This window comes from Alosa pseudoharengus, unplaced genomic scaffold (assembly GCF_046254945.1).
Source record: "Alosa pseudoharengus isolate Yale_2024_CS ecotype anadromous, Long Island Sound unplaced genomic scaffold, YU_APseudo_1.1 YU_APseudo_1.1_scf_20, whole genome shotgun sequence".
Classification (NCBI taxonomy): Eukaryota; Metazoa; Chordata; class Actinopteri; order Clupeiformes; family Clupeidae; genus Alosa; species Alosa pseudoharengus.
Window position 1 is genome coordinate 9,831,078 of NW_027468664.1, and position 72,089 is coordinate 9,903,166.

A 72,089-nucleotide genomic window follows, 5' to 3' on the forward strand; every position below is an offset into this window, starting at 1 on the left:
TACAACACCATCAATGAATAATTTGCCTAGATGATAAAACTCTCATGCTTAATGTTTGTGGTGTCATATTGCAGTATAAACAGCGCTTGTTTATGAAACAAAACCTTAAGGTGGATGTACATTTTTTAAATTAATTTACATTAGTGCATCTTTCATGTGACTTGCATGGTGAAACTCAGCTTACTCATGACAGCATTGTGTTTTTATCACGTTAACTTGATTGTATCCAGTTTCACTGTACAACCCAGGTTAGTCAAACATTTGGTAAAGCTGACGTCATAGGATCAGTGAAGCGGAATGATGATCTGCATTTGAAAGTCAACATCAGGCTTGGAGTTTCCAGCTGATTCTGCCCTAAACTGAATTCAAACACATCTCTTCTCTGGAATGATTAATGTTATAACAAGGTTATACATTTGGTGTCCATAGTTGTGGGAGATGGGTGATGTGTTTCATCATGTTTACATTTCAGGACACCTCTGTCTGACAAACTCTATGAAAGGGACCTGGAAGCAGCTCTCACACTTTCAATGCTTCAGACCACTGAAACGAGAGCAGTGGAGGGACTCGGTCAGCAAGGTTGGGATCTAAGTTGTAGTTATTTTGTGTATTCTCTCTCTTGCTCTCTCTCTCTGTGTGTGTTATGTGTCTATGTATACCGATTTCCCCATTGTGTGTGTATATTTTGTTCACAGTTGATGAGAACCAAGCCCAACACTCAGCACCACCATTGTCCAACTGCAGTGTGGATAGCAATAACCATGGTAACGAGAGAGAAAACAATCTTGCACTTGTTTGTGCATAGAGGCAGTGTTTGCATGAACTATGTAGTGCTTGTTGTCCTACACAGTTCATAAGATAAAAGTGATTTCTGTTACCTTTATTCATATCCCCAAGGGCTAAATGATATCACAAATGAACAGTTATCCCCTAAATCATCCAAACGAAGGAAGGCTGCTTCCTTGGCACAGTCCTCCCTGAAGGAAGATAAAGATAGTGCTGCAGATGAGGACTACCTCCCACAAAACACACCTGGTAGCAGTGACTGTTCTTTCCCCTCTGAATATGATTAAAAAATGAGACTACCTATATTCTTTCAGTCACTTTTGTGATTTGCTTTATTTATTTTATTCAGACTCAGAGAGTGAATCAGATTTCAGTGAGGAGAACGAGAGTGAAGATGAGGAATTTACCATCAAGAAAGGGCCGAAAAAGAGTAAACAGAGCAAGGGCAACAAGAAAACACCCCCTCCAAAGAAGGAAAAGCAGACCCCTAAGGCTATCAAATCTAAAACACCAGCCACAATGACAGGTAAAGCTCAAAGGTGGAACAGATACAAGAAATACTGTACAAGATACATATTACAAAGTTTCCCTTTTAACCTAAAGTGTTAATTCATTCCCATCAAAGCAACTCCCTCCAGCAACAGAGGTCTGACAAGCCCCACCATCAGTCTAAGTCCAGTTACAACCAACACTGCACCCGCCCTGAAGAAAACCCCCGCTACTCCCCCCATGTCAAGCCCTGTACTCTCCACAAGTCCAGCTGGAGGTAGAATTCCCAAGTGGAATCCTCCAGGTAAAACTAGAGGGAAATCATTAAATGATTGGCCTTAGATACTTGTTATTGCATGAGTTGAAATGCCTCCCAGTTTAGGCAGGTGTTTCAGCATTTGAAAGATGTGATTTAATTTGTTTACTTGTATTTGTGCCTACAGGTCAGATTGGAAGAAGTCCTAGTACTTCTCAAGGCGCTGCAGTAAAGTCTCCCGGTCAGGGCCTACGTTTAGGACTCTCCCGTATGGCCAGGGTGAAACCCCTTCATCCAAATGCTGCGGCTCACTGATGGCTGGCATCCAGTCTTCTGATATTTCAAACACAGCCTACAGAACTTTATGCCCCCATAAGTAAACCATCATCTGGATTAATCTCTAATAGCCACACAATTGAACGCAGTAATAACAAAGGTTTTGAAACATAGCGGCTCCCTCTGCTGGATTCCTAAAGAATTTCCAGGCGTCTATATGTCAAACTTTGTACAGTATGTGTTGTCGGTTCATTTAATACCATTTATTTTAAAAGCATGTTGAATTTAATATGTTTCTAATGTAATGTCAGTGTTTTTTTTTTTTTTTTTTTTTGTCTAGCGACTTGTACATTTGGATGGAATGGAACATTAAAAATTAACGTCAAAAACTCTAATAAGTCTGCAATCTTGTTTCATGAACATGAAGGTCACGGTTCCCAGGCGTGTGAAGCATTGTTCGATGTTCGAAATTGTGTTGCTTGTCATTTAGAATGATACCGATAATGACGACTTGGAATTCTAACTCAACTGCTTTAGAACGCTAGACTCCAGAGCTCTGCCCAAAGGTCCCGTCTGACGTTGGATTGTCAATTGCTTTATGACGTCACGCTCGGTTCATTATGACATTGGAGGCATATCAAATGTAATCTATAGCCTTTCAGAGATTGCTTCATTGTAGCTTTGTCGCTTTCATGAGCAAGAGTACTCTCATATGCCAAATAAGACTTCTCTTCTAAGGCAAACATGAGTTCCGGGAATCTCGGGGAACGACCCCCAGATAGGTGAGGAGGTTATAATTTAACCTAGTATGAATATTTGTGGTATGACGTTAATATTAAACTCGTTGAGAATTAAGTTCTAGGTGGATGTCCGTGAAACAGGTCCACGTTCAAATACATTGAAGTATATAAGCCCAATGACGTGAATGAATTAGCCTAAATAGTTCATGGTATGGCCATAACCTGGCTGAAATGACGGTCGCCCAAGAAATTAACATTTGTTTCATTTCAGACGTAAAACTGCGAGAAAGCCGAAAGACCGAGACGCCCTGCCAGTTCTGAGCAAGGTAGGCCTATGTGAATAAAAGCACACTTAGTTAAATGGTTGAAATAGGAATGGACTTTCCTGACCAACAATTTGGCGAAATGTAGGCTAATCTAGACTGCTGCACATATTGTCAGTGATTTGTATGTAACTATGAAATAGAATATGAATATGTATGTAACTATGAAATAGAATATGAATATTTTATATGGCTGGGCTAAAAAAAGAACCTATCAATAGGCAATAAGGAAAAACTATGATTATAGCTTATATAGTGAACAATATTATTCTAAAGGGGAACACAGGCTGTGGCTTGGGCCTTCCTGGCCAAACTGCCCTGGGGAACCTCATTTAGGCCCACATTGTATCCCTAGTGTTAACTGAGCTGAAGAACTATTTGGTGACTGGGCCAGACTACCCCACCTATAATAATAATGATAATAATAATATTAAAAATAATACCCACTTCTGTGAACTTTGCATCCCATAGAACATTGCAGGCTTTCAGCAATGCAATGGCGCATCATCTTCACAGTAATCTTGCCCACCAGAGCCGAATATCTTATTTCTTTCTGTTCTTGGATGCTACACCACTTTCTTTAAAACACTTCAGCTCCAAGTACACACTTAAGAACCCATTTCAGCTTTGCCAAACAGAAGCCCTTGCTCACACATGCGCCAGGTTGTCAGTCGTCACCATGGAGTGCCCTGGGAGGCTGCATAACCTCTCTCTGCTTACTTGGCTGACATGGAGCCAGACCGGGCTGTCACTCCACCCGGCCCATGGACAAAGGCCAGCGAGTGGATAGCCTAGCTCCACGAGGTGGCCGCTGACAGAGCCGTCAGACAATGCAGACTGGTCACTTACATCGTGTTTGGGCCAGAAGTCGCTTGTTAAGCCAAAATGCTGTACATGGTGTTGGACAGCTTGCAGGACATTTGCTTGTTCGATGAGTGGGCTGGGGTTCGACTGGCCTGTTGGGGTGACATGGGAGACACCTGCTGTGCTTGTGGGACTAAAAGATCTTCTTTCTGATCCATTACGTCTGCATGTCTCACCTAAGGGCCAATATCATAGGATCTTACCTATTTCTAATATCTGGCAGCTGTGCTCAAAAGACACTGAGCGTCTGTCTTTCACCTGGCCATCCTCCAGTTTATCACCACCAGTGTAATATTCCCAACTGTACATTATAAGAAAAGTTGAACAGTGCACAAAGAGACTTAGCATTTGCATTTAGTAGTTTATTCGGCTTAAAGGCTATGATATGGTCCCGCGTCTGCGTCCCGCGCACGCAGCACTGGTGAGAAAGCAGATGAGATGAGATGAGAAAGCATGAGGTTAAATCATGTGTGTCATGATTGTAAAAAACATGGCTATCTGTATATCTTTGCCAAGTGCAGATCAGTACAGAAGGCATCAAAACATTGTTGGGGAGGATTATGCTTTCCCCCCCAATTCTTTTGGAGGGTTATATTATTGCTGGCAAAGGGAGGGTCAAGTATTATATGACTAAAGATACTAAAGGTCCTCTGGAAAGCCCTTAAATAAAAAACGACCAAGTCAAGTCAAGTCAATTTTATTTCTATAGCACATTTAAAAACAGTTGAGTTGAACCAAAGTGCTTACAAACAAACATAAAACAATGACAATGGTACAACAACAATAATAATATAACATGGGGGGGGGAATAAATAAATAATTAAAATAATAAACAAGTTAGTCAAAAATAAAATAAAGAATAAAGAGTGTGTGTGTGTGGGGGGGGGGGGGGATATTAAGGTAGATTAAAAGCTTAGGAGAAAATGAAAGTCTCTAAGTTAGACTTAAAGCAGTCAATGGTTGGAGAGGACTTAAGTAGACTATTCCAGAGTTGGGGGGCAACAACAGAGAAGGCTCTATCACCCTTGGTTTTAAGGCGTGTTTTGGGGATACAGAGAAGATTCTGAGATGAAGACCTAAGTGATCTTGGAGCGCTGTACGGAATTAGTAGGTCACCTATGTAACTAGGTGCCAAACCACTGAGGGCTTTGGAGACAGGGGCGTAGATTTGCGTGGGGACCCGAAGGACGTGTCCACACCAATGTCAAATTACGACTGAAATGTCCCCACCAATATTCAGGTTAAAATGGGGGAAAAAGCGCTTTCATGCGCTACACAAAGAGTTAAATAATTTCTCACTTCAGTGCTGCGGATCATCTCGTACAGATCTTGTAATGTGCAGTAGCCAATAAAGGTAAATCGCGCTGATTTGAAGCTACCTATAATAACTACCAGTCAGCTGCAATCTCCTGCGCAGCATGGCGCAGCGCTTCAGCTTCACTTCACTACAAGGAATATGAAGTGCGTCCAAATTCACCCATTCGTCTCTGTTGAACTCCTCGAGAAGTAGGTTACTCATCACAAATGTGTCACATGAAAGAGCCTTTTCTCAGCTTTTAAACGGTGCTGGCTAGCCACTATTTGCTGTGATACACAGTTCGCGAGAAAAATAACTTCAAGAGATTCAATAATTATTCTCTGCGCCCATCTCCACATCCATTTGTCTCGGTGGAATATCATAGGCCTACACACTCTTCACGCAACACATGACAAACCATATATCAGAATAAACAGCAGACCTTACCGAACACAGAGGTGTAATGCATTCCCGTATAGTTAGCTGTTCCAGAGTAATCCGGTTTTAAAATAAATTGTATCAAAATTCAACATTGTCTTTAGGCTTTAAGCATTTCTTAAAACTGAGCTGTGCTTACATCGCCTAGATATCTGTAAATGTTAGAATCAGAGAATATATAGGCAGCTCACGGTTAAGAGTTTGTCAATGTAGCCTTAATGATTTCTTTTCACAAAATGCTAAGCATGCATGTATTTAAGATTCTTAAAACTGAGCTGTGCTTAAATGGGTCAATGTATGATTTCATAACAGACCAAATAGAAAACTAGATGTACCGCAGAGCGGTACAAAATATGACCGCCGCCCAGTCCAGCACATTTTTTCCCTTTTACTGTACTGTCCCATTACTGTATATGATTCTAACTGTCTCACTAAATTGCATTATCCACACTCAATTCTCACTGATATCTGCTAGACAACAAGTACCAAAACATGATTAGTTCATAGATTTCACATGTAAAATTCATTTTATACAAACCCACCTCCATCTTGCCTGTTCATAATTCTGAGAAATTCTTGATTGTTTGTGTTATGTTTATGTTATGTGTGTGGGTGTGTGTGAGTGTGTGTGTGTGTGTGCGTGCGTGCTTGTGTGTGTGCCTGCGTATGTGCCTGTGCATGGGTACATATGTCTACTGTGTGAGTATGTGTCATACGTATGATTACTGTGAATGTATGTGTGTGTGTGTGTATCTGTTTATGCACATGTGTGTACATGAAATGGGTTAACATGACCCCTGGAGGCAAACACACAGAACAAACTGGTCATCCTAGTCCCTACAGTTCTCAAGATATTCACAGAGAACTGTGTCTGCCCTACCCTCCTTTCGGGGGTCCAGTCCAGCGGGGGGGCTACATATCAAAATGAAAAATGATGGTTCCATGCTATCCATGTGGGGTTACATGCCCACCAAGTTTCGTGTACCCCGGTCTTTCAGTGTCCCGGGAATCCTTGTTGGTGTACGGTCACTAAATGTACACATAAATTATTTTATTGTAAGGCCCCCCATGAACGAAAGTTCACAAAACTTGGCATAAAATCATTTTATATATCTATAGTGGCTGGTGAAAGAGTTGAGTGCCTTTTTTTTTGGGGGGGGGGGGGGGGGGGGCGGTTAGTGTCCCCACCAGCTCAGACCAAACCTACGCCCTTGTTTGGAGACAAAAAGTAAAAAAATTTAAATTAACTCTATGCTCCACAGGTAACCAGTGCAGCTTAGCCAACATAGGAGTTATATGCTCATGTTTCTTAAAGCCACTTAATAATCTAGCTGCTGCATTTTGAACTAGCTGAAGTCTGTTGAGAGTGGAGTGGGTCAGGCCTGCATATAATGAATTACAATAATCTAGTCTAGATGTTATGAAAGTGTGGTGAGAAATTACAAATAACGTGGAAGCAAAACTGAACTGAGATGTGTTAAGAAAGGGAAACATTCCCAGGTTTATTACAAGTCAGCTCGGAGGAGAAACATGAAACAAGTTGCCTCAAATCACCTCCCGATTGTCGTTTCTCAGAGCCTTATATTCTGTTAGCAGGGTCTTTGTCTAGTCCAGTAGAAAAGGTCAGACACGCCCCGGACATATGTGTGCTTAATTGGCGCCGACCACCTATGGTGGAGTCTGGCATAAGACAAAAGCTGGGTCGTTGTACATGACAAAAGACTTGATTTGCAAATGGTCGAGGCGTGTCTTGACCAGGTACAGCAGTTAATGCAAATATGAGGGAGACAACTTCATCAGCCTAAGATTACATTTGTATACAGTATGTTCTTACAAATAATTTTTACTACAAAAGCATGTATAAGAGTTTCAAGATCGGAGGACAGAAAGGGCTTCGGTTTTGCAATGGTTCTTAACTGGAGAAGCTGCCTTTGACCACACTATTTACTTGCTTATTAAAATTTAAAGAGGAGAATAAAACCCCGAAATTCTTGACTTCACTGTGGCAGTTTGCAGAGAGAGGTCCTAGTGCATTTTTCAAGATAGAAACATCACTTGGAGGGCCAAAAATAATTATATCAGTTTTACTTTCGTTCAGTTGAAGAACATTTCTTGCCATCCAGCGTTTGACATCACTGAGACAGTTAAAAATATTCTCCAATGAACAAATGCCATCAGTGTTAACAGGCAGGTAAAACTGAGTGTCATCTGCATAGCAGTGATACTGGATATTATACTTATTAAAAATTGAGCCAAGGAGTAGCATATAAAGAGAGAATAAAAGAGGGCCCAAAATGGAACCCTGAGGAACACCACACTTTATAGGGGCAGAGGAAGAGGAGAAATTGCCTAAACTAACTGAAAATGATCTACTGTATCACTAAGATAAGAAGAGAACCATTGCAAAACAGTGCAATGTGACCAGTCCCTTATTGGCCAGGGTTGAATATTTAGAGGTGAGGACAGTGCTGAAAGTCTGTGTTTTAGGAAAGTGATGATGTGAAAAAAAATTTTTTACAGCCGGATGAGTGCCCCCCGGGTCCCAAACCCCACGCTGGAACTTCAGGGACTGCCTTGCATGTAATATCTGGGGAAGGGCTTCGATCAAGCAAACCCCAGAAATCTGGTATACGCATGGTATCTGGTAGACCCTACCAGCAGGTAAGACCTTTCTCATTCCATCCTCACAGAGTATCCCCTGGAATGCACTCTCCTAGTGTGTGCAGTTGGGGGATGGGCGACCCCTCACAGAGTAGGAATTTACCTGAGAACTGGTGTCTCTGCCCATGACCCAACTAAACCCACCCCTTACCACCTCACACACACACACACACATAACGGCACCTGTCAGTGCTGTACCTCTATGCCTTTGTCCCTGTCCCTTTCTTATTCCAGGTAACCCTACCTGCCTCTCAGGAGGTCTAGTTAGTGCCTGTGGCACACCTGGGCGCAAGTCAGCTGGATAAGCAGACTAGATGCTTTAAACCCCCCTTTGTCTTGCCACTCTATTCCCCTCGCCTGTACACCACAGGAGCGTTTACATACTGCAGGAAAGTTGTCACCCATTCACATTTCATCTGTATCTCTGTCTCTTCCCCTCAGCACCATCTTGGCACATTTCCTCATCTGGAGAATAAGCCAGTGTGTCGTAACCCCCTGAAGACCAGCAGCCATAAGGACATTCTGCCTCGTATTGCTCCTGTTATCCACAATACTCCTCCTGTGATCCCGCCACCCAGCGCTGTAAGCATGTCAGGGTAGATACATGTGGAAAACTGTCAGGGTTTTCACTAGGACTGTCCATTACTTAAGTGTTTTTATTATAGACAGACAGGTAAGCCCAAGTGGAACTGTGTTTGACTGAATCTGAATCTGCCATTACACAGGACGATAGGCCTTGGACTTCGAAATTCAGGTCCAAAGTGGAGAATCTGCCAGAATGCGTCAACAGCAGGACAAGTGCAGGACACTACAATGGAGCAAAGTCACTGCCCCTAACACCAAGAGGTACAGAGAAATTCAAGTGTAATGTGTGATAAAAGACAGCGGATATCTCTGTGATGACTGAGTCTCTCTGACGACTGATGATTTATTTGTTAAATGTTTTTTCACAGAGGCACTGAAAATATTCAGGGATAAGCTGTCAGAGTTTGAGCAGAAGGAGATCATCAACTTTCCGGATATCTACTACCTTGGTCTCGATGCCCAGAAGATCGAAGCAATTAAAGGGGCTCCCCAAAACAATGGCTTCGATGATGAGAATGGCGTGTACATCAAGGTATCCTGTCCTTAGAACTGTGCAGATGTCATAGGCATCATTGTATCATTCCTTATGAGGTGTACACGTATTCGGTTGCCCGACCTCATGGGCCTAACAGCTTTTTCCTCAAAAAACGTTTACTAGCGCAGCCAGCCGGTTTTTACTTGTAAACCTTATCACCATCACCTCAGTTTAGTGAGGGTTAAACAAAATCGGTTAACTTTAACAGACTAATTGCTGTAGCTGTGCAGCCAGATGATATAATCAAGGGTGCCGTCCAGGTCCACGAAAAATAGGATTTTATTAGGTTGAGTCAACAAGTGAGTAGTAGGATGACAATTTTCTTAAAGGCTACTCTGATAGTGGAAAAAATAGTTTATTTTACTGTCTATAGAGAAAAACGAGCGGCTCTGAAAGCCGTTGGACCCGGAAAGAGAATTATCAGCCTATTATTGCATCATAACCGAATACTTAGGTGTGCACTGTCATGAAATATTGTTTTTCTTTATGGATATTCAAGGTTTTGCATGACCACCTTCAATACCGCTATGAAGTTCTGGAGGTAATTGGAAAGGGATCATTTGGTCAAGTCCTGAAATGTATGGATCATAAGACCAAAGAACTGGTTGCTGTTAAGATTCTTCGCAACAAAAGAAGGTAAAAAGACTCCATGAATGTATATACTTTCTATAGTTCAATACATATTTCTATTATGTTATTAATTCATGTGCTTTGGGCACAGATTCAAGCAACAAGGCCTGGTGGAGCTCAAGATCTTGGATCGGTTGCGGAAGAAAGATCGGAACAACCACTTCAATGTCATCCACATGAAGGAGTGCTTTATGTTCCGTGACCACCTATGCATCACTTTTGAGCTCCAGGGGTAAGGCTAGTGGACGAAATGAATCTAAGAAAACTTCTCATTAGTTCACCACATGTGAGAAAGATGGTGACCGAAGATGATTAAGCCTCCAGAATAAGGTCAAAATAATCAACGGCAAAATGTATTCAAGAATTGGCTCTTGATTGCTGTAATGCAATGTGACATTTAAAAAAAAAAAAATCACTTAGCTTTAGTGGTCTAGAGGAAAACCAAAATACATTGGCTAAATGGATATTGCTGATGTGTTATTGTTGTTTTATTGGAGCACTTAGCACATGCAATGTGACTATATACTGTACATCTAAAGAGTCACTACTTTTTTTCATGATTTCAGGGATAACCTCTATGAGACTATAAAGAAGAACCGCTACAAGGGCTTCAGCCAAGCCACAGTGCGTCGCTTCACTCACTCCATCCTTAAGTGCCTGCAGATGCTTCATCATGAGAAGATAATCCACTGTGACCTAAAGCCGGTATGCTATCATTGCTCCCCATCCATCTGCTTGAAAAGAAAATGTTTGCATGATGCAGAATGTCCTGCCATTACTGTTCATGATCTCAATGCTGAATTGATGGGTGTTTGTTGCAGGAGAACATCGTTGTCACCCAGAACGGCTCGCAGAACATCAAAGTGATCGATTTTGGATCTAGTTGCTTCGATCATGAGAGAGGTGTGTGAGGCACAGCCCTTCCCTGTTCGTCCTCTTCATCATCCCCACAGTCTAGTCTTCCTCTCATCTCACCACTTACCTCTGGGCCTTCTTGTCCGCAGTGTACTCTTACATCCAGAGCCGCTTCTACCGCTCCCCTGAGATCATCCTGGGCTGCAGCTATGGCATAGAGATTGATATGTGGAGCCTTGGCTGCATCATTGCGGAGCTGTACACCGGCGTGCCACTCTTTCCTGGAGAGAATGAGAAGGACCAGATTGCCCTCATCATGGAGGTACTGTCTAACAGCAATTGTTCCGTGTATCTAACACAGGTTCTCTATTTTGTAAATGAGTGCTGCAGTTGCATGTCATGATCTTTGAAGTGTGTTTGTGCCTCAGGTGCTGGGAGTGCCTCCGGAGGAGATGCTTCAGGCTGCGCCTAGGACGAAAAAGTTTTTTGGTGAGTTCCTGATATCAGGTGCAGTTATTTTACAGGACCTGAGGAGAAGATGGCCCCATGATAGTTTGTCCCCATGTAAACTATGAGCCTTTTCTCCCCCAGAGCCTAATGGCAAACCAAGGCCCTACACCAATACCAAGGGCAAGACCAGAAAAACTGGCTCCAAAGATCTGGTCAGCATTCTGAAGACCTCTGATCCACTCTTTCTGGACTTTATCAGGGGCTGCCTTGCGTATGTATCAGTGCAGCACAAAACATAGAATCCAAAATGAGACATGGTAAACATAGGGCAACACAGGGCAGACATAGGGTAGACTGAGGGATATGGTGGCATTTGTAATTGTTTCTACTTATGCTCACATATGGATTCTTTGACACTTCACTACCTTATGCAGCTGGGACCCAACTAAGCGCATGACTCCAGATGAGGCTCTTCAGCATGATTGGTTTACGGAGGCCCAAAACAGATGCCACACAAGGATCCGTACCTCTAGGAAGACAGTTGAGGTCAACACCCTTCCCCAGTCCCCCAAGCAGGCGCCCGAGAAATCCATCCCTCTGGTGGTCGAGAAGTCCATCAAGCAGGTGGCCGAGAGGTCAATCATGCTGGTGGCTGATAAGTCTCACCGTCTCTACTCTGCTAGGTCCTACAAGCAGGGCCAAGCAGGAAAGACCGATAGGCAGAGCCCTGGGAGAGACAAGCTGGCTTCTCTGGACCACCAATCTGTACCAGGTGCGATGGCCTGGAAATATGCAGCGGAGGGAGCAATCAAGGTCCCCAGCAGTGGTGGCAGCAGGTGCAAGGTGGCCAAACCAAAGTCAGCCCATATTATCATACCCTCCCCCATGGATGCCACAACCCTTACTTCAGACCTGGATCTTAACCAAGTCTGGCCCCGCCTCAACTGAGAGGCAACCACTAGGGCTGTTTTTTGAGGGTGGTAAGGTGGTATTGATTTGCTCATCCTTCTCGTGTGTATCCTTACATTCTTGACGCTAAGGGCCACCCAAACTTCAGGAATATTTGGACACACAGGAGGTATTGACAACTTAACAGATAAGTTACCCCTTGCCCTCAAACTGAAGCCCTTCATTAGGCCTACTGGCTACAGGGTCAAGGATGATGCTTGATTTGTGTGTGTGTGTGTGTGTGGTCAGGAAATGACAGTGCTATCACACAGCTGAGGTTGAGTAACCTCCTGGCTCCCAAATTAAAAGTGCTTACCTTTAAACTTTAAAGACCAAAAACATCATGTCAGTTGGTAACCTGGTGGACCATGCTGAATGACAACTTTGCAATGGTTTGTAGGAAATTAATTGGATATACACTTTGGATATTAGGCCACCCGTTTCTAAATTTCATACCATGCTCCTAATGTTGCACTTTAGTAGACTACTCATTGTATTCGACATCTTTAAGATATTTCAAATATATTAATGCAAGTCTATTGGTGCAATATGATTAATATGATTGGTGCAATATACTTGGGTCCCACCTAAGATGAAATATTGAGTGCAGGCACACCTTTGTAAAGTATTTCAGCCTGCGTATATTACCCACAGCCTGAATTAAATCACTGAGCTGTGTTTCTAACCTCTAAATTTGCATGAATGTACTTGTCCATCTGTTTTTAACACCCAAGGGAGCAGATCTTAACCCTTAACTTTCTCACTGTAATTCTGTCATCTGTTGCAATTTTGCAATGATTCTTAGGAAATTAATTGGATAAATAATTTAACCAAACCTTCCTACCATACACCTAAAGCAGAATTATAACATTGAGTGTGGATCACTTAGAGGGATCTACGCACCTTTGTAAAATAATTAAGTCTTCCTTTATCACCCATTCTCTGAATTGACCACTGAACCACTGAGTGCGGATCATTGTTTTTGACGTACGCACCTTTGGTTTATATTATCAAAAATAGCATAGAATAATAGTTAATCGACCTCTAAAACTGAGCTTTGCATGGATATATTTGAACATCTATTATTTAAACATGGGAGTAGATCTTATCCCTCATATTCTCACAGTAATTCTCTACTAAAAATGCAAAGAGTACTGCCTAAAATTCCAGATAGATCATGATTTGCTTTGAAGTGTGAGGGCTCCATCTAGTGACTAGTAGAAATGCTCCTGACCTGAGTGATGTGACGTGTTATGATGTTATAAACAAGCAGCATCATTGACCTTAAGCTTTTACCAAACCATCATTATAGACACAATTGACCCCCCCTCCACTCCTAAATAAAAAAAAATAGACAAAATTTGACCCTCCACAGCATTAGCATCCCCAAATCAAACTTTGGCTCATCCTCGCTTCTGCCACATACTGTATTGTACTTACCCAAACTGCCATCACATTGGGACTTTGCCTACAGCACTGCAGATAATGACACCTAGACTGCGCCTGTTGGGCCCCTCTGCGCTTGACCATCATGACAGACTCAATGGGACCTGCCCATCAGTCCCCCACAATACCCCCATCTCTCCCCATGGCACCAGCCATATAATTCACTTAAAATAACAGTTCCCCATAGCCACCCATATCCCATTCTTCCCTAATAAATGACGAGCATGCAGTTGGTGGCCATGTGTTTTTCTTTTAGGTGACTTTGATCACCTCCTTCCTTCTGGTTTGATTTCCCCCCCTATAAAACAATTGTTAAATCGGATATCGTTATTAGCAATGCCTGTACATATTGTGTGTCATACATATGTAATTATATTGTGTGTAAACATTTATTGATACGGTATAATGCTCATCAATGTTAATTGATTGAATTCATTGATTGTGTCTAAATGGGTTTTTAAGCCATTTCCTTTTTCCACCCTTTTGTAAGAGGAAGTTATAGTTGGAAAACGGGTTGTAAAATCAGCCTTAAATGTGAGTATAAATAGTGCCTTGGAGAAAGCGTTAGGAAGCACTTTAGATTCCTGATCAACTAGACACATTGCCACTGCAGGAACTTAGCAGGTGGCATGAACATTTACAGGGACGAACAGTCCCCCAGCCAGACCTTTCAGCCTTTCTGTTTCCATGGCTGTGCAGGGACTGTGAACTTAAATGACATGACCTAATCTTTTACTCTCAACCCATTCTGGGCACAATAAAAAATAATGATGCATTTCTCCAGTGTTGGAAACAACATTAAGTCATTAAACTGGATAATGTTAGAATTACCTCAAGGTCATGTTGACAGTTAAATTTTGCTCACTTGAATGGCTTCATGGCACCTACAATTACTTGACACAGGAATATACTAGCACACTGTTATTAAAACCAATTTGAGCTGATGCTTTGCCTGTGTCCATTCAGCTGAGTTTTACCTCAACAAGCTATCTGTAAGCTGTAAAGTATTTTGCTTTATTTTAGAGATGTCCGATAATATCGGCCCACCGATATTATCGGCCCGATATTAGCATAAAAATGTAATATCTGTTAATATCGTTATCGGATTTTTTTTGCCTTAAAACCGATGACAGAATGGTACAGTTAGCCGTTCCAGACTAATCCCGTTTTGAATTTGCAGTAAATTTCAACATACATGGATGTCTCCAAATTTGGGATTTAAGTTTTACACTGTGTTTAAATTGTTCCACGTTATTTCATAACGGGCCAAATACAAAACAAATATTACAAATGTCGCCTAGATATCGGTAAATCAGAGGACAGCTGACTGTAAGAGTTTGTGAAAGTAGCCTTAATGATCACAAAATGCTAAGCATGCATCTAGGCTATTTGAGTTTCTTAAAGCTGAGCTGTGCTTAAATTGTTCAATACATGATTTCATAACAGGCCAAATATAAAATAAATGTTAAATATAGCCTAGATATCTGAAAATATTAGATGATCAGATGATTTACAGTTATACGTAATATGTCATGTTTTATGTTTTTGTATGTGATGCAGGTCTACTGCAGTGAATTCAACATTGATCATTTTTATAGCCTACTACTGTATAGTTAACTTTGGCCTTGGTGCCCTGACATGTGGCCTTTGTGCCCCCCACCAAATATGCCCAACTGAAGGCCAAGTGGCCTTGCCCCTAAAATGGTGAAATTCCAAGCCTGATTGAGGGTACGGCCCGTTATGTACTTCACCTCAAGCCTGAAGTATTTTTTGTAGCTCAAACAAATGTTTTCAAAATTGTGCAGTATAGTTGCTTGCCACATTGTAATTGACTCATATTTGTGCATTCATTCAATTAAGGTGATTGAGTTTTAGTTAAAGAAACAGTTCATGAAGCATCCTACAAATGCAGGCTCATTTAACACAGAAAAATGGTAGCCTGTCATACACTATGCCTGTAGTTGGCTTTACATTCTGCTATGTTGCACATAGTTGTTCAGGTACAATGTTTTATCATTTGTGAAGAAGTCAAATTTGCCCTATTTGTTGTGGGCATTGTCAAGATTATCTCAGGGAGAGTGTAATCCAAACTGTTGTTTGAGACAATTAAAAAATAAAAAATAAACATGGCACTTTTCCCCTAAATTAAGTTGAAGTATTTTTCTTATTTTGCACAGACAATGTTAACATTTGGAAAGCCTTGTTGCATTCAAGAATGCATCCAGTGGGGCATCACAATAACATTAAGCATGTTGTGTTAATTCCACAACAGGAGATATGTGATGTTACCTAAATTAGTTTTGAGGAAAAATAACCCACATATCGACATCGGTATCGGCTGATATCGGAATCGAAATTTGAGAGTTGGACAATATCGGCATATCGGATATCGGCAAAAAAGCCAATATCGGACATCCCTACTTTATTTACCACATCACCTCTGGTAAATCTTATTGTCTTCCACCACACAAGGCCACCTTTAAATGAGCCATAAGTTCTTTCAATGGAAAAGTGCCTTGTTTAACCTGTGCAGAAAACAGAAAACATAGACCTTTTTGAAACAGGAAGCAATGCTGCCAAATGCGGATTAAAAAAAAAAGATTAATTATTACTTCCTGATAACTCGGGTAACAGCACAGGTGCTGTTTTATGAATGTGGAAATTGAATGTGATTATTTGAATGTATATCTGGAGTTGATGGAAATCTTACTTCTATGTTCTACTTGAGTATGTTCCGTAATGGCAGATAAATGGTTGCTGGTTATTTTGTGTTTTGTGTCCATTTTATGTTTACATGTTTTTTTTATGAATAGAAAGCACTTTATGCCTGTCTCTAAAAAAAGGCCTTTTTTTAGGGTTTCTGACTGACTGTGAATGATTTTTACAAAAATCTTCTTAGATGACCACATATCTGAATGTAATTTTTAGGAAACATTATGAGTCAGATGTTAATGTTGACACAGTTAATCTGTTGTCACCATTATGATATTCAACTGGTATACTACAACAGATGTCATACATGTGTTATTTACCTTTAAATTAGAGGTGTGAATGAAGCACTTTGTGATATAACAAGTTGTACTGTATTTAACTGTAAGGAAATCAGTGTCTGGACACATGTATGTTTTTTTCTCTCTCTACTGCTTAAAGGCGCTCTAAGCAATGATGGGTAATGTGACTTCTGTTGACATTCAAACAAAACAGAAAGCTAGCTCGCTACTTCCTCCCCCTCATCTCGCATCTCGTCTGATTTGCTGGAACAGTTTGTTATGTTTTTTATGGGCAAGGTTTGCTCAAGTTGTTTGTGGCTGTTTTTGGAGCCTGGGTTGTCCACAGAGATCACGTTTTTTTATTGTGTATTCAGAACAGAGGCAGCTATAGCAGATGGTGAGGTGATGTTTGCCGTAAGTCACAAAAAATGTTTTAGCCTAAAAAACGTATGACATCGCTTAGAGCACCTTTAATATGAACATGTTTTTTTTTATATAAATACCAGTTTATAAACGTCCTCCATAGTGGCCTCATTTTACAGTTTTTCTCAGTTGGTTACACACTATTACCAGGCTTATGAGCTAACATTTCGAAACCAACAGTTTTCTCATTCAGAAAGCACTGCCATTCAATATCATTAACTCAAGACCCACAACTCAAACCCAATTAGTACTCAATTCTCCAACTGCAAACACAACAGTCAAAAATGGTTCACATACCAATCATAATCTCTAGGTTTAGATTAAAGGATCAAGAGTCAGTTCACTTCTGAAGATGTTTGGGACCTCCAAAAATCTTTCTTCATCAAAAGTTTTTTTTCACTGTTACATACTGGTAAAGTCATGACATTATTTTACTGTTTACCTTTCTTTAGTATCAGTTGCATATTTCACAGTACATTTAAATAATACTATAGTACTTTTCCACAGAATTTCAGTTAAGATAATTTTACTCCAGTAGGAAGTAAAGAATTATGAAATTTGAATATACATGTTGTATACATCAATGTGTTTTGAGGGCTTTTTGTGTTATGTCTGAAGACAAAGTGTATTTTCAGCAAGATTGCTTGGAGAGCTTGGTTTTGACCTGTTTTAAAGGTTGAGTGCGATGTTATGGATTTATATTAAGAGCTTTGGGAGATGGAGCATATATCAAGGAAATTTGAAATACCTCATCAACGCCTATTTGAAAAACCACAAATTATGCAATAGCGAGCCAGGATCAGAATACGAACCAACACCTTAGGTGTAGCTTCACCTAAGAAGTAGCAGAGCAACAGGATTCTGCATCCTTTTTTTTTATTATTTTATTATTTACTGTGTATGGGTTTGTGTTTGTGTGTGTGCGTTTCAGGAATGTCCCCACATATTCAGATGATGGTAAAAAGGAGAATCATAAATTATCAAACAAGTGCTCTCTTTGAGCAAGCACTTTCACAGACGTCAAGTCAACTGTCAGACTCGGTAGAAGACTTATTTGATCACTTTAATGCAAAAATGGCAAACATTATGGATGACATTGCTCCAAGTTAAGGACAAACAAAGCACCGTAGAGGCAAAATCCAACGGTTAAACTCTTAAACTCCTTCAGATCCATGAAATCCATAAAGAGATGCTCCGTATATAACTCTGAAATATACAAAGCAAGACAGTCTTTCTTTTCAAACATCATCAGTAAGTTCAAATAACACTCTATTTTCAACTGTCGATAAATTAACAAATATCCCCTCACAATTAGCGCCTGAACTTCTATCAACTAATAAATGCACTGAGTTTTCATCTTTTTTCAAAGGTAAAATTGACCAAAATCAGACTCAACATATCTGCTCAATTACTAATTCAACATCTGGAACTTCCAGCTAAACTGGGTTGGATTTACAAGCATAGTTATCAACTGGCTCAAATCATATCTACAAGAAAGGAGCTTCTTTGTTGCCATCAGAAACTGTACCTTAACACCAACATCCTTGACCTGTGGTGTTCCCAAGGGGTCGATCTTGGGGCTACTATTATTCAACCTCTATATGCTCCCACTTGGACAAATCATCCATTGATTTCATATGATATGCAGATGACACAAATTTACTTAGCTCTGTCGCCAAACGACTATGGTCCCCTTGAATCTATGTGTCAGTGTATAGAACAAATCAACACCTGGATATCTCAATTTCAGCTGAACAAAGAAAAAACTGAAGTAATTATATTTGGTAAAAAGGAGGAAAGACTTAGGGTTACCACTCTCCTTGACACAAAAGGGTTGAAAGCAAAGGATACTGTTGAAAATCTTGAATCTAAATTTAAACAGCCACATGAAAGCGACAACTAAATCAGCTTTTTACCACCTCAAAAATATTGCCAAACTTAGAGGGCTGATGTCAAAACATGATTTAGAAAAACAAATTCATGCATTTATCTTCAGCAGGGTTAATTACATTACTGCAATGGACTGTTCACAGGCTAAAAATACTATCAAACATCTTCAGGTGATACAAAATGCAGCAGCTAGGATTCTCACAAAAACAAAAAGAACTGACAACATTACTCCAGTTCTTAAGTCTCTGCACTGGCTTCCAGTAAGTCACAGAATATTGACTTTAAATCCTTCTCGTCCTCTCAGGTCCCAGGTGAAAAACCTGCTGTTACTAAAGATGGTGAAGCAGCTTTTAGCTGCTATGCGGCTCAGCTCTGGAACCAACTTTTGGATGACATTAAAAAGGCCCCAACTGTAGTTTTAAATCTAGACTTTTTAATTCCAAGATGCTTTCTGTTAACTGCAAATTCTTAGTTAAATTCTGAAATCTGCAGTGAAAATTATTCTACCTTGTCTTTTATTACTTTTTTACTACTTTTGCTTTTATTTTGTCTCATTAATTATTCTTTATTTTTAAATGATTTTACATTGTGTTTTATCTTTTCTTTTTTATTATGATCTTTACTTCTTAAACTATTCTTTGACTATATTGCCCTCCTATGCTTTTATTACCGGTACTGTTTGCTTTTGTTTATGTAAAGCATATTGAATGACCTCTGTGTATGATGTGCCCTATATAAACTTGACTTGACTAACAATTGTCAACTTTAGTTTGTGATTACATTGGCAAGTGATTATTTCGGACAGTGGTGAGTAATAAGACTGTAGTATATCAATTTATGTCTATATATTGGGAGGGGACATAGTTGAATATTAATATGAATATCCCTCAAAGTATATTATGATTACAGCCTTGATCCATCTAGCATATGTTCAGGTTTGTGTAAAATAGGGGCAGCTGTACAGCCTTCAGTAGCTATTGCTTTGGATGGGGAGGAGTTAGGACCTTTAGTCTGATTAAGATCTTATCTGCGTCTTCACTGTGTTTTCCATTCTCTACTGGAGAGGGAGCCTGGTGCATGTCCTGCGTGCACACAACTGGACAGAGGGATGGTGAGGGTGAGCTGTGTTCGAGGGCTTGTATGTGAAAATGAGTAGTGTGTGTATACTGCATACATACACACTCACTACATACATTGAGTCTGGTAACAGAGGGGTTTGTGCAAGTTATCAACTTAATATTCTCCTTAGCTGTGGCTCACTTATACATGTACACCACATGAATGTACATTTGACACCCTTCAATCACCACGCTGAAGAGGATGCTTAGTTCAACTGTTTTAATGGTTCACTGGAAGTAGGGTAAAACTACAAGAAATACAAAATAATAAATTTTTTAACTTCAGTACATTAATGAAAATGAAATTACTTAAGTGTTTAGAAGCGCATATTACATTACTATTTCCCAAATACGCTTTTAATATGAATGAACTGAGGTGTAGATTTTTAGCTAAACTCATGACAATAAATTATCTCATCCAGCTGAATGCATTATGAGCTAGCACATGCTAACAATGACACATGTAATATGAACTCATTAGATTATAATATGAAATCTGCACTAACTATATCAAAACTATATGTCACTTAAGACTTCCATTAACAGAAATAACATACCGACAGTGCATCCAAAGGCATGAAATGTAACAGATGGTTTTAGATAACATTAGCAGAAATGAATGAAGGTATTTTCACTGTTTTCAGATTAACTGATTTATCATATGATTTTATACTTCCTGAACTGCAGTCATGGAGATGATGACATCATCAATAAACAAATAACTCTTAAAGAGACAGGACACATTTAACTACACTTAAAGCACAGTAACACTACTATCTTATATACTAGGTATTCAATTAACCTTCAGCGAGGTCCAGTTACGGAAAATTTCCTCAAGCAAAGGTCCGGATCATCATTTAACATGCGTGTATAGGCTACAGTACCTATAAAAAAAGTATTTAGCCCCATGCTAAAGTTGACTAAAAAGAGGAATAATAAAAAGCTCATCTTTTGGACATGGATCTTAATGCCTTAATTAAAAAAATGAGGAAAAATCCAACCTTTAAGGACACCAACTTTCTTTGGGAATGAATAATGTATCATAAATAAATAAATGTTCTTCATTAAAACACAGGGTGCATAAGTATTCATACCCCTATGTTAAATTCCCATACAAGCAGGCAGATTTTTATTTTTAAAGGCCAGTTATTTCATGGATTTTTTTTTTTTATGTTGACCCGAAATCCTGGAAACCTTTAAGGAACATCATGTTGTTGGGCAGTGAATGGATGGGTTAACTGTTTTTTTTTTAATATATTTTGTTGGGGCTTTTTATGCCTTTAATTATATAGGATAGTGGAGATTGACAGGAAGTGAGTGGGAGAGAGAGTCGGGGTGGGATCCGGAAAGGACCACGGGGCGGGAATCGAACCCGGGTCGCCGGCGTACGGTGTCTAGCTTTCTCCTCTTTGAGCAATCCATGATTTGAAAATAACTTAGACTACTGTAATCAAGGTCATAATTCGTCCGCCGCTCACGGCCCTCGAACCCGCACACCTCCACACACACCGGCATGGGAGTGGAACGTTCTAACCACTGAGCTAAAAGCCCAGGCTTCCAACTCAGCGGTTAGAAGCGTTCTTAAGGTTAGGGTGTGAGGATTTACACAGGCAGCTAGCACGCTAGCTCATTTCGCCTCCGTTATACTTAGGGCCCGTCCCATTTCTCCCCCCTTAAAACTTCCACTTGGTTTTGATTGCCCTCAACATTAAAGCCCCCTCGACAAGGGAAGTGGAGGTGAAGATCTTTCCCTATGAATTGGGACACCACTTTATGCAAATTAGCGTAGCGAACGTGCTCACCTACGTCACGCACAGCGCCGACTTGTCTACCGTTAGTAGCCTGCTACTATTTTCATTCAGGAACATGCACAGCGGTCATTGTTGTGTGGGTTGTGCTGGTTTATCTACGTCTGGTTAATCAACAAAGATATTTGTGTTCATATGAACGCCAGAACACACACCTTAAATATTGACGAATCTACCCAGATCAGATATAGTGTGGAAATTGCAGTAAATCGCAAGAGACAATTTCTCACGTTGAGCACACGAATGCGTGTGTCGTTTATTTTGATAGGAAAAAACACTGAAAACAAAAATGGCGCTGTCCAGCAACAAAACAGGCATGGGGCTACACGTCATCACACATTCATAACATTTAAAGGGACCGCGATCCCTGAACAGTTATACTTACATGAAGTAACTACAGACGGAACAAAGTGCTGTGTTTAATATGAACGGTGTGTAGAACCACACTTAATAACAAAGGTGAATTATGCCGGTCACATTCACTACAATAGCCTATAACGTTATTTGATGGGCAGACTCTCTCAAAGCACTCAGCAGATATCATGAACATCGTCATATATAGCTTCGTGAGATATTTTCTAACATTAGTGTTCAAAACTCAACAGTCCATCAGATGTGCATCAAACTAACATATTCCAACATATTTCGAAAATTTAATATGATTATTTGCGAAAATATATAAAAAATGTGGCCGGCTCGCTGAGCTCGCACGGTATCCTGGGTAATTTCATCTCCCACTTCGTTTTAAGCCTGCATCGGTCCTGGCTATATTTTGAGGGTTGATTTTAAGGGGAAAATAGCACTTCCCCTTGCTCCCTAAAGTAATGGGACACCCTAGCCCTACACGTGCACGCGCAAAAACGAGGGTTAGGGCAAAAATCTAGGGGTAGGGGAGGTATTGGGACGGGCCCTTAGCCTACCTCCCTAAATCCTCACTCCCATCCGGGTCACGGCACCACTGTAACCGAGGTCGTAATTTGTCCAATGCTCACGGCCCTCGAACCCGCACACCTCCACACACATCGGCATGGGAGTCGAACGCTCTAACCACTGAGCTAAAAGCCCAGGCTTCCAACTCAGCCGTTAGAAGTGTTCTTAAGGTTAGGGGTGTGAGGATTACACGGGTAACTAGCATGCTAGCTCAGTTCGCCTCCGTTACACTACTTATCGCTATTGTTTCTCGTCCCGTCTTCTGCCCTCGCTCGTTTTCCCTGTCAGGCTATCAGTGCGTCCACCTAAAGTTCCTCACTTATTTATTTCTAAGTATTTACTACCCTGTATATACATGCTAAGCTGTAAGTTTTCCTCTCTTATCTGGCAGTGAAGATATTTTCTTCTTCTTCTTCCTTTTTTTATTTTTACGACAGCTGTGTCATAAATACGGCACCTCCAGCTTACATATGGGCCTGTGTCCATCAATCACGTTTTTTGCAGCAACAGCGCCCTCAAACTCATTTTCAGAGCGCTTCGGTCAAGTGTTTATTGTTGCTATGTTACCAAAACCGTCTGCCAGAATGTCTTTTTGGAACGTTGCCTAATGCTAACTAACTAGCTAACTGAAATGGCAGCAATCGTTCAGGACTCAGCTCGCTAAATATGACTTCAACCGACAAAAGGACTTCATTTGGCATTACAATAGAATAGGTCATCCCTCTAGGCTTTGTAATTTGCGTTCAGTTTGCAGCAGTGTTTTAAAGGGGTGGTTCAGGATTTTGGACATAAGACCTCATTTCCAAGTAAGCAAGTGTGATATTTATCAGTGGAGACCGTTTTCAACACGGTTCATCCAGTCCTTCTAATTGCAGAGTTCGCAGGTGCTAGGCTAGCGCAAGTCAGCGGTATATGCTAGCCTGCCACTAAAGACAGTCTTACCCACTCCAAAGTACACCCGAGGCAAATTCCAGACAATCGATGTAAATGTCTGTGTTGATAGAATAGTGTGAGAAATACAACTACCCTCGCATCGCATTGCAATAGTTATACTTTGGTCCCTGAAGTTGGTAGTAGTCATTTTGCATCTCAGCGGCGGACTGATATTACCAAGGCTACTACTAGGTATCCCCATTGGAGTGCGCTTTACTGTTTACTTTTCGGCGCAGTACTACTAACCAGAGCAAGTATAATTCCACCGCTGCTAAGAAACTAGTCCCTCAAAATGTAATGCGATCGTTGAAATGCAAGGATAGAATAACGTTAGAAATAACACTATCAAAACAGACATTTACATTGATAGTCTGGCGTTATAATTTATTTGCCTCGGGTGTACTTTGGAGTGGGTAAGACTGTTTTTAGTGGCAGGCTAGCACATACCGTTGACTTGCGCTAGCCTAGCACCTGCGAACTCTGCAATTAGAAGGACTGGATGAAACGTGTTGAAAACGGTCTCCACTGATAAATATCACACTTGCTTACTTGGAAATGAGGTCCTATGTCCAAAATCCTGAACCACCCCTTTAATATTAGTCACGATAGGACTTGGCTGATTGAGTTTTCCTCTGCCACTACCAACATTGTTGAAATGTAGGTCCCACCCCTTCCTTGATTTCAATTGGCTAGCAAGAGAAAAGTGACATTGACGAGCCCAGCGCTGTCCTATGCTCAGAGCGCTGCGGAAAAAAACGGTCAACGCCGAGGGCTTTTTTCCGCCAAGGGCGTTGAGCGTTGTGAACGCTGAACTTCATAGGATTTGTATTGAAAATAGCTGCCGCCGGCGCAAAAAAAAAGCGTTTGGTGGATTCAGACTCTATATAGTGCATCTAGAACGTACAAGTTAGTTCATTGTACAGGAGAAACACAGCGAGTAGCCCATTGCTCGCTGTGCAGCGTTGTGATCTCTTTTCATTTATTTATAAGCTTTTCTATATCTTCCTGCCAGGTGTATTCCAACTGTTAGGCTAAGTTTTAAAGCTGATGCCATTGCCGTCTTGTGCCAACCTTTACAGCGAGCTTGTGCCGTGGAAGAGCCAGCCAACGGCTACTGTGTGGTGTGTGTGTGTGCCCAAGTCCAACCGTCTCCTCCTGGAATCCCGTCTGGTCACCCTAGTTTAAGGTGACTTAGCTTAACTTAGCATATTAATACATTTGACAGTTGCAAGACGTGCAAGCTCACAAGGATATCTGCTGATAAATCAAGATCTCCAATGCTCTCGGGGTCTTGATTGTAGATGAGGATCTGTATTAAAATAATAAGGTTTTAATCTATTTGAACTAATTGTCTATTCACAAGGGAAATCAGGAATTTCTGTTAGGGGCTAGCGACTCACTTAGACGAAAGGAATCGAGGGGGATAATAAGTTGATTGATAGAAGAGAAGTGTTGATTATATTGTTGATCAGTAGTATAGATGAAGTTCAAGAAATATTATTATTTACAGATTAGATGTCAGTTTTTTCTCTCTCTCTCTCGGTGTTGAAGGTTATTGTGTCTATCCAATATCTCGATTTCAAGTCTGATTTTGAAGCGGCAGTTGCTTAATATTATTTGAATGAATATTCTGGCCTGGCGCACGCTCTAGGGGCTATCAGCGAACTCCCAGTGCATCAGAAAGGGTTAGGGAGTGTCTGAAAATTAGGGTTACACTAGGTTTGGGGTGTTAGTGATTAACCAAAGTGAGTCAACTCAACCCATTAAGTTAGATCTGTTTGGGACCTAAAGGATCCTCGATTCCTATAAACACTGCAGCTGGTGTAATTTTACAGCTGTATTAATGTTTTGGTATGTGAGTGTAAATAGTTTATTCTGTGGTATGTACAGTTCATTTCTGATACTCATGTATAGTGTCAAGGGTGCAAGACTCGTTGCGCAGGGTGGACGCCGGGGTGTGTATGAGACGTCTGCAACTGTGTACCACCAGAAGACGCCAATATTCTGTGCCGGGACCAAATCATCTGTGGCACATCGATGGGAACCACAAATTGATACGCTAGGCCTATTATTGGTGCCAAGTCAGATGCTATTCATGAATAGTATTGGCCTATATATTTCAATTTGTTATAATGATTTATTTCAATTATGTCTCTGTGACAGGTAGAGGTTTGTGTGGTGCATGGTGGAGTCGATTCAGTCAGTTGTTGGTCTACATGACAGTGGCGGGAAACAACAGGGCGACCACTGTCCTACACAGCTTTCGAAAAGCAGAGGAAGAGTATGGAAGCTGAATGTAGCCGAATTCATAATTTATGCCAGTGGGACTGACAGGTACTCCCACATCACCGACCGCAATGTGCACAATCAAAGGTAAACACTAACAGGGAAATATAAAATTATTTGTGATGAACACAACCGTCCACTATAAGAATACAGATATATTATGTATGTATATAAAAATAAATTATACATGTTGTCTTTCGTGCAGGATTGAGAGAATGTGGAGAGATGTTTATGAGCATGCCATCGACCTCTTCTATCAAGTTTTTATGACTCTGGAAAATCATGGTACACTTGACCCAGACAATGAAGTCCACCTGTTCGCCCTGCACTGGGCATTTCTTCCTGTAATACAAAAGAACTTGGACTCTTTCAGGAGAGGTTGGAATTTGCATGGTCTTCGGACAGAAAGAAATCAATCCCCCTTTCAGCTTTGGACAAGACACAGATACCAACATCCCACAGAGGACTCTGTAGCTGTAAGCAGCCATTTAGAAAAAACTATTTATGACTATTGAATGCCTTGTGAACAATTAATTAATAAAATATTGATTTACATCTCTTAGGTCATTGCTGACTACGGTAGAAACGTTGATCAACAACAAAACCTTGGTACCACAGTTCCTGTTCCAGAGATTCAGCTAATTCGACAGCTCTCAGAAGAGGACATTTCCTTGTTTCCCATTCCAGGTGCCTCTATAGATGATGCAATAGGCATATACTTGGAAACCGTAAGAATACTATCAAGGATAATTTAGAATTGACAAACAAACATTTTGGAGAGACAAATTAATTTATATTGAAATATTACATTTCATTTATAAACAAATAACATATTGTAAATTCATGAAAACACACGGTTGTCATTGTTCTTATTAATAGATTTTACATATTGAATTGTTAGGCTTTTTTTAAGTATTAGAGAAGTCTGAATCCTGCTAATAGCAGCAGCAAGTGCAGTTTGAAAGTCAGTGTAGTGTGTGTATTGTGCAGGTATCCGTAGTGTCTCGAAACAGGCAGCGGATGTTATAAATCGTCCTTCTGCTAGCTCAACATTAAGTTCAGTGGTGATGGTTTCCCACCCCACCCAAAACTTCAGGATTTGTATGAGTGAATCGGAAGATGCTAACAGATTAAGAAAATAATGAAATAGGGTAAATACATTTGTATAATTTGTCATTTTGCATATATAAGATAAAGTTGCCAGAGTGATCTATACCTGTTTCAATGAATGTCCGCAGGAAACCAGTAATACGACAAATGGTTTCAATGTCGAAATCGTCATCTTCGCTATTGCTGTCCTCTGACGGCCAATTTATTTTGTCAAGGAGCATCTAGCAGGTTTAAAAGATGAGTGATGCATTTGATTTTAGTAAACAAATTCAAGACGGCAAAAACGTACAAATGTGAGATGGACACAAAGTAACTTACCTGTGGTGTGTATTGTATTTCCGTGAAGTGCACAGAGATAGAGTCTGTCTCAATTGGTGTACTTACGTGAGTACACTTTCGTGTAGTACCCTATGTGCACTGTGTGCTTACTGGCGGAGTGCGCAAATTTTAACAGAATAGTGTTGTCTCATATCAAACACTAACTCCGTGCACTTCACGGAAATGACGATCGCAACATTTAAATATAACTTTATTGGCGTCCTCAATTCGACAGTGACATGGTCATACTGTGTCAAAACATGAACCGTTTATGTTATAACTTGCTTGTACCTCTGTAAAGTCTGTTTTCCACTGCTGCTGCTTCAGATTTCTCAACCGCGATTACCACGAGTTTGAAAACGCTCCCTCCCCTTCCGCTATTTGGCCAAGATGGCGTCCGTTAAGGGCGAAAAGTGTCCAGCGTTGCACACTCAGCTTTTTGACCGTTATAAGTGCACCATCCGGGAACTTGCAGCGCCCTTCGTGTCGTTGGAATTTTCAGTGTGAACACCCTCATGCACTCAAATTAGGTATTGTAAGTGCAGAAGTACGTGATTTGAGACAGTCTTAGTGTTTGATCTTAGTGTTAAAATTTGCGCACTCCGCCAGTAAGCACACAGTACTACACGAAAGTGTACTCACGTAAGTACACCAATTGAGACAGACTCCAAGTGTCAAAATTATTTTGAACAAGAAAATTACACTGCAGAAATGCAGAGACTAGGCTATGCAGTGCATTTGTCTGGTAATTGGTAACACCATTAATGTCCATGCACTTGGTGTGACTGGAGATAATATAATATGAACATTTTGAAAAATTGCACTGATGTCAGACCTTACTCTAGTTGTCATTTTCCACAGTAAATTTGATGCTACTGCTCAAATAGACCTTTACAGTTGCTGATAGACCGTGACTGTCAGGCACATCAGTTAAGATCATAGCATTAACTTCTGTTACACTTAAATCTATTTATAATGCGAACATAAAATGGCATTGCACCTGGCATGCATATAGCTATAGCACTCACGAGATAGCAATTGCTATCTGGCTGCAAACACTTTGCCTCAGTCAGTACCATTCATTTCGGTCAGGCATTAAGCAAAATGAAGTAATCTACTTCTCCTGTCGCATACCATCAACATAGTATATTGTTATTTCATTTTAAGCTAGTGCGGGTTTTTTATCAACTCATGCAAGCAATTAATGCAAGCATCTAGCATTTAGAATTCCCTGCTAAAAGACATTCCCGCCAGGTTGAGCATGAAAATTGTTACCACTATATTTCATCCACCACAATCAAAACTAAAAAAGCATGTCTATGGAAAATAAATGTGATGAAATGCCAAATCGCTTCTGGTGGACTGATGATTTTTGCAATATAGGCCTACTGCAGAACACTGCGTTTTGACCACTTGCTCATCTCTCACAGTTGTGTGGCGTGCAAACTGGCGCTAACGATTTCAGCAGCTTTCAGTCCATAATGGCGGACGTTTCGCATCTTGGGCTTCTACTCTTTGCCCCTACGACACTAGCCTAGCCTACTGAACGAATGAACGAACGATCTACGAAACAATATTAAACTCGAAGGAGAAAATGTGGGAATTAGGTTAAACTGAAACAATGACTGTGGTGTATTGGTCCGTGTATATAGTAAGTGTATGAAATGTACAATACAAATTGGCTAGCAATTTCGCCAAGCAAAAACATGAAATTTGCAAAAGTTTATCTTTGGACTACACTTGCAAAATCTGCGATGGACTAAGCGTATCTTATATCGCTTCGGTGACTTTTTATAGTACAAAATCAATCAAAACAAAAGGAGACGCATTTCAGACCCTCCAATCATCACGCAGAAACTCGGAATCCGGGTGAGCCGAGACCAGCCCACTCCTCCATTCACCCCCAGAGACGCTGAGCGTCCGTGGGCGGGAAATTCTAGCAACATTTATCCTGAAAAAAATCTGTTCAAACTTCAAAGCAGCGCTGGCTCGCGAGGAGTTGGAGGCTACTGCTGTCTCCTCCGCCTTTTTGAAACACTTCTGCTAGTTAGCCTGAGTGACACTGGTTGCATCCCCCTTCAGTCATGCATAAATGAACTCCATGGACGATGGCTTCAACAGGGAAATGCACTGTGACGCTACGGGAATGAGAAGGAAATCGAGTAAGTCAATGTAGTTGATTCTGAACGAATTCGTCTTCGAGATGAACGTGTGCTAACGCATTTTTAGTTAATAAAATGTTAACACAATAGTACATATTTGACCATTAACTTAACATTAGCCCTTGCAGTCTAAAAGAACTCGCCTCTGGTGCTGTCGGTTCATTTAATACCATTTATTTTAAAAGTATGTTGTTGAATTTAATATGTATGTATGTTAATGTCAATGTTTTTTTTTTTGTCTCTCGAAAATGAATTTGAGTAAAAAAGTATTATAACAATCGAAGTCTGCAGTCTTGTTTCATGAAGATGAAGTTCCCAGGCGTGATGCGTTGTTCATGTTCAAAATTGTGTTGCTTGGCATTTAGAATGATACCGATAATGACTTGGAATTCTAACTGCTTTAGAACGCTAGCCTCGACCCAGAGCTCTGCCCAAAGGTCCCGTTTGACGTTGGATTGTCAATTGCTTTATGACGTCACGCGCGGTTCATTATGACATTGGAGGCATATGAAATATAATCCATAGCCTTTCAGAGATTGCTTCATTGTAGCTTTGTCGCTTTCATGAGCAAGATTACTCTCATATGCCGAATAAGACTTCTCTTCTAAGGCAAACATGAGTTCTGGGAATCTTGGGGAACGACCCCCAAATAGGTGAGTAGGTTATAATTTAGCCTAGTATGAATATTTGTGGTATGACGTTAATATTAATCTCGCTGAGAATTAAGTTCTAGGTGGATGTCCGTGAAACAGGTCCACGCTCAAATACATTGAAGTATATAAGCCCAATGACGTGAATGAATTTGCCTAAATAGTTAATGGTATGGCCATAACCTGGCTGAAATGACGGTCGCCCAAGAAATGAACAACATTTGTTTCATTTTAGACGTAAAACTGCAAGAAAGCCGAAAGAACGAGACAACGCCCTGCCAGTTCTGTGCAAGGTATGTGAAAGCACACTTACCGGTAGTTAAATGGTTGAAATAGGAATGGACTTTCCTGACCAACAATTTGGCGAAATGTAGGCTAATCTAGACTGCTGCACATATTGTCAGTGATTTGAATGTGACTATGAAATAGAATGTGAATATTTTATATGGCTGGGCTAAAAAAATAACCTATCAATAGGCAATAAGGAAAAACTATGATTATAGCTTACATAGGGAACAATATTAATTTAAAGGGGAACACAGGCTGTGGCTTGGGCCTTCCTGGCCAAACTGCCCTGGGGAACCTCATTTAGCTGCTCATTTTTCAAGATAGAAACATCACTTGGAGGGCCAAAAATAATTATATCAGTTTTACTTTCGTTCAGTTGAAGAAAATGTCTTGCCATCCAGCGTTTGACGTCACTAAGACAGTTAAAAATATTCTCCAATGAACAAATGCCATCAGTGTTCAAAGGCAGGTAAAACTGAGTGTCATCTGCATAGCAGTGATACTGAATGTTATACTTATTAAAAATTGAGCCAAGGGGTAGCATATAAAGAGAGAATAAAAGAGGGCCCAAAATGGAACCCTGAGGAACACCACACTTTATAGGGGCAGAGGAAGAGGAGAAATTGCCTAAACTAACTGAAAATGATCTATCACTAAGATAAGAAGATAACCATTGCAAACCAGTGCAATGTGACCAGTCCCTTATTGGCCAGGGTTGAATATTTAGAGGTGAGGATAGTGCTGAAAGTCTGTGTTTTAGCAAAGTGATGATGTGAAAATATTTTTTTACAGCCGGATGAGTGCCCCCCGGGTCCCAAACCCCACGGTGGAACTTCAGGGACTGCCTTGCATGTGATATCTGGGGAAGGGCTTCGATCGAGCAAACCCCAGAAATCTGGTATATGCATGGTATCTGGTAGACCCTACCAGCAGGTAAGGCCTTTCTCATTCCATCCTCACAGAAAGAGTCCCCTGGGATGCACTCTCCTAGTGTGTGCAGTTGGGGGACGGGCGACCCCTCACAGAGTAGGAATTTACCTGAGAACTGGTGTCTTTGCCCATGACCCAACCAAACCCAGTAACCCTCCCCTTACCACCACACACACACACATACAGATAACGGCAGTAAGTGCTGTACCTCTATGCCTTTGTCCCTATACCTTTCTCATTCCAGGTAAGCCTACCTGCCTCTCAGGAGGTCTAGTTAGTGCCTGTGGCACACCTGGGCGCAAGTCAGCTGGATAAGCAGACTAGATGCTTTTTAAACCCCCCTTTGTCTTGCCACTATATTCCCCTCGCCTGTACACCACAGGAGCATTCACATGCTGCAGGAAAGTTGTCACCCGTTCACATTTCATCTGTATCTCTGTCTCTTCCCCTCAGCACCATCTTGGCACATTTCCTCATCTGGAGAATAAGCCAGTGTGTCGTAACCCCCTTAAGACCAGCAGCCATAAGGACATCCTGCCCCGTATTGCTCCTGTTATCCACAATACTCCTCCTGTGATCCCGCCACCCAGCGCTGTAAGCATGTCAGGGTAGATACATGTGGAAAACTGTCAGGGTTTTCACTGGGACTGTCCATTACTTAAGTGCTTTCATTATGGTAAACCCAAGTGGAACTGTGTTTGACTGAATCTGAATCTGCCATTAAACAGGACGATAGGCCTCGGACCTCGAAATTCAGGTCCACAGTGGAGAATCTGCCAGAATGCGTCAACAGCAGGACAAGTGCAGGACACTACAATGGAGCAAAGTCACTGCCCCTAACGCCAAGAGGTACAGAGAAATTCAAGTGCATTGTGTGATAAAAGACAACGGATATCTCTGTAATGACTGAGTCTCTCTGGCGACTGATGTTTTATTTGTTAAATGTTTTTTCAGAGGCACTGAAAATATTCAGGGATAAGCTGTCGGAGTTTGAGCAGGAAGAGATCATCAACTTTCCGGAGATCTACTTCCTTGGTCTCGATGCCCAGAAGATCGAAGCAATTAAAGGGGCTCCCCAAAACAATGGCTTTGATGATGAGAATAGCATGTACATCAAGGTATCCTGTCCTTAGAACTGTGCAGATGTCATACTGTAGGCATCATTGTATCATTCCTTATGAGGTGTACACGTATTCGGTTGGGGCCTAACAGCTTTTTCCTTCAAAAACATTTACTAGCGCAGCCAGCCGGTTTTCACTTGTAAACCTTATCACCATCACCTCAGTTTAGTGAGAGTTAAACAAAATCGGTTAACTTTAACAGAGTAATTGCTGCAGCTGTGCAGCCAGATGATATAATCAAGGGTGCACGAAAATAGGATTTTATTAGGTTGAGTCAACAAGTGAGTAGTAGGATGACAATGTTCTTAAAGGCTACTCTGATAGTGGAAAAAATAGTTTATTTTACTGTCTATAGAGAAAAACGAGTGGCTCTGAAAGCCGTTGGACCCGGAAAGAGAATTATCAGCCTATTATTGCATCATAACCGAATACTTAGGTGTGCATTGTCATGAAATATTGTTTTTCTTTATGGATATTCAAGGTTTTGCATGACCACCTTCAATACCGCTATGAAGTTCTGGAGGTAATTGGAAAGGGATCATTTGGTCAAGTCCTGAAATGTATGGATCATAAGACCAAAGAACTGGTTGCTGTTAAGATTCTTCGCAACAAAAGAAGGTAAAAAGACTCCATGAATGTATATACTTTCTATAGTTCAATACATATTTCTATTATGTTATTAATTCATGTGCTTTGGGCACAGATTCAAGCAACAAGGCCTGGTGGAGCTCAAGATCTTGGATCGGTTGCGCAAGAAAGATCGGAACAACCACTTCAATGTCATCCACATGAAGGAGTGCTTTATGTTCCGTGACCACCTATGCATCACCTTTGAGCTCCAGGGGTAAGGCTAGTGGACGGCCGGGAAATTAATCTAAGAAAACTTCTCATTAGTTCACCATATGTGAGAAAGATGGTGACCGAAGATGATTAAGCCTCCAGAATAAGGTCACAATAATCAACGGCAAAATGTATTCAAGAATTGGCACTTGATTACTGTAATGCAGGGATTCCCAAACTGTGGTACGTGTACCCCCGGTGGTACGCGAGCTGCTTCTAGGGGGTACGCGAGATGAAAAGGGCTATGGCGGAAAGGTGTAAAATGAAAATGTTAAATCTTTTGTAATTAATTCATGAATAAATACATAATTTCGAATCAGGTCATAATGATATGGAAACAAGAAATTAAAGGATATCATTTATAAACTCTGTATGTGTTCATCAAAAAAATGGCAGCTTATTAAACATGATGCCTGGAATAGCTAATAGAATGCGTTACTTTTGAATGCGTTGGATGGTCCGTGGTCCGTGGGGGGGGAAGTTTCGCGGTAACAGGTTTTTGAAAACAACAAAAACAGAAAGGAGGAGTTATCTGAAAGGAGTTATTTCAGATGGGCAAGAAAGGTAACATTAAGCTAGGCTTTACATTTAACAAACTGAAGGTAGCCTAAGTTTAGCCTTTCTAGGCTGTATAGCCTAATGTTGTCCAAACGAATACATCCTTGTCAGGCGTTGTTGTAGGCCTATTATAAGATATTGTATGTGGATGTAGTTAGGCTACTATGCAGGCTACTTTTCATAACTTTTTAACTGACCAAATGCACGCACCTAAAACCGGGTAACGGACAACTATTGTCAACGGGGGGGGGGGGGGTTATAGAATGTGTTACGTTTTTATGTGTTTATATGTCGGATGGTGGGGGTACGCGAGCCGAGTCGGAATGTAAGCGGTGGTACGCGGGGGGGAAAGTTTGGGAACCGCTGCTGTAATGTAATGTGACATTTAAAAAAAAATCACTTAGCTTTAGTGGTCTAGAGGAAAACCAAAATACATTGGCTAAATGGATATTGATGATGTGTTGTTGTTGTTTTATTAGAGCACTTAGCACATGTGATGTGACTATATACTGTACCTTTAAAGAGCCACTTGTTTTTTTTTCTCATGATTTCAGAGATAACCTCTATGAGACTATGAAGAAGAATCGCTATAAGGGCTTCAGCCAAGCCACAGTGCGTCGCTTCACTCACTCCATCCTTAAGTGCCTGCAGATGCTTCATCATGAGAAGATAATCCACTGTGACCTTAAGCCGGTATGCTATCATTGCTCCCCATCCATCTGCTTGAAAAAAAATGTTTGCATGATGCAGAATGTCCTTCCATTACCGTTCATGATCTCAATGCTGAATTGATGGTGTTTGTTGCAGGAGAACATCGTTGTTACCCAGAACGGCTCGCAGAACATCAAAGTGATCGATTTTGGATCTAGTTGCTTCGATCATGAGAGAGGTGTGTGAGACACAGCCCTTCCCTGTTCGTCCTCTTCATCATCCCCACAGTCTAGTCTTCCTCTCATCTCACCACTTACCTCTGGGCCTTCTTGTCCGCAGTGTACTCTTACATCCAGAGCCGCTTCTACCGCTCCCCTGAGATCATCCTGGGCTGCAGCTATGGCATAGAGATTGATATGTGGAGCCTTGGCTGCATCATTGCGGAGCTGTACACCGGCGTGCCACTCTTTCCTGGAGAGAATGAGAAGGACCAGCTTGCCCTCATCATGGAGGTACTGTCTAACAGCAATTGTTCCGTGTATGTAACGCAGGTTCTCTATTTTGTGAATGAGTGCTGCAGTTGCATGTCATGATCTTTGAGGTGTGTTTGTGTCTCAGGTGCTGGGAGTGCCTCCGGAGGAGATGCTTCAGACTGCGCCTAGGACGAAAAAGTTTTTTGGTGAGTTCCTGATATCAGGTGCAGTCATGCTACAGGACATGACCTGAGGAGAAGATGGCCCCATGAGAGTTTGTCCCCATGTAAACGATGAGCCTTTTCTCCCCCAGAGCCTAATGGCAAACCAAGGCCCTACACCAATAGCAAGGGCAAGACCAGAAAAACTGGCTCCAAAGATCTGGCCAGCATTCTGAAGACCTCTGATCCACTCTTTCTGGACTTCATCAGGGGCTGCCTTGCGTATGTATCAGTGCAGTACAAAACATAGAATCCAAAATGAGACATGGTAAACATAGGGCAACACAGGGCATACATAGGGTAGAGTGAGAGGGATATGGTGGCATTTTATCGTTTCTAATTATGCTCACATATAGATTCTTTGACACTTCACTACCTTATGCAGCTGGGACCCAACTAAGCGCATGACTCCGGATGAGGCCCTTCAGCATGATTGGTTTGCTGAGGCCAAAAACAGGTGTCACACAAGGATCCGTACCTCTAGGAAGACAGTTGAGGTCAACACCCCTCCCCAGTCCCCCAAGCAGGCGGCCGAGAAATCCATCCCTCTGGTGGCCGGGAAGTCCATCAAGCAGGTGGCCGAGAGGTCAATCACGGTGGCCGATAAGTTTCACCGACTCTACTCTGCTAGGTCCTACAAGCAGGGCCAAGCAGGAAAGACCGATAGGCAGAGCCCCGGGAGAGACAAGCTGGCTTCTCTGGACCACCAATCTGTACCAGGTGCGACGGCCTGGAAGTATGCAGCGGAGGGAGCAATCAAGGTCCCCAGCAGTGGTGGCAGCAGGTGCAAGGTGGCCAAACCAAAGTCAGCCCAAATTATCATCCCCTCCCCCATGGATGCCACTGCCCTTACTTCAGACCTGGATCTTAAACAGGTCTGGCCCCGCCTCAACTGAGAGGCAACCACTAGGGCTGTTTTGAGGGTGGTAAGGTGGTATTGATTTGCTCATCCTTCTTGTGTGTATCCTTACATTCTTGACGCTAAGGGCCCGGATCCACCCAAACTTCAGGAATATTTGGACATACAGGAGGTATTGACAACTTAACAGCTAAGTTACCCCTTGCCCTCAAACTGATGCCCTTCATTAGGCCTACTGACTATAGGGTCAAGGATGATGCTTGATTTGTGTGTGTGTGTGTGTGTGTGGTCAGGAAATGACAGTGCTATCACACAACTGAGGTTGAGTAACCTCCTGGCACACCTCAGCTCCCAAATTAAAAAAGTGCTCACCTTTAAATGTTAAAGACCAAAAACATGTCAATTGGTAAACTGGTGGACCATGCTGAATGACAACTTTGCATTGGTTCGTAGGAAATTAATTGGATATACACTTTGGATATTCGGCCACCCCTTTCTAAATTTCTTACCATGCTCCCAATGTTGCATTTTAGTAGACTAGTCATTGTATTTGACATCTTGAAGATATTTCAAATATACTAATGCAAGTATATTGGTGCACCTAAGATGAAATATTTACTGCAGACACACCTTTGTAAAGTATTTCAGCCTGCATATATTACACAGCCTGAATTAAATCACTGAGCTGTATTTCTAACCTCTACATTTGCATGAATGTACTTGTCCATCTGTTATTAACACCCAAGGGAGCAGATGTCAACCCTTAACTTTCTCACTGTAATTCTGTCATTTGTTGCAACTTTGCAATGATTCTTCTATTGGATAAATAATTTAACCAAACCTTCCTACCATGCACCTAAAGCAGAATTATAACATTGAGTGCGGATCACTTAAAGGGATCTACGCACCTTTGTAACATAATTAAGTCTTCCTTTATCACTCATTCTCTGAATTGACCACTGAACAACTGAGTGCGAATCATTGTTTTTAACGTAAGCACCTTTGGTTTATATTATCAAAAATAACATAGAATAATAATTAATCGACCTCTAAAACTGAGCTTTGCATGGATATATTTGAACATCTATTATTTAAACCTGGGATTAGACCTTATCCCTCATATACTCATCTAGTCACAGTAATTCTCTACCAAAGATGCAGAGAGTACTGCCTAAAATTCCAGATTGATCATGATTTGTTTTGAAGTGTGATGGCTCCATCTAGTGACATCTAGTAGAAATGTTCCTGACCTGAGTGATTGTGACGTGATATGATATTATAAGCAAGCAGCATCATTGACCTTAAGCTTTTACCAAACCATCATTATAGACACAATTGGACCCCCCCCCCACACACACACACTCCTAAATAAAAAAAATAGACCAAATTTGACCCTCCACAGCATTGGCATCCCCAAATCAAACTTTGGTTCATCCTCGCCTCTGCCACATATTGTACTTACCCAAACTGCCATCACAATGGGACTTTGCCTACAGCACTGCAGATAATGACACCTAGACTGCGCCTGTTGGGCCCCTCTGCGCTTGACCATCATGACAGACTCAATGGGACTTCCCCATTAGTCCCCCACAATACCCCGATCTCTCCCCATTGCACTAGCCATATAATTCACTTAACATAACAGTTCCCCATAGCCACCCATATCCCATTCTTCCCTAATAAATGACGAGCATGCAGTTGGTGGCCATGTGTTTTTATTTTAGGTGACTTTGATCACCTCCTTCCTTCTGGTTTGATTTCCCCCCCTGTAAAACAATTATTAAATTGGATATTAGCAATGCCTGTGCATATTGTGTGTCATACATATGTAATTATATTGTGTGTGTAGATATTTATTATAGTGGATGGAATCCACTATCTTGAAATCTCCTGGCTTATTATAACCTTTTTTCTTTTTACCTTTTCAAGAATTAATGTGACTCTAACCGCTTAACATACAGACATGTTGAAATAACTGTTCTGAAGGTCTGGAGTGGGGCAAGAGATGTATTTTTTCAGATTTTTAAAAAAGTTTATACTTTTTGAGAAATAGGGGATTAAAAATGTTAAAAAGCTCATTTTCCCCCCATAAACTTCAAAGGCTGTGATGTCATAATGGCCTAAAGGCAGCTGCACTTGTTAAGCTCCCAGAGTCCAGTGAAATTGCTGCCTTGGCAACGCTACGTCATGGCTTCGGGACTCTGTTCCCGGGCTAATAGAGTGGTGAAGTCCCGCCCCTTCCGTTTGCCTCCATGAGACCTATCTTTCAAAAAAATTTGAACGGCAGTCTATGGCGAAAAAGAAATTATTTTCTGGTCCCGGTTGACTTGTGCCTTGAATTACCCATATGATGTTTGTCAATTTTAAAGACAATTTTTCATGTAAAGACATTTGCAGTTTGTTTCGTAACTATTGAATTACAACATTGTGAAAGATCGTAATTCCAACGACTACAAACCCATCAGTCGCGCTAGTGACGTTAGCTCATTCACAGCCACACTAGATTGTACAAGCATACCAGCAACAGGTCTTAATTGGGCTTTCCTTGCCGAAGAAAATACCATGAGTCAGAGGATTAAACACATCAGGTAAGTTGTATTCGTCCATAGACTGTACATTACATACTGTTAAGTGACATAGCAGGCAGCAAGATGCAACCGTTAACTAGCATAACAGCTCTTATCGTTTCATTACGTTGGTGACGTACATCGTTTGAGACGAGAGATGTAGTCCACTGAGTGGATTCGCACAAAACCAACATAACTTTTGAAGTCTATCGAACAACAGTACTTTTTGACGTGAAAAATTATCTTTTAAATTCACACACATCATATGTGAAATTTGTGGCACAATTCAAACTGGACCAAAAAATAATTGTTATCTCTCCATTAACTCCCGTTCATAATTTTTTGAAAGATAGGTCCCATGGACCGGAAGTAGAAGGGGCGGGACTTCACCACTCTATTAGAACACTGGCACAGGTGTCACCTGTGAATTCAACCATCTCAGCTTCTAATGCATACAATCTGGTGCTCCCTAAAACTACACATCCTGTTTAAGTGTTTCCCGTGTGTCAAAATAAAAGTCACAGCCATATCTCATGCTTTGAGCATTATATCTCCAGAACGGTTTGACGTATATATGCTTCAAATTTGGTACAAGTGTTTGTATGGACTCAAAGATGAAGTGAGTTGATGTTGGCTTTGCCGTAACTAGCCGTAGAAGTAATCAAAAACATCCACGTTTTCCATTGTTTTGGGTGGTGTGTTCCTTTAAGCCAGCAGCTTTCCATCCACTATTGTAATTCCTCTGGCGTTACATTCTAGTTGATACAGTATAATGCTCATCATTGTTAAAGAATAATTCTGGTATTTAGCACTTTGAGTCCCTTTTCTGGTTTGTTTTAAATGAACCAGAGTGGTGGACACCGAAATTTTGACGATGGGTCCTGTCTCGACTTTCTGATTCGTTTTGAATTGAGTGGCTGGCTATGGGCATGCACAAACATGTCCTTAAAACAACCCTTAACATTCGTTTTCAAAACTGCAACTCACCAAGTGGTTAGTGGTGTTTGTTGATTATTAAAAACAAACATTTAAACCTTTAAATACTATAGTACTTGGGCCAGTTGTGGCCTACTGGTTAGGACTTCGGGCTTGTAACCGGAGGGTTGCCGGTTCGATCCCCGACCAGTAGGAATGGCTGAAGTGCCCTTGAGCAAGGAACATAACCCCTCACTCCTGGAAAAATCCAGATCAGCGGTTAGAGCAATGAGGTGAATCGGGAGGGAGTACAAGGATAAAAGGAAGTTTATTGTCACATGCATATAGTTACTGGAAGTAAGAAATGCAGTGAAATTATGTCTGGTGTCAGCCTATTTGTGCATTTATGGTGGGGGGGGGGGGGGGGTAAAAAGTGCAGTAGAAGAGGGGTTTAGTAGATTAAGTGGCAAGGGCTGCATAAGAAAGGTGGGGGAGGGCAGTGTGCAATATGTGTGTTGGAGAAGCTTCCTCATGAGACAATGTGCTGTGTATGGGGGGGGGGGGGGGGGAGTGTGCTGTATGTTGGGATGTGTGTTGGAGAAGCTTCCTGATGAAGGGGAGGGGGGGGCAGTGTACTGCAAGTATGGTGAAGGGACTTACTATTGCAAGCAAAGTACTGTATGTATGGAGTAGATAGAATACATTGGTGATTATTTCAGTCAGCGGTGAGTAGTAGGCTATTGTAGTTAGGGATGTACAGTAATGGTATGAAAATTTAACCTCACGGTTAAAGTGACCAAAATTATCACGGTTTTCAGTATTATCGTAATTTCAGTGTCAGTGTGTTAAGTGTCTTCAATATATTTAGAAAGCAGTGATAGGCCTAAACAAGCTGAAATAGTTTCAAAATGTGACAGTGTTTATTATATTACAAAAATATAGGAAAAACCTTATCAAAAATGCAACTCTGCAACTTTTGCAGCATGTGTTATTTTATTTCATGTTTGATAGACGACACAAATAAATTACATTAAAACAATAGGCATTAATAATTACAAGTAATTTTAAGTAGTTGTTAAAGTAAGTAGCATAAATTAATCAAATGTGATTATTTGCGTAACTGCATATAACACTCACAGAGCAACAGGCGACCCTCACTATACTCGTCTGAAACAAAAGGAAGCATGTCTCTGAAATAGAATCCTTAGTCTAGCCACAGTCTTCACACATACAGCCTCATCATAAGGAATGTGAAGCATCACCTGTTCTGAATGAGACCAAATCAGTAATTTGCATGCCTTTAACTTTGTACAGAACAAGCCAATTTGAATTTGCATGTAGATTAGGCTGTAACTTGGGAATACCCTCTACAATCTTTACATCATATTTTTGACTCCCCATTAATGCATCCAGTGTTTCATTTGCTTTTAGGAAAGGCCATTTAATTTCTAGCAGCTCACCTGAACTCAGAACCCCAACAGGGCTGGCAGACAGCCAGGGCACTCCAGGACACAAAACTGTGCCATGGCGTCTTACCCTGTAGCCACCGTCTTCTAGCCATTTCAGGGCCAACACCTCACCCACCACACCATGTCTGGTAGCAGCATTTCCATGAAAACGCAGAAAGATGTGTTGCTGTAAGAAGACTTGGGGGCTGCTTCTGACCGGCACCTTGCAAAGCTGGCAGTTATTCTCAATCTGCGAGAGTCTTGCCAGAGGTGAGACGCACTCTGCTCCTGAGTCAGCAGCTCCAGTCTCCCCGAGTCTATTGCCCAAAAGCCTTTTAAAAAGCAGAGCAGCGAGAGCGGATGTTGGAGCCATCGTGCTCTGCGTGGGTTGCTGCTGGAGGCTCCTGAAGGTTCATGGCAGGTGTTTCAGCATTTACACACTTATGTAAGAGACTTGACATGGGTAGCTTCAAATGTTTCAATCCATTACGAAGAGCCTCTTGGGTGTGGAAGAGGGGTGTGAGGTAGATGGTGGGGCCCTACATCACGTGCTTGGAAAGCATCACTGGCCCTATGGTGGGTAAAGGAAATTTCAGTCAGCAGCTTCGGTGTGATGTTCCTTTGGGTCCCGCTATTCCAACGCCGCTGCTCATCAGTACTGGCAACTCCTGTCAGGCCATTGGACACTGCATTTTCCACCTAAAAACATGAATTTGTGTAATTACAATGCATACAATGCACAGATGAACTTGCTCTTGTACAGCAGATTACAATGGGCTAGCCTCAGTTTCAGTGGTGAGATGTAGGGTTTTGTCTTTCTATTCTAACGTCATGGTGTTATATCGCTAAGTTGGGCTACTAGACATATTCTAATCGCTTTTGAAGCTTCAAGTGATTTTGCAGATGATTTTTCAAATAAATTGTGCCTTGACAAAGACAACATATCAACTGTTTAAAATGAACATTTTGACTATTTAATGGAAAATATATGTTCATTTTGAATTTGATGCCAGCAACATGTTTCAGAAACACAATGTAAGCACTGAATATAAGTAGGCTACATTTTCTAATTTTCTAGACATTGCCGTTTTGGCTGTACCTTACAGTTTATTGGTGGTGGTGATTAAGGAGCTGGGCTAGCATGCAGTAGCCTGAAAAACTTTCATTCCCAGCTTCCACTGTGTGCCCTTGAGCAAGGCACTTAACCCCAAGTTGTACTAGGGGCAATGTAATATAATTTACATAATGTAAGTCACTTTGGATGAAAAGTGTCAGTTAAAAACACTAAATAAATAAATGTTATAGGGGTTTGTGTTGTTTGTATTTAATTTTAACATATAGTCAACCTATTTTTTCTGTAGTAGCACTAAAAGAGGTGCTAACTAAGCTGGAGATGATGCTGGACCAGCAGTCCACCATCCTACGGCTGCTCCAGCATTGGGAGGGGACAGCTGTAGCAGCGCCTGAAGGCCTACCGCTCCAGGACATAGCCCAGCTCCTGGCCCTGGAACAGAGCCTCCAGGATCAGGATCAAAGAGACAAAATGGTGAGCAATTTAATTTAAACCAAGGAACGATATGCATTCAAACACAAAATGCACAACAACTGTGGCAGGACAAAATAATGTCATTTTGTTTATCAGAAACTTGATCGTAAATGGTTGTTTTTTTAGATCAATTACCTGGCCATAATTGGGGGCGCAGATGTGCGTGACTACACTTGGCGGATATTGGGGCGCCTTACATTAAATGGGCTGGCCAAGGGGCTCAACTGGTGGGGGTCAATGGAGAGACCTCCTTGGCCAGCCTCCATCTGAAGGAGGTATTATTGGTAATTATATTTGGGCTCATACAGAATTTTGATATCAGATGTTGAAATAAGCTTAAAGTCTACACTCTGGGAGCATGAACATGGGGGCTCATGCACATGCCCCCCGAGTGTAGCACTCTAACTGCCTGGCAGCTCTAACTGTGAACAGTTCCGTGCATGAACTTGAGTTAGGTAGATCAATTGTTTTTGGGGGGTTTTTCTTCATACTGACAGTACTCGAGCTCGAGAAAACAGAGATCTATGTAAAAAAATCACGGTAATTCTCCTTTAATACCACATAATGGCAGTATGTATTTATGTATCCATTCTATTTCTATTTTCCATTTTCATTTATACCAAAGCTGCTGTACGCCAAAACCCCCTGTCCACTGGTGCATCTGAGGCAGCTGTGGAGACTATAATGAAGAGGTGGCTGCAGGCCGCGAGGGAAAGCGAAAAAGGAAGGGTCCTCACCAAAGAAAACGTTTGATTGTGCGTGTGTGTTCAAAGTTTGTAATCATTTTGTTATCAATTTGTAATCAGTTTTTTTTTATTATTATTATTGTCTGTCTTAATCTTTTTTTTTATTATTGTTTCTGTTAAAGGAGAATTCCGGTGTAATATTGACCTAAAGTGTGTTGAAACATGATACCGAGTGTGAACGTATGTCTCATAGCTCATCTCGGCTTGTCCCCTGCACTCAGAAATCTGGCGCTAGTTAGCCGATGCTACCAACAGTTTTTCGATAGGGGTGCCTCAGGCATCGGCCTAGCAATGCAAATAAATCACTGTTTTACACCATTTACGAGGCTCAAAGTAGCTCCACACTTCATTGGGAGACTTCCGAGGGCCTTGACATTTAAAACGAGACATTGACAACTTTGAAAAAGAACTGGTAGTTTATTTACAAGACGATTTATACAGACAGTACCTTCAGGAAGTTTACCATTTGCCGCCATCTTGAATTTAGTCACGATAAGTCGAGCACGAATGAACAGGTATGATAAGGGATCAGATTCCAAAAATAATTCTGTGGAAATTCATGGATTCCAGTTGGTTCCAGTAGCAGCAACTGGAATCCATGCATTTCCACGGAATTATTTTTGGAATCTGATTCCTTATCATACCTCAGGGCTCCAGACTAACCTTTTGCACTGGTTGCACTGGTGCGCCTAACTTTTTTTCTTAGGTGCACCAGCACAAAAGTTAGGTGTACCCAAATTTTCAACCACATCGCATTTAACACCGCAGCAGGTTCACTTTTTTTCCTTAATTACTGTCCTATATACGTTGTCCTATGACTTATGATTTACAATTCTACAAGAAAAGTAACTTAATGAAGTATTGGTGCTTTAAGTGCTTCACTGAGCTGAAATTTAAACTTAAAACATCTCAAGATGAATTAAATAAAAATAACAGTGAGTAAATTAACAGTTCACGTCTTTTAAGGGCTTCAAACTGCACATCTCATGGCTCAATGTCTTACATACTATCCTTCATGATCTTTAGGCCTTGGCTCAGCTCGCCATGCTAGCATCTTCCATAGAAATGTATTTGAGCACAATTTAAAGAGATGTTCCAAGTAGCCTGGGGGATTTTTATGTGATTTTGCAATGATGATTGCAATAATCATTTGACAGTCCCACAATGCAATTTACTTTTTAATTTTAGTATTTTTAAATTCTCAATAAGAACATCACTATGGTTAATGCAGAAATGGTAGCCCTATGATTATAGGCTATTGCAATGACTTGCCATGCTCGATCTAAATGTGTCCATTCAATTCACCGTACACAATGACCACAGTTATACATGCAGGGAATATTCGGGCTTTAAATGTAGCAGCGATACTCGGTTTGCGCCAAATACCGGATTAAATTGATTGATGCCATCAATGAGTTTACACAACTTGCGCGCAAAACGAATATTGCTGTTAAAAAAACGGATTACTCCCTGCATGTAACTGCGGTCAATGACGCACTCCTTTTCGGCGATATCTGTATCTCTGTCGTTCGCGAAGGCCTTGTATGCATTGTTTGCAATTTTAAGACGTCTTTTCATCTGCAATGACTCCTATAAATTTGGCGCAAGTGGCATTCCTGTACGTCGGGTTTACGGTCAAACTATTTTTCTGGTGAATAATTATTTCGGACTGAACTTGGTGAAGGGAAGTTTCACTAGGCCTATCGTAGGCAACGATAAACTTGATCATCATCTCGGGCTCGTCTGATCGGTTTGCTGCTGCCAGCCGCCTAAAGGCAGTGGGGAGAGGGTAGGCTACATATATGTGACCACACTGTAATGCAACTACATCCACTCTGTTTATCTGACGGGTCTCTGACCTCTCTCTCTCTCTCTGCAGCACACGCATTTTCAAATTTACACACAGGCACTGGGCCACGGCCAATCAGAGGGGAGGTCCCTCCCTTCACTATCTGTGATTTTTTTTAGTCGTACTTTTGAAAAATTAATTGGTCGCACTCTGGAGCCCTGTAACTGTTCATTCGTACTTGTCGCTCGACTAGCTAATGATGAATTTTGAGCATTTGATATTTTTGGCTGAATAATGTAGCACACTCTACCCAGACAGCACACATACATCTGCCCGATGTCGGTTTCAGATCAGCATGGAATCCTCCCATATAATAATGTCGCAGGGGTATCGGCCTGAAGTCACTTCCATGTTGGCTTTTGATCGTTCCTACTACCCAACGCAGATCCCGCTCTATCTGTTCTTTTTTTGCGTGTGTAGCAGGCAGCCAGGCACGTCAGATCAGCTTCCTGGAGCAGCGATTTTCAGGTTGGTAAATTCACTCATGTAAATTGTCAGAAAATAGGCATTGTGTCAATTGTATGTTTATATATTTGCCTGTTAAGCTAAGCCATAACTTGGTGTACATTACTTTATAAAGAGCTGTTTTGGGGTAATTACAACTTCGTTGTGAACTAATTCACGTTAGCTAGTTGAGCTAACACTGGAAAATATGTTAAACCTAGCTAGCGGCTATGGCGAAATGTTAACACTACAACATCCATGATTACCAGTACAAGGACAGCAATATGCTTGGGTGTAAGAATAGCAAGTTATTATTTGACCGTGAGACTTAACCCAGGAAAGGCTGTCGTTTTTGTATGGAGAGGAGTGGGAGCTAGGCTATTAGCTAACGTTACTGTCTTGGCTGAGCTAACTGCTGGACGTGTCATCATAATGCCTTTGCACAGAGGAAATGCACAGATAGTCTATATGCATCAGCCGAAGTTCCGAAAGCAACTGTAGGCTACGTTTCAGTCCCAACTTTCTCTAGTCACTTCCAGAGTTCGTGTTTTGGCCGGCGTTAGTGCGCTAGCCAAGTAACGGCATTAGCTCGCCTCTGCTTGATATCAGCTGAGGTAATGCTAATGGGTTTGAAATCTATTTCTCCGAGCTCGGTAACAGTTAGTGGTTCTCTGCATCTATGAAAATTCATGATCAGCAATCGGTAAGGGTAGACTTTAAAGATGAAAGTGTTGCGGTGAATTAATTGTTGTTTTTGTCTTTTGCAGTAGAACCTGATTTTTGGGGGAACATTTTCTAACAGTATTTTTTCATCATTTAGACTTTTTTAAACATTCAATAAAATGATTTGAAAATATTTCTGGCATCTTTCTTGTGTCTTTATAGATCTAATCATTTATTCACCTTATTCCGCGTGCAAACATGGGGGCGCTAGCTTTGCCCACATTGTCTCCGAACTTCCGATTGAGCAGTAGCCTACATCCATTGCGATAAATTGAGATAGCAGAGCTCTATCGAGATGACTGGCATCTTATATTATGGGTCATCCTAAAGTTAGGAACGTTTATTTAGGATTTTGGTGACTTAAGACATTTCTGTTATACAGCTTTCCTATCTGAAGTTAGGAAAAAACTGACTTTGGTGCGGCTGTTCTGTAAGTTAGCCTCTCTATACTCTTCTGCCGTGTTATCCCCATAGACATATGGTTATCCCAATGAAGCTAACTAGACGTAGCTAGCCGACCGGAAGTTTAAAGACAACGTGGAATTTTTAAAAATGGGCGGGGCTGAATAAGGTGAATAGCCTAGTGTAAAATGTGCAATCTCAAGTTCCGACCTAAATAAATAAAGGTCGTATAAGCCGGGGGTGGGCATAGCTTTGATGAGTCGTTGAAACATTGGCTCATTGTCGTTTTCGATGATTTGCCGACAATCCGGCGATGTCTTGCCAATGAGCAAACGATGAGTCGTTGAAACATTGGCTCATTGTCGTTTTCGATGATTTGCCGACATCCCGGCGATCTTGCCAATGAGCAAACGCTTCCTATGCGATGTCTAGACTGTAACGGCATTCACCGGCCTGACATCGGTAAGATTTATGTGTGCCGTCTGGGTATAGGCCATAGGCAACATAAATGTCAACAAAACAATACTGCAAATGTAATGGGTAGAGAAAATGGCCTTTTATATTAGTTTAATTAAACAGTTACCCCCTCCTATTTTTTTGTTTTATTACATTTAAGATAACATTCCCATGTATTTCACTTCATGCCAGTAGATGGCGATGTTACACTGCTTTACCGTAGTGGGTTGCCGTGGAGACGGTAGCTCGAGCACTCAGAAATAAACGTCCAGTGCTTGAGAAAGACATACTTTCTGTATCTCCACTTCTTTTCAACCCACAGGTATATTTTTAAACCTTTCCAATTTCTGTTAATATGTATCAAAAGAGTATTTCACCAGTACGTTTGTCTGTGTAGTGTAAAAAGTCATGTCATGTGTAGAAATGTGATTTAGAATGTTTAGAAGTATTTTCTTTATACTGTAGCTAGCGAGCTAGCAGAAGCTAGATTAAGTTAGCAAGCTACCGTCAGTTCAGCTTCCGTTCTCTCGTCTTTCTGTATGAACTATAAAACAGGTATAGCGTCGAGTGAACGTCAGTATTTTAATGTTTAAGTGTATGTAACATGTATGTTAAGTTTCTCAGTACTTTGTACTTTTGTTTGTTTTAGTTGTGCTCCATTCTAATGTGCTAGTATATCTTGTTAGCCAGAGCCTGTCAGGTTCTCAATGTACGTTGCCGCCAGTGTTGTCAGTTGGTGTGCGCGTGCATGTAGACACACGCAAACGGCAGACAGATGCGTTGTGTTGGTGAATAGTTATGACAGTCACATGAACAGTTTCAATCGTAGTTTTTATATTATTATCGTACAGTACTCTAAGTATTTGATTAATGAAAATGTTGTTAATGTATTTGATGAAAGTAACCCAATGTAACCGTTGTTATTTTATGTGTGTTCACTTTGAAGAATTAATTGATAACAAGATAGCCAAGTAGCCTGTGTATATGTAGCCTATACTGGAATGTATTAGGACATTGTATGGTTTACATACAATGTCATTTGATGTATAGTGTTATTTGTTGAAGCATATTGGATATATTATAAAGGTATACCACTGTCTATTTCATACTATCTAGGTAAAGTGTTTTGTATTGTATATTATATATGCCAATGCTTTCTATATTGGTCTATTGATTGCATTTATTATATTAGTAATGTTTGAAACTATGGTTTATAATATCAAGAGGTATTTCAATGTTTATATTATATTGATATATTATATTATTATAGTATATTTTTATAATTGTATATTTTGGAATATGTCCAGTGCCATAGTGTGTGCTAGGCCTATCTGTTATTGCTCTCTTGAATGATTTTTTACTGCAGAAATAAACGTCCAGTGCTTGAGAAAGACATAATTTCTGTATCTCCACTTCTTTTCAACCCACAGTGCTATCCAGCCTGTGGTCTTGTACCTGCCCAGATTCCCCTAGGTCTGAGGCCGGTAACAATTGGGGGCTCGTCCGGGATTCAGCATCGCAAAGCGAGGTAGACAGTCACTGCGACGGTGAGACCAGGTGTCCAAGCTTCAGGGAAGGCTGCTGTGTTGAGCGTCATCCAGAGAGCAACAGTCACCGGTGAGACGTCACGATGACTACAGCAACCCCACGGCGAATGTTGATCCTCCAGATCATCAAACAGCTTCCAGCACTAAGTTCCAGTCAATTGCAGTCAGTTGCCAGGTCAATTGAAGATGGTGGTGAAAGCACTGAGGGCCTCAGTGAGCCAGAGCTCTATGACTTAATCATCGACTACACCAGGAGCGAGAGGTTGAAGGCAATGGAAGATGAAGGCATGGCTCAACTCCTCTCCCTCCAGGACCTGCTGCAGGAACTTACATCGGCAGACTCTGGGTCTGGTGAGGTTTGTGTTTCCACCATTCGCATGGACGGCACACTGACTCCTACACACCAACTCTTACCTCCCGCCACAAGGGACATCCACCCACATTGATCAGTGGACATTCACACCCACCCGTCGTCCACGGACCTTCACATACACCCGTTGTTCACGGACACTCACACACATTTGTCATCCATGGACATGCACACACACACGTCACTCATGGACAGAGATGTTCATGCACCTGCTCCTACAGGGAGACCAGCCCAGCCGAGCGTCATTGGCATCCATGGTGCCCACCATGGTAGGACAAGCCTATCCTCAGGCTGTCTGATGTTACTGCTCTGCTTCCACGTAGGGAGTGTAAAATACACAGTGGTCAGATATCTGACACTTGTTCTGACATTTCTTTTAATGGTCTTTGTAAGCAGATTGACACTGCTTTACAAGAGGGGTTTAGCGAGGCTGAAATTATTAGAGCTGTGCTTAAGATAACTAAGCCAGGTACCTTCAGGGAAATGCTCACTAACCATGATGATTTAACAGTGAATGGGTTAAAAAGGTTCCTCCGCTCTCACATCAGGGATAAAAGTGTAACCGAGCTCTTTCAAGAGCTCAGTAATGCTAGACAACATGACAGGGAGAGTCCACAGCAGTTTCTCTACAGGCTTATGGGGTTAAAGCAGAGAGTTATTTTTGAGTCACAGCAACCTGATGTAGAGTTTAGCTATGACAGAAGGCTTGTACAGGGTACTTTTCTACACACACTCTACCAAGGTCTAAATGAGAGAAACACTTATGTTAGACATGACATCAAACCTTTTCTTTCTGACATGCGGGTTAGCGATGACTTCCTGTTAGAACAGATGACCAAGTCCATGACTGAGGAAGAGGGGAGGTTAAAACGCCTGGGTGCTGTAGCGAAGTCTAGACCTGTGACTGTAAGCATTGCCCAATATGACCATGACGGACAGACTGACGCGACAAAACCGAGTCAAGTTGACGTTGAGTTACAGGCTAACCGTGCCGCTATCAGAGAGCTGACTGCCCAAGTGTCCTCACTGACCAGACACATGACACTCGTCGACAGGTCTGCAGAACGTGTACAGTCTGGCCGCCCTAACACACAGTCTGGCCACCCTAGCACACACCCTAGCACACCTGTTAGTCGTCCACAGTCACTGTCAGCTGACAAAAAAGGTAGATGCCACGACTGCGTAGTGAGCGGAACCATGAGCTGTCCCCATTGTTTTGTCTGTGGCCAGGCAGGACACAGAGCTATTGGCTGTTTACAGAGGAAGTCGTCGGGAAACGGGAGGAGGTCGCTGGAGCAGGGCAGCCAGTGACTGTGAACAGCATTCAGCCCACTGTTAAAATCAAGCCGCCACCCATATCCTGCCAAGCAGATAAAAAAAAATGCATCGCCCAGCTCATAGGGAAACGTTGTACCGTCTCTTGCAACATCAATGGTGTGCCAATTGAAATGCTTTTAGACTCAGGGTCTCAGGTGACGATGGTCAGCAAAACCTGGATAGACAGAGCATCACCCCGTGTCAAAATCCAACCACTTCAGTCCCTCTTTGCCAATCAGCCTTTTGAAATATCAGCAGCAAATGGTACACAAGTTCCCCTTGATGGATGGGCAGAGGTTGACCTGCAGATTTGTAGTGAGCGCCATGGGTCTGTGACAATTGGAGTGCCCCTACTGGTCAGTCAGACTTGTCACTGTCCCCTGTTAGGTAGTAACGTCATAGCTGAGCTCATCAAAGAGCATGACAACGCTGTGAATGTGACTGCTATCCTGACTGACGCTTTAAGTGTCCCCGAGAACTTAGTTGAGGCTTTGGTCTCTGCCCTTCAGATAACTACCACTGACGAGACAGCCTTGTGTACTGTACACACAGGCAAGAAAGGTGTCACTATCCCTGCTGGTAGAGTCTATGAGGTCAGGTGCAGGGTTAGGGGGTTACCAGGGAACCGTACCATGTTGTTCCAGCCTCTTATAGAAAACATCTGCCCTGAGGGTCTGGAACTGTTCCCTGCATTAGTTGACATTCCCTGTGGGCCCTCAAAATGCATTAAAATTCCCATCCAAAATGCAACCCGACATGCCATTTATTTGACCCAAAGAATCACTCTCGGCACTCTTGAGGAAATGGCCGACATGAAACCTGTCCGGAGTCTTGAGCATATGCCGCATGGCGTTGTCCAAACCCTTTCAGCCCAGTTAAGTACAGATCCAGCGACTTACCTGAACAAAGAACAAGGCAGACAGACTATGTCTAAAGCTAAAGACAAGTGGCACCCTCCTGTTGACGTATCACATCTAGCTGAGGATCAACAGAGATTAGTGAAGGAAATGTTGTTTGAGCAATCTGATGTGTTCGCCAAAGACGATGCTGACATTGGTTGTATGCCTGATCTCCAACTTAGAGTCAACCTTACAGATGAAACACCAGTCCAAAAGTCTTACAATTCCATCCCAAAGCCCTTGTATCAAGAGGTAAAAGACTATGTTCAGAACTTGCTTGACCGTGGTTGGATCAGGAAATCCACCTCATCATACTCTTCTCCTGTGGTCTGTGTGAGGAAAAAGGACATGAGCCTACGTCTCTGTGTTGACTTCCGGGGGCTGAACAGCAAAATCATCCCTGACCGCCACCCACTTCCACGCATCCAAGACCTGCTTGACAATTTAGGAGGCAACTCATGGTTTTCTATACTAGACCAGGGCAGTGCTTAGCCGAATTCCACTTCAACATCAAGTACAGGCCAGGCAAGGTGAATGTTGACGCGGATACCCTGTCCAGGTTTCCAGTGAAACTCCAAGACCACCTGAAGGAGTACACTGAGATAATGCCACCCGAGGTTGTATCCGCCATCTGGCAGGGGAATAAAGCTCAGAGGGATGAGGATGTGTCCTGGGCTGCCGCCCTTCAGATCTCCGCCTGTGATGACGACCCTCCTCTGGTGAGTACGCCCATGTTCACCCCAGAAGACATCAGAGCTGCCCAGGCAGGGGATGAGTCCATTTCTGAGGTGATACAGTTGAAAGGGAGCGGATGGAATCTGCGAGACAAAGACCGGAGTCCAATGCAACCAGGAACACGACGGCTTATGCATGAGTGGAACAGGCTGAAACTGGATAATGGTATTCTGTACAGGCATGCAGGACAAAAATCAACAACTGGTCCTTCCCAAAGCACTTAAGTCAACAGTGCTCAAACACCTGCACGATGACATGGGACACGTTGGCGCTGATAAAGTTATCCACCTTGCAAGGCAACGGTTCTACTGGCCTTTTATGCAGCGCGACATCGAGGACTACGTCATCCGCCGGTGCCCATGCATCAAGCAAAAGCGACATGCTGTGCATGAGAAAGCACCAATGGGCTCAATCACAACTAGTGCACCTTTTGAGCTGCTCTCTGTTGATTACCTTCACCTTGACCCCAGTAAAGGAGGTTACGAGTATGTCCTTGTGGTAGTAGATCACTTCACCCGTTTTGCTCAGGCCTACCCAACTCGAAACAAGTCTGGCAAAACAGCGGCTGAAAAGATCTTCTATGACTTCATTCCACGCTTCGGGTACCCTCAAAAGCTCCACCATGACCAGGGCAGAGAATTCGAGAACACCCTGTTCCAGAGACTTCAGCAGCTGGCGGGAATTTCTCACTCCCGAACTACTCCTTACCATCCGCAGGGGAACCCTGTTGAACGCCTGAACAGAACACTTCTCCAGATGCTCAGGACGCTCCATGAGGAAAAGAAGGCAGAGTGGAAAGACCATCTCCCCAGCATAGTCCATGCCTACAACTGCACGAAGCATGACTCTACAGGCTACTCACCATTCTTCCTCCTCTTTGGAAGACATCCACAGCTGCCCATTGACCTTATATTCAACCTCGACCCAGATCGGCTGGCACAGACACGGCAAGAGTATGCACAGACCTGGGCTTCCCGGATGCAGGATGCATACCGGATTGCCTCTGAAAACAGCAAGAAGTCGTCTGAAAAAGGGAAAAGGCACTACGACCAAGGTGCCAGAGGAGCCTTGCTGCAACCCGGTGATCGTGTGCTTGTCAAGAACCTGTCTGAGAGAGGTGGTCCAGGCAAACTTCGATCTTACTGGGAACAAAAGATCCACCGTGTCATCGAGAGGCTGGGAGATGGACCAGTATATCGAATTCAAGCTGAAACAGGTGACCAGACCCTCCGGGTGCTCCACCGCAACCTCCTCTTGCCCGTCAGTGACTTGCCAGTCGGCCCTGAGGTACGTGACATTGGTGTGGAGCAGAAGCCCCAAAGACGGAGACGTCATATGCCACCCAGGGAAGCAGCCAAGTCTGATGTCGGCACCTCAGATGATGAGGGAGAGTGCTCCTACAACCTCAGACCCTTGCCTGTGTATGAGAGGATGGCTGTTAGACACCACCCACCCCAACCCGAGCGACGCAGTGAGCTGAGGGCTGTGGCTCCAGAATATCAACCAGTGAGCCGAGCACCTGAGTCTGAGGATGTATGGTGGCCAGGACCATCTGACCCTTTGGTGACAGCAGAGCCAATGCCTGTACCAAGAAGGGTAGATCTGTCCCCAGCTGTGGAAGGACCGGAACAACACAGTGATGATGCTGTGGAGAGTGGAAGTCCTCAGGATCCTGAGATAAATGTTGTGCCTGTTCCTCAGCCAGTAAGAGAGGTAAATCAGCAACTGAGGAGGTCCACCCGCCCAGTTAAACCCAGAAGCATCTTCATGTATGACCAGTCAGGAGAACCCTCCTACCAGCCTTGTAGAATGGGAACAAATGCCATGTACTGTACCCCTTTGCCCATGCTGGCCTACCCAGTGTTCCATGAGATGTGCTACTATCCTCCCCCAGCTGTATGGATGTATAGTAGAACTGACATTGACCAGGACATGAAAGACACTGACATTGACATAGAACCTTACCTCCATACTACTTACCTGTGACTGACATACTGGCTTACTTCCTGTTGAGACTGATGACTCCTGAAGACCGTACTTACTTGACGTCCTGACCGATAGTCTGTGAGTTCCACTGTAGCCAGTAGTTTAGTTTAGTTCTGGATGTCAGGAGACATCTTTTAAAGTAGGGGAGAGTGTAATGGGTAGAGAAAATGGCCTTTTATATTAGTTTAATTAAACAGTTACCCCCTCCTATTTTTTTGTTTTATTACATTTAAGATAACATTCCCATGTATTTCACTTCATGCCAGTAGATGGTGATGTTACACTGCTTTACCGTAGTGGGTTGCCGTGGAGACGGTAGCTCGAGCACTCAGAAATAAACGTCCAGTGCTTGAGAAAGACATACTTTCTGTATCTCCACTTCTTTTCAACCCACAGGTATATTTTTAAACCTTTCCAATTTCTGTTAATATGTATCAAAAGAGTATTTCACCAGTACGTTTGTCTGTGTAGTGTAAAAAGTCATGTCATGTGTAGAAATGTGATTTAGAATGTTTAGAAGTATTTTCTTTATACTGTAGCTAGCGAGCTAGCAGAAGCTAGATTAAGTTAGCAAGCTACCGTCAGTTCAGCTTCCGTTCTCTCGTCTTTCTGTATGAACTATAAAACAGGTATAGCGTCGAGTGAACGTCAGTATTTTAATGTTTAAGTGTATGTAACATGTATGTTAAGTTTCTCAGTACTTTGTACTTTTGTTTGTTTTAGTTGTGCTCCATTCTAATGTGCTAGTATATCTTGTTAGCCAGAGCCTGTCAGGTTCTCAATGTACGTTGCCGCCAGTGTTGTCAGTTGGTGTGCGCGTGCATGTAGACACACGCAAACGGCAGACAGATGCGTTGTGTTGGTGAATAGTTATGACAGTCACATGAACAGTTTCAATCGTAGTTTTTATATTATTATCGTACAGTATTCTAAGTATTTGATTAATGAAAATGTTGTTAATGTATTTGATGAAAGTAACCCAATGTAACCGTTGTTATTTTATGTGTGTTCACTTTGAAGAATTAATTGATAACAAGATAGCCAAGTAGCCTGTGTATATGTAGCCTATACTGGAATGTATTAGGACATTGTATGGTTTACATACAATGTCATTTGATGTATAGTGTTATTTGTTGAAGCATATTGGATATATTATAAAGGTATACCACTGTCTATTTCATACTATCTAGGTAAAGTGTTTTGTATTGTATATTATATATGCCAATGCTTTCTATATTGGTCTATTGATTGCATTTATTATATTAGTAATGTTTGAAACTATGGTTTATAATATCAAGAGGTATTTCAATGTTTATATTATATTGATATATTATATTATTATAGTATATTTTTATAATTGTATATTTTGGAATATGTCCAGTGCCATAGTGTGTGCTAGGCCTATCTGTTATTGCTCTCTTGAATGATTTTTTACTGCAGAAATAAACGTCCAGTGCTTGAGAAAGACATAATTTCTGTATCTCCACTTCTTTTCAACCCACAGTGCTATCCAGCCTGTGGTCTTGTACCTGCCCAGATTCCCCTAGGTCTGAAATAAACGTCCAGTGCTTGAGGAAGACATAATTTCTGTATCTCCACTTCTTTTCAACCCACAGTGCTATCCAGCCTGTGGTCTTGTACCTGCCCAGATTCCCCTAGGTCTGAGGCCGGTAACACAAACAAATAATAAAAGGAAGATGTGGTTGAAAATACACTGTGTGTGTGTCCTGGATTCAATTCATCAATGAATAACTTACAAACACCTACCTACATACAATAACAACTACAAACAAATCTAAAACAAATCCTCTGTCTAAGAGAACAGAACAGAGAGGACGAGGATGAGGGGACACAACGTTGGCCATGTTGGGAAGTTCTCTCAGGATGGGAGGTCATGCTGGCATCCAGACAGTTCATCCACACTGCACACAGAACAGAAAAAGTGTTCAAAAATGGAAAGATTCTCCACCTGGTGGAGTTTCCTATCTCCCAGTTTGCCTACGACAAGAAAGTGATACCATTTATGGGGTATCTGCATCTGGAGATGCCGCAAAGCAGGCAGGCTTGTTCTCCTCCACGCCATCTGAGGACAGTCAGGGAAGCCATTCAATACCTGCAGGCAAATAAATGAATATAAACAATAGAAAAGACAAACTCACCCACTCACAAACACCCACGTTAACAACTAATACATTGCATCATCCATTGCACAAACAGACATGTGTAGCACCAACCCTCAGGCACAGGTTTAGTGGGAGTGAGGGGGGGAAACTTAGCCTAATTAAGTGCTACCCATACGTTATCCTAATTAACGATTTAAATAAGCAAACCAGACCACGGTTTAAGTTGATTAGAAAAAGGATGATAATTTACTTTTTAAATGTAAGTGAAGGAAGATACGGATGGAATAGTAATTCCAGTATTTACAGAGCATTGGGTGGTCAGACAAACACAACAATCACGAGTCAATACAACACACTATGCAAATACCTCAAAAGCTATTAGGCTAGTACCCAGATTAACACTGGGGAATACTTATTAAACAATACACAAATAACCATGGGCCCCACACACGCGCACACACACACACTCACGGACAACACAGAGACGCAGGCCTGGTCGAAGCTTGCGAGCTCGCCTCAAGGTAAGGCTAGTTGCAGTTTATGATGCTGTTAGCTTCCGAGCTAACGTTAACGGACCAGATAAACAAAAACTGTCCGGTCTCGTCCAGTAGCTTACCACTCCCATGTCCTGATACACTGGTCGAAAAAGTCAACAGGTCCGACGTAGATGGATGGAGCACTGGTCAGAAAGGTCAACAGGTCCGACGTAGATGGATGGATCAGTGTCAACAGTCCAGTTGTAGTGCAGTCCTTGACGTGAGGAAACTAGCTTCTAGCCCTGAGTTAGCTCTCAAGCTAACCAGGCAGGCAAACGAGCCAATACTGATAACAGAATAATATATAATAATACAACTTACTATTAAAATTAACTTTTAACATTATATCCTATCTCCAGTCTGTCAGAAGGGGAAAGGGAGAATATTAAAACTGTATGGCTGCCTCTTTCTTGTTTCATAAAAATACACTACGTCCAACTCCATCAAAACTCAACCAAAGATTGTTAAGGCGGAGATTTGTCTGCAATCTGTGATAACATATCATCTTTGTCACTATTTTGATATTACTTGATTTTTGTGTTTCTGAGTTCTGTGTTGAAAGATCTGTTATTAGCAAATCATTGCTATACAATTTCAGTGTTCTTTATTGGACACTTTTCACCAACCTTAACTCCATGTCTTTTCATGTTGTTTTCGGATGGACTTAATCAGGTGTGGCACATCAAACATGATTGGAATTTGAGTTCCTCTCACTGAGATGCAATGTGCCACAGATGACGTGTCTCTCCAATAGACCTCTGAAGTTCGCCTACAAAAAAGATCCAAAACGGCCATCTTTGCCCATATAAGGAGATCCGGTTGTTAATTGAAGCTAACTACCTATGGCAAATTGCATTGCAAGTTAGCTCTGGGGTAGCAAAAATCTAAGTGTGCCGCCTTCACTTACCGGAGATCACAGTATCCACTCGAAGGCAGAAGACAACAGCGTGTTCAGGAAAAAGTCTGAAATGCAGACGTTTTCATTCCCGCGAGAGTTTAACAGGTGCGATTATTCGAAATCCCCATGTTATTTTCCCATAGGAAAAATCGCCAGATACCGGATGTCAAAGATGGCAGCTTTTTTGTAGGCGAACTTCAGAGGTCTATTTAGGCTTGCCCCCAGGAGTTTTAGTGTGTTGATATTGGTTGTGGACTGGTCGCACACTACAGCCAGGACCTATTATTGACACACAGTGGTTTTACTCAATCTATTTTGTTTATTAGGGCCCGAGCACCGAAGGGCGCAAGGCCCTATTGTTTTTGTAAGGATTATTATTATTATTATTATTCATTATTCTACTTTTTTGCTTTCCTGTTTTTGAAGTGGTTAACATTGCCAAAAATTCTTGAAATGTGGCACACACGTCAAGTGTCACGCATCGCAGTTATGTACAAGAGTTTGACTCCGGGCGTGGCCCAGGGTCTCGCTAGCGCCCCCTTAGGTGACTGATCTCGTGGTTGGCATATATTTTGAGGTGGTTAACATGAACGAAAAGTCTTGACATTTGACACACACATCAGGTGTCACACAAAGCAGCTAGGTACAAAAGCTTGGCCCCGGGCATGGCCCAGGGACTCGCTAGCGCCCCCTTACGCCTCCTTAGGTGACTGATCCCGTGGTTGGCATATAATTTCAGCTACACACACCAAATTTGGTAGGTGTCTGTATCTCTCCAAGATGAACAACTTTCCTATGTACAATGCATTAGCCACGCCCAACAGGAAGTGAGATATTTGGGATTTTGTGCAGACTAATGTGATGAAATATGTGCTGAATTGTGATCCCAAAAGAGGTGCTTCCCATGGGTGAAAACGCATGAAATTTGGCACACACATCAAGTGATACAGTGAATAGACAGGGATAAAAGCTTGGCACCGGGCGTTGGCAAGGAACTCCATAGCGCCCCCTTATGTCACTGTGACTTGTGGTTGGCATATAGTTTTATATACACACACCAAATTTGGTGGGTGTATGTAACTCCCAAAACCAAACAACTTTTGTATTAACATGTCATTAGCCACGCCCACAGGAAGTGAGGTAATTGAGATTTTGTGCATTGTGGACATGATCAATTTTAACGTACTCCTCCTACACGGTTGATCCGATTCATGTCAAAGTTGGTATACATGATGCCGAGATGTTCCTGATTATAAATTGTGAAGTTTTTTTTTGATATGTTGTAATTTGACGAAATGGCGAAATTATTAATTTTAATACCCTTCCACATAAACAATAAATGTGTCATAATTCACCATGCATGGCTTGAAATGTTTTAAATTTCACAGGTCATTGAAGACCATGTTAATGATAATATTCACATGCCCATAATGCATGTTTGGCATAGCGCCACCAACTGGCAGCAGAAAGAATGACATTTACACTGATGTCACATGATCAATTTGAACATACTCCTCCTAGACGGTTTGTCAGATTCATTTGAAATTTGCCGAATATTATGCCAAGATGTCGCTGATGTTAAATTGTGAAGGGATTTTTGATAACTTATATATTTGATATGATTTTAATATCTCACCACATAAACAGGAAATGTGTCATAAATCACAGTGCATTGAATGAATGGTCTGAAACTTCTCAGGTTAATAGATATCATGATTATGATGATATCCAGACACCCAATGGGCCTGCCTGACATAGCGCCACCACCTGGCCAAGCAGGAAATGTGCCAGAAATGGACAATGCCTTAAGTGATTGATCTGAAACTTTATAAAATATCAGACATCATTATTGTGATGATATTCACATTCGTAATTCACAGGCCTAGCATAGCGCCACCATCTGGCCAAGCAGGAAATGTGCCAGAAATGCTCTATGCTTTGAATAAATGGTCTGACACTTCTCATGGTAATAGATATTATGATTATGATGATATCCAGACACCCAATGGGCCTGCCTGGCATAGCGCCACCACCTGGTCAAGCAGGAAATGTGCCAGAAATGGACAATGCCTTAAGTGATTGATCTGAAGTTTACACAAATTTTGGATATCATTATTGTGATGATATTCACATGTCTAATTTCCATGTCTAACATAGCGCCACCATCTGGCCAACCAAAAAGTGTATCAGAAATGTTTTTTGCTTAAAATGAATGGTCTGAAATTTCTCAGGTTAATATATATTATGATTATGATGACACCCAATGGGCCTGCCTTGCATTGCGCCCCCACCTGGCCAAGCAAGTACATGTGGCAGAAAATAAAATACAAAAACAAATAGCACACGCATCAAATATGTACATTTCACAAATGAACCACGTCGGTGCTTTGTTGGATTCCGACATGTCACGGCTTGCGGCCCGCAGGTGCTCGGGCCCGCCATTGCCGCTTGCGGCTATATTTAGGGCCCGAGCACCGAAGGGCGCAAGGCCCTATTGTTTTTGTAAGGATTATTATTATTATTATTATTATTATTGAGTATTATTATTGTTATTCTACTTTTTTGCTTTCCTGTTTTTGAGGTGGTTAACATGGTCGAAAACTCTTGAAATTTGGCACACACGTCAGGTGTCACACATCACAGTTAGGTACAAGAGCTTGACCCCGGGCGTGGCCCAGGGACTCGCTAGCGCCCCCTTAGGTGACTGATCCCGTGGTTGGCAAATATTTTGAGGTGGTTAACATAATCGAAAAGTCTTGAAATTTGGCACACACATCTAGTGATGCAGTGAATAGACAGGGATAAAAGCTTGGCACTGGGCGTTGCCCAGCAACTCCATAGCGCCCCCTTATGTCACTGTGACTTGTGGTTGGCATATAGTTTTAGATACACACACCAAATTTGGTAGGTGTATGTAACTCCCAAAAACAAACAACTTTTGTATTAACATGCCATTAGCCACGTCCACAGGAAGTGAGGTAATTGAGATTTTGTGCGTTGTGGACATGATCAATTTTAACGTACTCCTCCTAGACGGTTGATCCAATTCATGTCAAAGTTGGTATACATGACGCCGAGATGTTCCTGATGATAAATTGTGAAGCGTTTTTTTGATATGTTGTAATTTGACAAAATGGCGAAATTATTAATTTTAATACCCTTCCACATAAACAATAAATGTGTCATAATTAACCATGCATGGCTTGAAATGTTTTAAATTTCACAGGTCATGGAAGACCATGTTAATGATAATATTCACATGCCCATAATGCATGTTTGGCATAGCGCCACCAACTGGCAACAGAAAGAATGACAATTATACTGATGTCATATGATCAATTTGAACATACTCCTCCTAGACGGTTTGTCAGATTCATTTGAAATTTGGCAAACATTATGCCAAGATGTCGCTGATGTTAAATTGTGAAGGTATTTTTGAATGTTGTAATATATTTGATATGATTTTAATATCTCACCACATAAACAGGAAATGTGTCATAAATCACAGTGCATTGAATGAATGGTCTAAAACTTCTCAGGTTAATAGATATCATGATTATGATGATATCCAGACACCAAATGGGCCTGCCTGGCATAGCGCCACCACCTGGCCAAGCAAAAAATGTGCAAGAAATGGACAATGCCTTAAGTGATTGATCTGAAACTTTATAAAATATTGGATTTCATTATTGTGATGATATTCACATGCGTAATTCACAGGCCTAGCATAGCGCCACCTTCTGGCCAAGCAGGAAATGTGCCAGAAATGCTCTATGCTTTGAATAAATGGTCTGAAACTTCTCAGGTTAATAGATATTATGATGATATGATGATATCCAGACACCCAATGGGCCTGCCTGGCATAGCGCCACCACTTGGTCAAGCAGGAAATGTGCCAGAAATGGACAATGCCTTAAGTGATTAATCTGAAAGTTTACAAACATTTTGGATATCATTAATTTTCATGCCTAACATAGCGCCACCATCTGGCCAACCAAAAAGTGTATCAGAAATGTTATTTGCTTAAAATGAATGGTCTGAAATTTCTCAGGTTAATATATATTATGATTATGATGACACCCAATGGGCCTGCCTTGCATTACGCCCCCACCTGGCCAAGCAAGTAAATGTGGCAGAAAATAAAATACAAAACAAATAGCACACAAATCAAATATGTACATTTCACAAACGCACCACGTCGGTGCTTTGTTGGATTCCGACATGTCGCGGGTTGCGGCCCGCAGGTGCTCGGGTCCGCCATTGCCGCTTGCGGCTATATTTATAAATGTATTTGCTTGGTCATAACTCAGTGACATGATTATTAAACCTCAGTGTTGTACTCCAACTTACAGAAAATCCAATGGCTTGTAGCCTCTCCACTGCCTCGGACACAATGTCCACCATGTCTTCTGGGGACAGGGCAGACTTGGCCAGGAAATAGCCTATGGCTAGTAGATGAGTGGAGGTACCGTAAAACTCCAAATAATAGCCCGGGCTTTTATTTTCCCAAATCGCCAAACTGCACCGCTAGTATTAGAGACAGGCGTCTATATGAGACAGGCCTTTAATTCCCTTTACACAAAACTTTTCCTCTGCAAATGTAGCAGGCAGACCTTGTCTGCTTGCTTGCTCTTTCTTCCTGGTCTTTCCTGGCCCCTCTGCTAATGAGTGGGTGGGGCCAATCATTCAATTAGGCCCACCATGTGCTACTTTAGGAGCTCTACAGCAAGAGGCTCGGTAGGTTCCACTGTTTGTCCCTCGGCTGAGCACTGGGGTCTACTGGCCATCAGGTATGTTGCTGCCCTAATGCTGTAGACTAAAATGTGCTTGGTTTAGCTAAACTCCATTTCTCTGTAGCCCTAGATGGATGGATATGCTATCCTCATCTGCTGTCAGTGGAAAATTGCCATAGAGAAGAATATGGGTATGTATAGCTCTAAAATAAATTGATGTTTGGGGAAATGGTATCAGGTTTGATGTATTTTGTTTGTCTTCCAGGTAGCACGGCTTTTCCATCCGCGTTGCCCTCAGCGTAGGTCGTGCTGCTGTCTTGTCTGTCTTAGTTTTGTTTGGTTTCTGTTTAGCTTTGCTCACACTTGGCAACTGCTTGCATTGTACTTGTACCCTTTTGTTTTACTTTACTTTATTATCTTAGTTATACAGTGTCCGTTTATTGCATAGTCTGGGAGCAACAACTTTTAACTTTTGTTAATTTGGCAGGCAGGGTTCTCGCTGGCGGGAGGCTAGTCTGTCACCTAGTGGTGGTGCAGTAAAGATGCACATTTTGGTGTGAATTATCAGAATGTTTGCTGTGGTCTGCGGTGTCATGATTTGATCTTTCTTGCTGTGCGTGTGCATGTGTGTGGGCTCTAGGGCACGTTATCAGTAGTCTGCCTCCCCCAGGTAAGCCCCTGCCTTGCTCATCCTGCTCCATCGTGCCTCCCCTATGGAACCTGTGTTAGTTGTGATCATTTTAAATAACAAAAGTGCAACAAGAAAACATAATAAATATTTTTGTACTTTCCTAACCCAGACTAGTCTTCATGTCTTTTTGCAGCTCTCCCCCCTTCCTTTTCCCTGGCTTTAGTTAAATAAACTTGGTCATGTTTCCACTGGAATTCACGTCTCTGCCTCGTGTATACGAACCTGTGTGCTATGGTGCAATTATGTGTTCTCTTAACTAATTTCCCTGGGTGCTAGGCCCAGGGTGGCGTAGTCTGGCTAAAGTGATTGGCTGTTAGTGCCGCTTTCCCTCTTCGAAAACCTTGCCCTGCTACACAAAGATGGAAAATATTATCGAATTAATTATTTCAAACACACTGAATGTCTACCTATATGACTAGGCTATTGGTTGACAGTACGGATCATCATTCATTTAGTGTTGAGATGTTGTTCATTGAGTGAGATACAGTAAGATCCAAATAGCGGGGATAGCCAGAACAGATGGAACACGTTTTAACTAAACATAATCTACAAAGAGATCGTATCACACTGAAAGCTCATATTTTGTCACTAGCAAATAGCCTATATCGGTCATTTGTCAAATACAGTTGCATTATCAGCCCTGACCAAAACCGTTCAGGAATTATTTATGCAAAAGTGGAACGTGCTTAATGTTTCATTCTCCCTCCTTTTCAGCACGAATGAAACAGCATGAACCATATTGTTTCTCCTGTTTTGTATTTGTCAAATTTGACAACAGTCTACATTCAAATCATAGCCTACTTCCAGGCGCGCGGGAACATATTTTTGACCAGGGGTGCTGAATAACAAAATAATCATGGATGTCCAACAATTTCTTCCCCAGCATATGATTCGAATTTAGACAGCTAAATACGCCATTTCACCGCCGTGTATGAGTAGGTCTAAGAGTGAGAAGTTTTATAATGCCCTGGGCAGCCACATTCCATGCACTGCAACTATGCGCAGCACTTGCCACTCCGACTCCTCAATAAAAACTGTGCGCGCACACACCAGTCCCATAGAAGCGCACTTGACTTTACATCATTAACCTATTTCAGTAGGTTATATAGCCAGAGAATGTCCGTAGACGGGCTCTGATATAGCCTAGTCTAAGGTAAATTCCTTTTCTGACTTCTTTCTCTTTATCGCCATGGCATTTAGAATAAAGAATAACGTTCGCGAATCGTTCTGGTTTTGTTGCCAGCATAAAAAACAAGCTTACCATCGGCCTATCCGCAAATTTTAAACACAAGGGATGAATTGAACGATGACGAAGTCGGACATATAGGCATAGTTCATATTGGAAAAAGTTATACAATTTGGAACTCTAGCTTCTCCCCACCGCAGTCTTTTAATGCCATCTAATCATAACGTGCGCAGTCTGCGCCATACTTAAGCCCAAATCACACCCAAGATTCGCAACGAGGTGAGCAGCAACTTGATGCAACATTCTAAAACCTTGCAACTGTGACCAGACATGTGAATGCTTTGCGACGGCTTGTAACAACGTGCAACATCTAATTCACACTGCTGTAACCTCCTTTCTGTAACGGTTTCGTGTCATTGCGAATCTTTAAACAGACGATCTGACGGGTTTTAGAAGATTAAATACAACCCGAAACTAAAAAAACAGACCAGGCCTCTACTGGAGACCGGCCTTTAACCCAAACCTGTAGCCACGCCAGGCGTTTAAAAGAGACAGGCGTCTCTTAGGGACTCGGCGATTATTTGAAGTTTTACGGTATTACCGTGTAAATGTAGTCATGACTAAAATGTTGATCGTAGTTGTACCTAATTCACCATGACTTACTTGCTTCCATTTTGATGCAAGCCCGCGAGCCATCAGGACCATGCAGTGGTCCGCCATTTGGTCTTTGGGTGTAATGCTCTCCACACAATCTGCACCTGCATTATACTCCATTATACTCCTAACTGTTTTGTTTTCTTTGTGTAACGTCATACTCAGCTGTCATTTCTCCTCCTTCTCCTTCTGAAGAGCTGTCTCCAGCTGGGTAGCTCACTATGAAACACGTAGCACCATTAGAACCATTAGAAGAGTGTGCCATTGTTTATGAAAAGCATTGTCATGTCTTAATATGCCACAATATTCTTCTGTTTACCTCTTTCCTTTTCAAGTGCCTGCTCCAGTTGTTTAACACACTACAAAACATTATGCAACCGTTATATTTGACCTGCTTTGAAATTGTTGTTGAGATTGTTGTTTTTTGTTACCCCTTACCCCCTTTACCTTAATCAGACCTGTTTCTCCATTACTTTGGGAGACTAGTTCTTTACTAGTACTGTGATAAGAGCTGTCTGTCCAAATTCCACATGTCTCCACTCTGATTGCTTTAGGTGGATTAGGGCAATTAATAACAATGGGCACAGCATCATTTGCAAGGCGCTTCCGTTTGTTCTGTAACAGTAAGTTTGCCTCATTAGAGATCATCTTAGAGAGCATTGCTTTGTTCAAATGTAGGCCCTGGAGGTCTGATTAATAAAATGTATTGTACAGTTAGTAGCAATTTCTAACAATGCCTGCCATTTCTACCATTTGATAAATCATGTCTCTTTCAAAATGTGCCTCACAAACACCATACCCTCCCATGGTGAGCTCATTCTGAGTGGCATTTAATGACCGGTCTGCCCGTCTCATGTTTATCAGCCACCGTTTTCTCCTGCAAATAGGTAGCAATGGTAAGTATCATTAAGAAAGGCAAGGCAAGTTTATTTATATAGTGTTTTGATTTTTTTCCCCTTAAGCTTTTTTCCAGATACAGTATATCCAGAATCAAGTTGACCCTCAATCACATATGCCTACTCTGAACATATAGCAGTCTTACAATCTAAGGTGAAGATTATTGAGGTCAAACTTATGAAAATGAGCCTATTGAACGTTTTCGTGTGCTTAAGATGGAAAGATAGATACTTTATTGATCCCCAAGGGGAAATTCAAGGTCTTAAGGATTTAAGTTTTAAGTTATGCTCTTTGTGAAATCTTAGTGCACTGTCAATTCCATAGACCTAAAAACAACAATTCTCCTCTATGCATCACAACTGCATCAGATCTGTCATGTCACTTACCTCTCGTCATCCCTAGCTAACGAAAACACAGAGCATTCCCCTTGCGTGTTGTTGCAGGCAATTGCTGCACAATTTGGGCATTTTAATGCGATATTAGCAATTTGATCTTCACTCGAAGCAGAGGCTAACTTAAATGGTCGCAAAAAGAATCGTACCGCTCTTTTCCAGAATGTATCTTGCCGCTCTTTCAAGCATTAGCATATATACATTCTAATATGAAAAAAATAATAATATTGCCGCTCTTTCAAGCATAATCTTTCCGCTCTTTCAAGCATTTATTCATTCTAATATTAAAAAAACACATACAAGACATGGAAACTTTCAAGGGATTTAATAAAAACATCAATGAAATAATTTACAAACTTTATAGAAAATATGTCACTGCTCACATTAAGTTACCCCAGCGCCACCTCATCGTTAGTTGCTAGCAGGATTTGGTTTAGCCAAAGACCATAACAATCTTTGGTTTAGCTGACCGGCGAATGTGTTGTCAAGGTAGAGCTTACGTAGTGTTAGATTTTAGTGTTTTTCTGTATGTCATTCTTTTGGTTCTTTGTTTAATACTGCAGAAACTGCAGGGACAGGATGTTTATTGTAAGCAGACAGAATGTTGTCACCTTACAATAGCAAATGGTGTACCTAACTAATTGTTCCCCCACAAGACGTCTTAATTGAATAAGACTATATCACTGCCTGTTTCCCCCCCCTCCAATTAGACCCCAGACGTGAATGTATATTCTGGTATTATAATTATCCAGGAGTTTCCCAGATCTTGGCTTCAGTTCATTACCTTGGCTTCACCTTGCAACACTGTGCTGTGCTGTGCGTACAACAGGGGGTACCAGAACTCTGTTGTTACATCCAGAATAAAGAACTATTCTTTCGCAAACCAGCCTCAAGTTTTTACCTGCTCTTAACTACACTGGAATCTACTCGGTCAACTGTGCCTCCATTTGGAATTAAGGAGACCATTTTAATAGCATTCTTCAGTAGCAACCATCCAACACCAGCAGAATAAATAACAGGCGCACACCTGATATAAGGTTGATTCTCCAGACTGGAATGCTCAAAAATGCAAAAAATTTACTTGAAATGTTCAGAAGGGTTTGAGGATCATGAAAACGTGCCCAAAATTCACATTCCTAACTCTATAGAACCAAGATCTTAGCATATGTGGTGAAATTCTGAGCTATGCCCATAGACTTCAATGGAACAGTCGCTGCCTCTGCTCTGCATAAAGGGGGATTTTGATGAAATCCTCCTGATGAAATATCTTAGCCTAGAAATCTAGACACGCCCCTAGCGGCAGCAAATTACATTTGCTGCCAGGGCTAGTCTAGCAACTCTCCGTTGACTTGTGAGCTCTAGAAATCGAAACTAAATCTGGCATTGAAATCGTGTATAGAGTCGTTTGTTGGGTTTAACATAATGATTGATGGCAGAGTTGCAACGGTTTGGCTTGAATTCCCTGCTACTTGAAAACAAATATCCTATTGCGTCCTATTGCGTGCAGAGGGAATTTGAAAGACAGCTGATTATCCCGACCCTACATTATAATGTGGGTCTGGCTCGCCAGGCTAGAAATATCTTGCTCTGTCCTTAAAGCGATGGTTCGGATTAATTTCACTCTAGGGTCCTTTGCACCATGACCCCGAGCCAAACACCCTCCCAGAACCTGTTTTCCCTTGGTCGAACCCTGGTCGAGTAGCGCTGTCAGAAACGAATGACTTTCTGCAGGCGTAATGGAACCCACTTTACAAATTACCCCACTAATAATGCCCTGAATGGTATGAAACTTTTACAGTAGTACAACTATGTTCTTTACTCATAAAACGAGACATTGAAAAGTTTGTAAGTACACCAGGAGTTTATTTAAACTAAATGTACCGCAGAGTGGTACAAAATATGACCGCCGCCCAGTCCAGCACATTTTTTCCACAAAAATAAATCACGCTGAAAGGCCTGATTCTAACTGTCTCACTAAATTGCATTATCCACACTCAATTATCACTGGTATCTGCTAGACAACAAGTACCAAAACATGATTAGTTCATAGATTTCACATGTAAAATTAATTTTATACAACCCGACCCCCATCTTGCCTGTTCATAATTCTGAGAAATTCTTGAATTGTGTGCATGTGTGCGTGTACATGTTTATGTTTATGTGTGTGGGTGTGTGTGTGTGTGTGTGCGTGCTTGTGTGTTTGCCTGCGTATGTGTGTTTGTGCATGCATGCGTACATATGTCTACTGCGTATGATTACTGTGAATGTATGTGTGTGCGTGTGTATCTGTTTATGCACATGTGTGCACATGGAATGGGTTAACATGACCCCTGGAGGCAAATATACGGAAAAAATTGGTTATCCTAGGCCCTATGGTTCAAGATATTCACAGAAAACTGTGTCTGCCCTACCCTCCTTTCGGGGGGTCCAGTACAGCGGGGGGGCTACAGATCAAAACAAAAAACGATGGTTCCATGCTATCCATGTGGGGTTACATGCCCACCAAGTTTCGTGTACCCCGGTCTTTCAGTGTCCTTCAGGAATCCTTGTTGGTGTACGGTCACTAAATGTACACATAAATTATTTTATTGTAAGGCCCCCCATGAACGGAATTCCACGAAACTTGGCGTGCATTCAGAGGGTGTCATAATGATCCTACACTTCCAATTTCGTGCAGTTTTCACTATGTTAGGTCACAGATACCTGCGATTACAACACCTCATTTTTACTTTTTTGTGTTTAACTAGGTGGCGCTATACATGAAATGAGTGGTTAAGGTTATGGAATGGGTTGACATGGCCCCTTGAGATCAACATACAAAAAAAAATGGTCCTCCTAAACCTTACGGTTCTCGAGATATTCACAGAAAACTGTGTCTGCCCTACCCTCCTAGGGGGGTGCAGTCCAGCGGGGGGGCTACAGATCAAAACGAAAAACGATGGTTCCATGCTATCCATATGGGGTTACATGCCCACCAAGTTTCGTCTACCCCGGTCTTTCAGTGTCCCGGGAATCCTTGACGGAAATTTGGACATGCGAAAAAAAAAAAATAATCTGACTAAACCTATATGACCGCCGCTTCGCTGTGCGGCGGTCATAATAACACTTGCCTGATGGATGCTACTATCTGCTACTATTTACCGCTGCGTCGACGTTACTTCCGTGATTTGGGAAAAGCCCGTAAAAGTCCTGGCAGAAAGCATGCATAAGGATGTAGATCCAGGAATGCACTAATATTTGTTCGTAGTACCAATTTGCAACAATTATTAGTTAACACTAAGTTGTAAACACTTCGAAAAAAAATTATTAAAAACTGGATACCAAAAAACTAATCGCTTCCTGCCAGGACTTTTGCAGGCTTTTCCCAAATCACGGAAGTAACGTTGACGCAGCGTTAGACAGTACCTCGGCTCGGGGTCAGGGTGCAAAGGACCCTTGGGGGAAATTACTCCGAACCATTATTAACAATCTTTGACTCAACTTCTAAAACTTTCTTAAAAACAGATGTCTTCCCCTCGTTCTGTCCCGCCCCCTGCGCCAATCAGAGCACTGCATCCACGACAGCCATGTACATTGACCAATCAAAGGCTAAACACATCACAGCACTTGTAAGCAGAATAGACCTGTCCAGAATAAGTCCCACCTCCGAAACAGCCATGTCCACCCAATTTCAGGGCGTCGAATGTCTATGGGAAATAACATGGCGTTTCGAAATATCATACCTCTGTAGGTGGCGAAGTAGAAAAAAAATGGTAGGCCGATTGGCCTACACACTTCTGCCATCTAGTTTCCACTGGATTTTTTGATTGGCGGTGCCGTTAAAGTAGAAATATATCAGTAAGAAGCACTAAGCTAACGCACGCTTCGGACGCCGCGACTCCCGGAGTCAAGTTGCATAGCAATGGCAATGTTTAATAGTTTGGCTTCACCGAAATGGAGTTTGTGGCACCAGAGCCTGTCTACGGAGGTGGCACTAACCCTGCGTGAAATCGTCATGTTTGATAGGTTGTTAATACATTCTGAAAATTCTGTTCTGATCAAGGTCATGCAAAATAAAGCTATCGACTCAATACGACTGCCTCCTAGTCTGCTTATCATTATCTGTTTTTCGTGGAAAAAAAAAAATCTCGTCATCACTTTAGTGTCTTTGTCGGCGATTTCTTTCTTTTTCAAAGATGAGCCAAAACTTCTCCAGAGGGGAGAAAATCACACCCGACAAACACGGGACGTCCCCCGGACCTTATGCGGACATTCACGACGTCCCCGATTGGTCCCGAACGTCATGTTCTCTAGCGGACGTTCCGGTGACCTTATTGACGTCCGGAGCAAGTTATCCTTTGGTTATTGCGCGACGTCCGGTGCAGGACTTTCTGGGGACGTCACCGTCAGGTCCCTCGGATGACATTTGCATTTGGTCATTTCAAAGACGTCCTAAGGACCCGACAATAACGTTATACCGGGGACATGGAGGGGACGTTTGTTTATTCACACATGGCAGCGGAGTTGAGAGCGCTCTGGCTACCGCCTGCAGGACGGAGACATCACATCCATGCACGACTTCACGTTACACTTACATTGGAATTGACGTCCACAGTGTTATGGACCCATTTGTCTGCAACGCAACGTAGCCTACAAATTTTTTTTTTAGAAATACAGGAACAGCTTACTATGCTGACGAATGACGACTGCGCAACATGCGAGAATTTCCCCTACTCTCGGATGCGCATTAAAACGTATCTTTTCAGTAGTCATTTCCAACTTTTCACGCTGATGGTGCTCAAAATGCAACACAACTGTGTTCAAAGCAGGGATCCTATAGCAATGTATGGTTGGGGGAGGCATAGAAAAGTTGGAGAACCTGTGGCCTAAAACAATATTGGTGGTTGCAGGGTAGATTTGAAGTGAAATGGGTCGCGATGGTCTGTCATTTTTAAAAAGTGGGTCGCCAGAAAAAAAGTTTGGGAAACACTGGTCTAAGGCAACATATCATACAGTTTATGAAGTTGTGCGTCTATGAGCAAAGTAGAACCATGTTTCTACTTGGTGGTTAACGTTAAACTCAAAATGTAGCCTATGTGCTACATAATTCAGCATGTCATGCTTAACGAGCTTAACGTTATGTATAACGTTACAAACAAGGGAAGGGATTTTATCAAATTCATGTTAGCTGATGTGATGCTTGGTGTAACGTTAGCAAAGTCGCTGTTCTTAGTTTCTAGCTTACAATGCGCATTTCTTCAGATAACTGTCATTACGTGATGCATGTAACATGCTCTAAATAGGCAGTGGTTTATTTAACCTAGTCACATACTTATCATCTGTTTTATTTTCAGAAACACACACACGGCCGAATTAGCCTGGGTTTTCCCATGCTGCCTTGCGTGCGCGATTTAATTCACGCTGCTAGGCAGCCTAGATACCATGGAGCAAATTTTCGCCTCAGTTAGGGGACCAAGGAGCTGCTGTAACAAATTAAGTTGGAAATGACTACTGAAAAGATACGTTTTAATGCGCATCCGAGAGTAGGGGAAATTCTCGCATGTTGCGCAGTCGTCATTCGTCAGCATAGTAAGCTGTTCCTGTATTTTTTAAAAAAAATGTTGTAGGCTACGTTGCGTTGCAGACAAATGGGTCCATAACACTGTGGACGAGGGAGGGCAGTAAGACGATGACGACACACCGGAGCCGTTATGAGCCACGTACAGACGCATTTGATAGACATTCGTAGCGCCTAATAAACGGCTCTGGGCATTCGTAAACCACGTTTCAAATACGAGAAAATGAATGCCTAGTTCCCAGACCCCGTCTCATTTGAGATGAGGGTATGACGTTAGCCAGTCTACGGCCGAATTGGGACTGAACCAACTTTTGGAGCTGAATACGATGCAATA

The 72,089-nt window shown here is 41.8% G+C and overlaps 3 protein-coding genes across 4 annotated transcripts in view; all 3 read left to right on the top strand.

The window, feature by feature from the left end:
* The window catches only part of rad51ap1 (RAD51 associated protein 1), a 4,011-nt gene extending 1,824 nt beyond the window's left edge, over positions 1–2,187 (top strand). For both annotated transcript variants that reach the window (XM_076297300.1, XM_076297301.1), the window contains 6 exons: positions 473–579; positions 696–764; positions 898–1,035; positions 1,136–1,312; positions 1,412–1,579; positions 1,719–2,187. In XM_076297300.1, the coding sequence (XP_076153415.1) occupies positions 473–579; positions 696–764; positions 898–1,035; positions 1,136–1,312; positions 1,412–1,579; positions 1,719–1,846 (787 nt within the window). In that variant the 3' untranslated portion in view covers positions 1,847–2,187. The remainder of the gene's footprint in view (positions 1–472; positions 580–695; positions 765–897; positions 1,036–1,135; positions 1,313–1,411; positions 1,580–1,718) is intronic.
* A 6,756-nt stretch (positions 2,188–8,943) lies between these two features.
* On the top strand, positions 8,944–12,133 carry LOC143136841 (dual specificity tyrosine-phosphorylation-regulated kinase 4-like). The gene is made up of 10 exons (XM_076297514.1): positions 8,944–8,953; positions 9,084–9,247; positions 9,750–9,886; positions 9,972–10,112; positions 10,447–10,585; positions 10,702–10,783; positions 10,885–11,057; positions 11,164–11,224; positions 11,327–11,456; positions 11,620–12,133. The coding sequence occupies exons 1-10, from the start codon at positions 8,944–8,946 to the stop codon at positions 12,131–12,133; spliced, it is 1,551 nt and encodes a 516-aa protein (XP_076153629.1).
* A 19,258-nt stretch (positions 12,134–31,391) lies between these two features.
* LOC143136842 (dual specificity tyrosine-phosphorylation-regulated kinase 4-like) lies at positions 31,392–36,175 on the top strand. Its single transcript, XM_076297516.1, has 12 exons — positions 31,392–31,418; positions 31,869–32,009; positions 32,144–32,264; positions 32,370–32,533; positions 33,018–33,154; positions 33,240–33,380; positions 34,489–34,627; positions 34,742–34,823; positions 34,925–35,097; positions 35,204–35,264; positions 35,372–35,501; positions 35,665–36,175. Exons 1-12 carry the CDS (start codon positions 31,392–31,394, stop codon positions 36,173–36,175), a joined length of 1,827 nt encoding a protein of 608 aa, XP_076153631.1.
* The last annotated feature ends 35,914 nt before the right edge of the window (positions 36,176–72,089 follow it).

What these genes read in the sequence shown, in the direction of transcription:
- LOC143136841 (XM_076297514.1), top strand. An exon ending in ATTCTTCGCAACAAAAGAAG is followed by an intron (nt 9,887 to 9,971) that starts GTAAAAAGACTC and finishes CTTTGGGCACAG; the next exon opens with ATTCAAGCAACAAGGCCTGG. An exon ending in TAGGACGAAAAAGTTTTTTG is followed by an intron (nt 11,225 to 11,326) that starts GTGAGTTCCTGA and finishes TTTCTCCCCCAG; the next exon opens with AGCCTAATGGCAAACCAAGG.
- LOC143136842 (XM_076297516.1), top strand. Translation starts at nt 31,392, where the DNA reads ATGGTATCTGGTAGACCCTACCAGCAG. An exon ending in AGAATAGCATGTACATCAAG is followed by an intron (nt 32,534 to 33,017) that starts GTATCCTGTCCT and finishes TGGATATTCAAG; the next exon opens with GTTTTGCATGACCACCTTCA. An exon ending in AGCTTGCCCTCATCATGGAG is followed by an intron (nt 35,098 to 35,203) that starts GTACTGTCTAAC and finishes TTTGTGTCTCAG; the next exon opens with GTGCTGGGAGTGCCTCCGGA.